At 43.9% G+C, this 72,089-nt stretch overlaps 1 long non-coding RNA gene across 1 annotated transcript; it reads right to left on the bottom strand.

The window, feature by feature from the left end:
* Nucleotides 1-20,294: 20,294 nt before the first annotated feature.
* LOC118586780 lies at nucleotides 20,295-44,254 on the bottom strand. The gene is made up of 3 exons (XR_004945405.1): nucleotides 44,027-44,254; nucleotides 21,140-21,312; nucleotides 20,295-20,357 (listed from the first exon to the last, which is right to left on the bottom strand). It is a non-coding gene; the product is annotated as an uncharacterized LOC118586780 (long non-coding RNA).
* Nucleotides 44,255-72,089: the final 27,835 nt, after the last annotated feature.

Here is a 72,089-nt window from a genome sequence, read left to right as displayed (position 1 = left end):
TTTTGATCAATGAAGAACAGAAACACTTGAGCTTTGCATACTAAACATTTAGTACATATTAGCTCCCATTATTTACCATGTGTCTGTATTGCTGTACTTATAACACAAGGGAGTCAGAGACAGAAACTTCAAGGTCTTTGGTTTAGAAATATTATGGATCTACTCTGTGTTTCAGCTTTCTTAGATATTGGGAGCTCTTAATGGTGTGAGGCTGAGAATAGCATAGTTATAGCAGGCAAACAGAATGGCGAGGTGGTGAGTTGCATTCACATTAGATATCTTTTACATTGGCCAAAGTGCCCCTGTACCTATGACATCATTCTGTGAGATTCAGTGTGACCCCATGGCCCTAAGGCTGTCCTCATGGACAGGGGAGGGTTAACTTGCTCTATCTTAATGAGTTGTTCAGTGAATAGCCCAAAGTTAGAAAATTGAAGGGAGTCTTAGATCTACACTTACTGCTTCCCAGAGAGTTCTCAGCTGTGCAAGACAAAGAGATTTCAGATTCTGTATTAAACTCCAAGAAGGGGGCATCCTAGAAGGCAGGCTTTTGTTAGGCTTTTTTTTTTCCTTCCAAAATAAAAGACTGGACACAGCAAGATGGCTTGTTCCACCACCTCATCATGCCCCTCTAAGCATCAAAATGTACTACTTTCCTTTTTTTTCTGATGAGAAAGCAGCCAGTCTTACCTCCTGTCAACCCCCCCCATGCTGGCACACATTGGTGTTATCTTAAAAGCAGAGAATTAGTTGGGAGAAAAGACATGAAATAGCCTGAGGCAGGAAGGGGTTGTGGAAAGCTCAAAGCCTGACCTATGGGATCCAGTTAAGCTGTTCCCAAAGGTGTTTCTTGTTGCCTGGGGAGTCACAGATACACCTTTACACATTCCTCTTGGCTTGTACATACTCAAAGTCAGAACAAAGGTCCTGTGAGGATGGGAAAGGCTGGAGATCTGTGAACTTAAAAAGAGATGTATCCAATGTCCCTGGAGCTTTTTCTAAGTAATAAGTAGAGAAATACGCTTATTAATGCTTGCACTCCCAACCCCCTGAAGCCTTTATTATATAGCCAGTGTACTTCTGTACTTCTGATTAAGACACAGGTTCCTGAGTAGAAATACCATCTCCCTCAGGAGATCATCAGCTCAGGGTTGATAGGAAGCCAGCCACATCCTTTCACGTTCTCTGTCACCTAACATCATACCGGGAGCATTCGAGGTGCTGAATGAATTCCTGGAAACCAAATGGAATTGACCAAGCTGGATGCTGCAGATATATAGTTTCTATAAAAACACTGTCAGTTCTTCTATGCTCTTGATGGGGAGTCTAATTTTGATGCAAATACCTTAAGGAAGGTGTTTGTCTATGAGACAACTTGGTTTATGGCTTTTCTGGACACAAAGCATGGTGTTGTTTGCTTTTCCAAATAAATTCTTTTTGGCTCATCCATTACTCAAAGGACTGATATTTATGGATTTCATACTCTATGCCAGGCAATGTAATGTCCATATGGGGAAATGATGATAGCTGAGTCTTTGTCCACCTAAGATTTTACCCATAAGGAATAAAAGTGGATATTCTGTGACTGCCACATGAACTGTCCAGTTTCTGTGATTCACTGGATTAAAGGGGGTTAGTAAATGTGTTAGCTACTTTTGTTTAGCTATGACCAAATACCCAACAGTAGCAACTTAAGGGAGCAAAGATTTATTTTAGTTCATAGTGTCGAACACTTCAGTCCAAAGTCTTTGGCTCTGTGGATTCTGGACTCACAGGAAACAGAAGCCGTGGCAGCAACAGTGTGGAGCAGAAGTTACCCATCTTATAAGGGAAGGAATCAGAGTGGAGCCATAACAGGAAGGAGTCAGTCAGAGTAAGATACAGCCCTAAAGGTAGACCCCCAGTGACCTGCTTCCTCCAACCAGGCACTGCCTGCCAGGTTCCACTGCCCTTCAATTGTCTCTTTAGTGATTAATTTGGATTAAATTGTTCCTTAGAATCAGCCTCTATTTAACCATCTCCCCGCCCAGTGTCCTCACAGACACATCTAGAAATGAGTTTTACTGATGCCATAGGCACCTCTCCAACCAATGAAGTGGACAGTCAAGATTAGTCATCATGTAACGACTGCAAAGTATATGAAAGAGGTGTGCATCCTTATGCCCTGGAGGCCAGCATGGTGATGAGGGGTAGGTCCTTAAGGATGTGTTATTTATGTCAAGACTTAGGCAGTGATGGTTGAGAATCCTTAGAAGCTTAGAGGTGGGTTCCAGGCTGAGACTATAAAATTAAGGTAACTGCATTTCTTCACTGTGAGCCTAGCTGGTATAGAGCAGGAGCTGGCACATTAATGCCATCTCAAAAGGCTCAATGTGTTCACACTGGCCTGCTTTCTCTGGGGATAAAGAGAAGAGAACTTTCAGAAGTTCTATCTACTTGCCCAAATTGAGGGAATTTATGCAGAGCAGCTGGTGCTTGTCTTTCGACCAGGCATCTTCCATGGAGTCTGCATGGGAGTAAGTTCTTCTCAGCAATGACTCAAAAACGGGGGAGAATCAGTATTTGCATATGGAGCATTTCTAGGGGAATATAGATACACTGCCCCGTGTTGCAATGGTTGGGGATTCCAAGTAGCTTCCTGAGACCAAGACATTTAAAGTAGCAGGAGGCACTCCAGTCCTGACCACCTCTCCTTCCTCATTTTCCTGGCCTTTATGCCATGTTATGAACAACAGGAAGCCATGCTGCTCCAGAGCTATAACTGATTTTCTTTCTGCCAGCATCAGGGGATTCCCTGAGTGAGTTGTTCTGTGGTTGTTTAATTATGTGATGCATGGAAGATGCCACCCTGCTGGGCTTAATTGTTTTCAGTGTCACTTCTTGGTATAAGCACCCACCTCTTAGAGGGGTGCTTGGGCATCCTTCCTGTCCCAAGAAACTAGTGCAAACATGTTAGGGAAGAATGAGGGCAATGGGGAGTGGCCAAGCATATGGAAGCTGGGTACATAAGAAGCTGAGTACTTAGTCACAGCTGCCCTGGTTTATGGATTTAGCTAGTCTAGCCTCTCTCTCTCTCTCTCTCTCTCTCTCTCTCTCTCTCTCTCTCTCTCTCTCTCTGTGTGTGTGTGTGTGTGTGTGTGTGTGTGTGTGTGTGTGTGTGTGTGTGTTTTGGAGAGTGACTAATGAAAGAGGCACATATAACCACCAAATGCAACATTGCAGGTGGTAGGTGTCCTAGGGAATGTACAGGAATGTACAGTCATTTTCCAAATAAAATCAGCCAGCATGACGTTCTCATACTGAGAAGAAAATCGGGGTGTGAATGACAGGGAGAAGAAGGGGTTTAATTATATATATTTGAAAAAGACATGGTATCTGAGTTAGTTGGATATAATAAGACACCCATTTAGCAGATGAAGAAATTGAGGTTTGGGAGACAATATAAAGGAGGGAAATAGCAGTTCAGACTCATGTCTGTCTGAGTCGAAGTCCTGTACTAACTTACCACATCCCAGGGGTGTTAGCAACCCTAGACCCCTTTTCAGTCTGCATCTGCACTTGATCTGTTAGTTACCCTGGAAACTACAGAGCATGGGATAGATTTCAGGTGCTGGGAGGAATCTGAGGAATAGTATTAACAATAATATCAATACTAATAACTAACATTTATATGGTGATTATTATTTTCTAAATTTTGTTCATAACATCTGACATGTATTGACTCATTTGATGAGATGCTCACATCTGAAGAACTGACCACTAAGCAGAAGGTGGCTCTGACTTTGAACAGGGAGCTCCTTACTCATTATGAATGGCTAGTGAGCAGCAAATCCAGGCTAAGGCCGAGGTAGGCAGGAGTACCTTGGGTTGTGGCATAGCATCTCCTTACCAAGGCAGAAATTCTCCATGCTCTGACCTGTACTACCCTAAGGGAGCTGGCCCTGAGCAAAATGTGCGGACCATGAAGAAAGAAAGCAGTAGGCTTGTGAGTCAGCAGTTGAGGATCTCCAGACACTCTTTCTCTCTTATTCTATGCTAGAGGCACGGGCTTCCTTGACAGCTTGGGAATGCCAACAACTAAGGTGTTCTTCAGTTTTGCAAGTGATAAGGCTGGGATGGGTGAAATTTCAGCCATCAAGCAAACTAGAGGCAGGCCGTTGCCTACAGTTTCTTAGCTGCAAGGATTTGAGACACTTAGAAGCACAACTGAGAAGGAAAAACAGGGCAGACATTAGCCAGCAGCTGCTGTCCTATAAAGGCCAGCTGGGTGGTGAAGTGAGGTGGGCTTCCCGTCCCTTCGCTCCATGGTGGTCCCAAAGCAAACACTGTAGCTACAAACCACCACAGACCGCTGGCAAGCATTCCCTGGCACTCACTCCTGAGGAAGAGATGCCCCTTGCCTTTTTAGGAGAAGATTCTGACTCCTCAGCCACCAATTCTCTCTTCCTCCCATGGTTTCTTTCATCTTCCTCCAGTGTCTTCAGTCTCTCTCTGCCTTTGGCAGTGTTTTCTCAATCTACATTTTGTTTTAATTTGTCAATTTTCTTTTAGACATGGAGAATTAAAATAGCCCGTAAACTTAGCTATCTGGTGATGGCCTGTCTCCATTCCAGTTTAATCCAAATTCACGAAGAGGAGCCCACACCTCCTCACTAACTTCACTTTCTTAACATATCTTCCATGTTCACCCCTCAACCCACTGCAATTGGGCCTATGGTCCCACTATACTACCAAAATCACTCCCTTTAAAATTTAGGATAATGGGTCTCTGCATGACAGAACTACAGAGTATGTTTAGGACTTCGGTGATATTGTTTTTTTATTTTATTTTTTATCATGTGCATAGAACACATCTCTGTGACAGGTGATAGGATTGGCCATGCCTCCCAGCTGAAATGCTTTTCCCTGGGTCTTTGCGGCACCTTCACTTCTTTCTCAGGTGATTTCTAATGTGGTTGATGTCGTTGGGTCCTTAGTTCTTGTCTATTAGGCTCTGCCCTTAGCACCTATCTCAGTATACTGAGTCGTAACCTCAGTGTGTGCTCCAGTCTGTTGAGGAAGTTTATTTATGTCCATGTTGGCACATGCCTCTTACATGCTATAAACTCCCAAATCTTCATCTCCAGCCCAAGAGCTCTACACCTATATAGCCCACTCTTCTGAGCCGTCACCTGGATGCCTCCCAGGTACCATATGCTTCAGGCTCCTTATTGGCAGCATGGATTTATCTTCTTTATCTCCTACCCTGCTTCCTTCTGACTTCTCCTTTTTTGTAGCTCTCCCATCTGCTAACTTGCCCAGCAAGGAACCTGGACTTCTCAATATTCATCTTTCTCCCGTGATACATTTAGAATCAGTCACCAGTTCTGGAATTTTATTTCAAATGTATCCATTTTGGTCATCCTGATACCATTCATTTAGTACAGCTTCTTGTTATACACTTTTTTTTTTGGACTGTTATATAACTCTGTCTGACCTCTATCTCACTCAAAAATCTCACTATGTCACTCAAACAACAATGTTTTCAAAATGCTGAATTGCCCTTGTGAGTACTGATATCCCACCTATGTCTAAACTTGCTCATATCCCAGAGACAGGCTGAATCCTAGGCCACATTTCGAGCCAGGACTGTGTAGTCCTTGGTCCTTGTGTGATAACCAAAGCATAATATTTGCAGCTGCCCAAACTACCTTCTGACCACAGTGTTTTATCTACTTGGAGCATTTTATACTTCGCTCTCCAATTGTTTTTTGGCAGTGTTACCTTTCAGTCTCTGTTCTCAAGTCACTGAGAGTATGTTAAAGGTAAAGCCAATAAATGGCATTGGCAAACCTGTCCCAGATTCATGAGTCAACCTATGAGGCTCTGCACCAAATATTTAAATGGTAGGGGTTAAGGAAGTTCATAGCCATTGAACATTCATTATTTACAGTTATTTATTTATTTATTTTTATCAATTTACCACATCCTTCTTGGACTTCTGTTTTAGAGAGTCCTCTACAAATTTTCCTTGGGAAAGATTAATCCTTCAAATCCTTATCAGTCCCCACAGAAGAGAAGGAGGTATGACAGTACCCAGGGCTGAAGTTCTTGGTGAAATGGAACAAAGGGTATAAAGTTTCAGAGAGGCTGGAAAGGAAAACTGACAAGACCCAAGAATACACCTGAGAGGACCAGACCGGACTTGAGCCAATCCTGCAGCTGACTCCAGGGAGTTAGGTGTTAAGTTCATGCCTAGGTCACCTAAAATAGGAAAGATGAAACACTCTATAAAGAATAAATACAAAGACTGTAATTGCCCCCATACAGCATTATGCACATTTTCTGAAGGGGAAAAAGATGTCAAAGATAATTTCTTTAATATGAACTTTTAAGACAGACCAAAGAATGTTTGAGCTTTAGAAATGAAAGATAAAGTTAATAAAGTCAGTACCCTACAGGTTGGTGGAGATGGAGTAAAGAAGTAGTAAAATAATCATCCAAAGACTGAACTGAAGTAAGAACCAGGAAGAGAAAGACCAACTCGGCAAATGTGATAAGCATTGGCTATTGACTTTCAGTTCTGCATGTTAAATCTGATGAGTTACTAAAGCAGACAGAGAGGGGATGGTAGTGATGGGTTTCAAAAGTTCCCATAGGACTCCAATAGATCCCTCACAGGAACCCTGCGGCAGTGTTCAGAGTTAAAGGGAGCTTTTTGTTTGTCTAGACCCTGTGGTGGGCCACCCAACTCTTTCTCACTCAGTGGAGGAGAATGAAGGTAGGCTGGTACTCAGGGCTGTGGCTGGTCCAGTCTCTATTCCTTATCAGTCTGTCTCTTGTTATTTACAGGCTACAGAGCAATGGAAGGAGACACACACTTATAACTTGTGATCAAAAGGGTTTATGTGTGTTCTGGGCTAGTTTGTAAGACAGCCGTCCCAATAAAGGATTTATCAAGACAATAAAAGAGAGAGAAAAGAGCCCAGGGACCCTCTAGTGAAAATAGCTTTTAGATTATGAGAGGCTAAGAGGGAGTGCTTTGAGCAAAACTTACCATGTTCCCCTATCCTTTTTCCAACCTAGCCCAACATGGAGCAGAACATACTTCATCTTCATCTTAGGGTATAAATACCACAGGCATTTGACACTGTCTTTCTTTTATGACCTTCCTGCACATCAGAAGAATTTTTTTTTCTTCATGTGATATGACTTTCCTGTTTGGAGTATTCTTGGACATGAGAATGGTGTTCTGGGGATTCTTGTTATGACTACCCTATACTCAGCAGATGTGGCTGCTCTCTTTGTGAACTACTTTTCATCCACCCACCCCTTCAACATTGGTGTCTGCAGTATCAGTATTACTATTTTTAATGGTCAGTCCTCATTGTCTATGTGATTGGATTTAGATTTTTCTACAAGACACACCTCCTGACATGACAGCAAAGGCTTTTCCAGGAAAGTTTCACCAAGATGGGCAATACCCACCTTAAGTAGGGGTGGCAATGCCCCTAAGGAGGAACCCAGAGTAAAAAGATAAAAAGGAGAGAGTGAGCTGAGCACCATCCTTTACTCTCTCTGCTTCATGACCGTGGACACAATGTAACAGCTACCTCGCAACCTTGCCTCTATACCTCCTCCACCATAATGGACTGTGGCCTCTCAAACTGTGAGCCAGATAATGCTTGCCTCCCCAAAGTTTCTGCTTGTCATGTATTAGGTTGCAGCAATGAGGAAAAAAATAGATAATGTATTCCGGATTTTATTTTTTGCCTTCTCCCTGACTTGGTAGAACCATTTGCTAATGAGTCCCAAATTGCTATTGCCAAGACAGATACTATTTCTGGGTATCTCTTCCTAGACATATCAGAAGGCCCCGCAATGCAAGTGATAAAAGCTGTGCTCACCATCTCAGCTCTCTGCTTCTTCCTGTTTCTCCCTCAATCAGAAGTCCAATTCTGTAATCCATAGGTAATTCTAGGTTTCTCTCTCATGTTCATCCACAACTTTTAGCTGGCCACCGAGTTCTGACAATTTTATGTAAGACCAGAGGAATCAGCTCTGTTTGTATGAGTATTGCCTTAGGTAGCAAACACAACTTTCTGGTTCCCACTACAGCAGAGCTGAATGTCTTGCCTCTGGTCTTGATTCCTCTCAGGTATTGGCAGACTGTCTTCAGAATAATTCTTTAAAAAACAAACCCTAATCAGATGAGATCAATCTCCTTTGAAAATCTGCAAAGGCTTCCCAAACTTTTTGGCACAAGTCCCTGCACACATGCAAGACTTTTAAAAGGTCCAGTAATTCTTCAACACTCAAGCTGCATTTTTTCTTTGCCCCGACTGTCTTACAGTTTCCTCCAGCTTGTTTTTATACTCAGAATGCTGCTCCTCTGCCTAAATTACTTTGTCTTTCCATCCTGGCTATTTTAATGCATCAGGATCTAGTTCCTCTGGCGAGTATTTCTGGACTTTATGTGAAAGAATTAGATAATATTCTGCTGTGATGTGAGAGTTCCCATACATGTTCTTAACATACTGATCATCCCATAGCAGAGCAAGCCCGCATCCATTGTCTTGATCTGTCTTCTTCACAAGACTATAAAGCTCTTTTCCCCCCATATCTGGCAAAGTGTCCTCAGCAGTGAGTGTTGAGCAGTACAACTGCCAGAGAGATGAACGTATGTTATCACTTTGTCTATTGTTATTAAAAATAATCTTTTCAGTCCACATTCTTCGTTACACAGCACTCAAGATTGAAAAAGAGTAGTGACTCTGGTGTCCCCACCAGAGATGGTTCCATGTTAAAGGTAGCCTCTTCTATGCAATGAAACATTTTTAAAAAATTAAAATGGATCATCAGAACCCCGTGAAAGACACAGGTACATGCATACATAACATAGAACTCAACAACCACCATTTCTATTTATTTGGGTTCTTTATATTGAGTCTACTCTATTCCACTCATGAGTTGGTGGGCACAGTAAAGGGCACATTTCAGAGTAGCCTGGGGCTGATAAAATCCCCCATGAACGTGGCTCACTGAGGGTAACACTGATTGTGAGTACACTGAATGCACCATTGCAAAACCAGGAGCTCACTAAAGTCCGGTTTATAAGCATTCTCTTCATGGTGACTCAATTATCTAATTATTCATAATTCATTTATAGAGCCACAAAACTTGCTTTGAACACCTGCTATATGCCTTCAATATAGAGATGAATTAGAGACAGTCTCTCTGTCCTTGTGAAGCATTTTGGAGCTCGGTGGAAGAGAAAAAGGTACCAACAGACAATTATAATGCAACAGGAAAGGATACACTAATAGACATCTACACAAAAGGGCAAGTTTTCTAGACAGAAAGAAGAGACTGGCAATCTAGGCAGAGTCGGCAGCAATCATTGAATTTGAGAAGAATAGGAGGCAGCAGGAGAGATTCGAAGTGTCAGAAAGCAGAGCAATGCATCATAAAATGAGTATCCGTGGGTTACTTGGGGAGTCTGCAAAAGGGAATATTGAGACCAGAGCCTTAGACTCAAACTAGGAGTTGCCTACGGCAAAGGAAGAAGAAAGGAGATGTGAGGGCTTGGATCTTTTGTTGTCCCCCATCAGCTTGGTCCCCAGACTCGTAGTGTTGGAAAGAGCTGCGAGACCTTTTAGAAGTTAGTCCTAGTATGAGATCCTTAGGTTCTAGGCACGCTGTCCTAGGAAGGGATTAAGGCATCCTTGTGGGATCCTTGTGCTCCCACCGGGGGCCACTTGTTTGGAGAACAAGCTGGGTCCCCAAAACATTAGCTAGCATCCTGTTGATGATACCTTTCTTCTGCCAGGTGCACGCCTGCTGTTCTGAAGCCACGGCCCTGTGGTTCTCACCGGAGGTGGTGGGGTCTTGGGGCTCCCCTTTTTGGACATCCGGTTTCCCATTCTGAGTGAAACACCACACTTGTGTCTATAAAGTTAACTGTCTGTCTCAGGTGTTTTGTTTCGTTAATTAACAAAAAGGTACTAAACATGAGGCAAAGGTTTGAACCCATTACCTTTAAATACTGAAGAACTACTCAGGCCTTCTAAGGAGGGAAAATGGGACCTGCAACATTTTGAGGGGTGAGTCTGTCAAGTACTGTATTGAGTAGGTAAGTAATTGCGGTCGTGCGAGATAGACATGGTGAAGAAACAAACTGGGCCGCTGGCAGCAGGGAAGGAGGAGATTCGGATACTGGAGGGGACAGGGGTGATGACAGAAGGGAAGGCTGTGGTCAGTGATTCTGTGGTGGAGGGGGCGGGGCCAGGGCACGGTCAGTCAAGTACCCACTCTGTGCCAAACTGACACAGGTGCCAAAGCTCGGCAATAACACCGAAAACCATTGAATTACATGCTGTTTTGAAAATCAAAATCAATACTAAAGTAATTAATAAAATATCACAATTTCACATAGGATCAGTATTACTGATTTTTGCTGTTGCCTCCAGCTCTAATCAGACCTGGTAGTCATCTCATCATAGCTTTATTTAAACAATGGATAGACTGTTTATAGTGGTGTTTATGCATTTTTTTTTTAATGTTAACAGTCATGGATGAGGGATGGGACTCATAGGGCTGTGCCCCTGTCCGGGAAGTACATGTTTCCGGGAGCTGTCAGTGCCCTAGTGGATGGCTTTATACCCAATACTCCTGTGGACACAAGCACAGAACAAACAGATCTAAAAGTGGGAAGGGAAATTAGGCAGAGGAAGAAGGTGGTGAGCAGGAGGTGAGAGGGGGATTAGAGAGGGTGGAGGGTGAGCGTGGTCAGGCTGCATTGTACACATGTGAAATTGCTAAAGAGAAAATCTAACCTAAATTATAAAAGATAGGAAAAATGAAGACATCAGCAAGTAAAAGCCAATTGGCTTTTCAGGAAATGATTCTAATTTTTAAAATGATGGAAGTGCTTTATTTTTTTTTTAACAACAGCAAAAATTGTTGACTCCAATTATTTTTATTTTGATTTCATTTTTCTGGCGGGGTCTTAAATTTTGTACCACACTGGTGGCCCTGGAACAGAGCAAGGGGTCAGAGAGGTAGATTGTACCATCAAGGTAATGAGAAGAGGGGTTAGCAGATCCCTCCATGCTGTTTTCATCCTTTGATACACACTGGGTACCTCTCCTCTGTCCTCCAAAGGTTGCCTTCCAGTCTGGTTCTTTCCAACAGTGAAGTCATCATGCAGACCCCACTCATATTCTCCCTTGGACCAATCACAGACTGGGTCTCCAATGATGAATCTTTGTGCACAACTTGCCTAAACATCACACATATTTTGGAAAAAATCATGGAAATTCGTCTCTAAGATCCAGCAGTTTCTAAAATGTGGGTGGTTTAAAATAAAGCAGTATGGTATAAGGAATTCCTATGGAGCAGATTGTGGGAAGGAACAGAGAGCCTTGGAAACAAAAAGTCTGGATGAAGAGTGCCAAAGAGCATTGTACCCTTCCTGGGTCAAGTAGCATGGGAGAGAAATGTGGCCTCCCTAGACAGGCAAGCAGCTCTATGCCCATGTCTTCAGTGGGGAAGAAACTTAGAAGGTTTTTTTCACTTTACAACCTGGCAGGATACAGATGTAGTATATGCATTAAGTCTTTCATCTCTGGAAAGCATGATAGATGGCCTCTGGAAATAGAGGAGGTAACTTAATAAGGGTTTTCCACATGAATGTCCCTATACAAATAAAATGCATTGGTCAATATTGGAGGAGAGAGAGGAGGTATTGGGGTGGGGGAGCGTTCTCATCAGAAAGCTGAAAGCTTGGATGGAGAAAATGCTAGAGTAGGTAGGAATGGACATTGCTGTAGAGAATTGAGAATGATAGAGAATGGATGGAAATGAGTAAAGAATGCCAAATAGCCTCTCTTTCCCTGGATAAGTTGGTGAATAGGTGTGTAGATTGTCTCCCAAGAACACAGGTTCAGCTGGGCACTTTGCATGGTACTAACAGTTACAAAAAAGTGCACAAAGAGTTGGCCACAGATAATTAATGAACTTGAAAGCATGCCTGTGCATCTTCTGAACCTGCATCCTGTGAGCTAGTCTCACTTCAGTTTCTATAGCCGTGAACAATGTTTCTCTCTGGCTTTGATCACCTGGGCAGGGCTTGCAGAAGGAGGGAGTCTGGAAGTCTGTAAAGCAAGCAAAGGGCTATGACAAATGGGGGACTTTGGCGGTGTTGGGGGCAATGGCTGGTGAGACTAGAGGTAAGAGATGAATGATATGGATGAATACAAGCTTCCCTGTGTTATGTAGCATCTTCATGAACTAGAAACAGCCAAGGGATCTTCATGATTACTTCATTCTGTTGCAGTAGAATCAGCCCCAGGCCAGCATAGGCAGCCACACAGCTAGCACTTTCTAATAAATGGAGCAAATGGAGACTTGGTATTTGTTTTTTGTTGTTACTGTTGTTAATCTTGGCATCCCCTTCAATCATCCTGAGCTCTGCATCATTAACAGCATTGCCTCTGCTTTTGAAATGCAGCCATGCAACTCCCTCTTAGGCAAAAGAATATGCTGTAACTGCCTCTTGAAAATGGGATTCAGAAATAGGGGTGGTAAATAAAATATATGTCTTTAGTAGTACAATAATTTCCCTGTGCTTTTAAGCGCCCCCCCCCACTATCACCTATATATAAGCTGAAGTTCTGGACTCAGTGATGAAGGCATCATTCCCAGGTTGATGATGATGACTGATACCCCTAACGTTTCTTATAACCATACTGAATACAGCTGTCAGGGCAAAAGAAGTCTGAGAAGGCGGTATGTAATTAAGTTACTTGGAATTGGGCCCAAGGAACCCAAGGTTAATGGCCCTGGGAACAGGAACATTAATGCCCACTAATGGTCAGGCCCCCTTTCATGTCTCACTCATTAGAGCTACCTTTTATATTCTATAAGATTGTGGCCTTTGGCCCTGGGTCCAAGGGTAATGGGGAGTTGCCACACCCCCAGACAATGTGTTATGCATTCTGACAGTTTCTGTCGGGAGCTTGATCCTCCCCATCATAATATTCAGGTAGAGCATTGAGCAGATCTCAACACATTCCAGCCATCTGCTGAGTATCGCTGCTGATAGCTGAGATGAGCATAATGCATATTCATGGGCAAAATCATTTCAGGTTTTCTTCCAGCAGACTGACAAAAACGTGGCACCCTCTTGCTTTCACCTGTTTGAGTTCCTCTGTGGCTCCCCCCTCCTGCCGTGAGCTAGAATAGGCTTTAGCCTGCAACACATCCTCAGTCATACACAGCAACAAAATCCTTAGCACATGAATTTTGACTGTCCTCTGCCCTTCTCTGATTGACTAAAAGGATGCTAGTTTTGTCTATCCCCTTCTGCTTCCCCTTATTCCCTTTTTATCCTTTTCAAGAAAAATCCTACCTTTGCCATACGCCAATCTTCTGGGATCAGCTTTTGTAATGCAAACTGAGGACAGTGGCTAGAGGAAGACAGAATTGGGAGAGAGAGAGAGAGAGAGAGAGAGAGAGAGAGAGAGAGAGAGAGAGAGAGAGATTCTGAGGAGAGAAGAATAAGGCAGAGAGATAGCAATAGAGGAAGAGGAGCCAGCCCTGTGTGATGGTGCAGGCCTGTAATTCCAACACTGGGGAGGTGGGGAGAGGAGGATCCAGAGTTCGAGGCATCATGAGCTACTTAGATAGACCCCACCCCACCCCACCCCAAAGAAAGAAGGAAGACAGGAAGAGAGATGAGGAAGGAAGAACCATATTCATTCTGGGCATGAGTTGGCGAGCATAGAAGCTTTTTAGGCAGTCTTCTGGTGTGGGAGAAGAAACACATAAGGTAAGCAAGGGGAAGCAAATTAGTCTTAGGATGAGAAAAGAATTTAATGATGCTCTATCTCCTCATGTGTCAAGGTGGGTAGGGGGATGGAGATCACTAAATTCATGGTACTTTGTGCTTCCTGTCCTGGGATGTGTTTATTACGGGAGCCTCAACTGTTGGCTTGTACAACAGTTACAATCACAGTCTTATTTAATACTCCCACAGACTCTCAGCAGTTGGAATCACATTCCACTTGTAAGTCTCACAGCCATAGAACCACTGACTTGTTCATGGTCACACAGCACAAGTGACTCAATGCGGAACAGACATTTGAGATGGTTTTGTTTGTTTTACCAAAGGGAAGGAAAACAAAGGGGTGGGGGTTGCTAGGAGCAGAAATAGAGTTTGTAAGTAGGAGTGAGAATTGGAGGAAAGCTGTGGGGGCTCTTCTTCAGGCTCCCCTGCAGGCAGACTCATTTCCAGGAGCCCTTTGTTGGAAGGATGGGCAAACCCACCCAGGGGCCAGCTCTCTTTTTGCTGACCTTCCTTTAGCAGAATGGCTTTGGTGGCTGTTAGAGTCCTTCATTTCTCTGACCTTCTCTGTGGACCCAAAAGAAGGGCAGCAGGTGAGGTGGGGAGAGGGGGCGAGGGGTGGGGAGAGGGGGTGAGGGGTGGGGAGAGGGGCCCATCTTCTACCTTTGGCAATTAAGGAACAACGGGGAGAATGGGAGCTCTCTCAGTGCCGCCAGCTTTGGCATTTCCTGCAAGAGCTTGAACGATAATTCATGCCATTAAAGCATCTAAAATCAGATGCAGTGGCAATCATTCTTCTGTGTGAACATCCCACTGGCTGAACAGAAGCATCTCAATAGCCCTGGTGTCCTAATTTTCCTAGTCAGAGACAACAAAACCCCAGGTAATGAGAGGAGGAGGGGCCGAGTCCCAGGGGCACACTCACTGGGGGAGTCTCTTGGGCTTAAATACATCTAAAGCAGGCCCACAAGAAAGCAGTGATTACAGGCTAATTTTCTGCCTGCATTATGTTAAGTGTCCCAGCGTCTATACAAATGACAATCGCTTTGTGCCAGAAATCTATTTACTGAATTGCTCTTATTGGTAAATTTTATATTGGAAGAAAAAGGAATCTAGAGGAAGGTTTCTTAATTTAAAGGTGAGGGTATCAGGGTACCAGTAAAAAAAGGTAAAACTGGCATATAGTCACAAGTTGGTTGTCCTTTTAAAGTGCTAATACTGAAGAAGGAAAATTATCTTGTCCTTTACCTGGCGAGGACCTGGAAGGTCCAAGCTTTTGACTGGAGAAGGATAAAGCTTTGCCTGGATCAAGGTTCAGTTTCAGACAAGGAAGCAGATGGGGTGAGGAGAGAAGCACAGGGAAGGACGTGGTGGTGATGGACTGGGTCATCCCAAGGCATCACAAGTGGCCATTCTAAAAGATGTACGAGGGACACTTGAGACTTCCTTCCACACACGGATACCACTCCCTCCCCAGGAGCATTGATAGCCACTTCAATGTCTCCGCTGACACTTGCCTTATATGTCTTCCAGTCTGCGCCTCAGGTCCTAAAGGCCTTTCTGTGATGCACATACATTCACTGGCATTCATTGTATAAACATTCATTAAACACTGTCTATGTTACAGACAGTAGGCTACACCCTAGGAAATGAAAAGTACCTGTATGAAAATCATGTAGAGTGTGATGGCTCAAAGGAAATGAAAGAGGCATAGATCTGAGGGGATAATACCCTGCAGGCCCTCCTTTCCCTAAACACATATGTTAAGATCTCACGCATGAAATGAGGCAGTGGATATTGGGAAGGATTAAATGATATTATCTAAATCAATGGACATAGAGCCTCTACCAAATCCTTGTTCAATACCTACATGTTTCTTCCATTCTTCTAATTCTTCAATGGGGCTTGAACACCCCTCCCTCCAAGAGATGAATCTACAGTCATCAGGGTATCTATCCCACAGGCTGTCCCAACAGAAAAATGCTTCTTACTTGGCTCCATTAAGATCTAAATCCAGTGCTGGAGAAATGGTTCAGTGGTTAAAAGCATATTTGCTCTTTCTGAAGACCTGTGTTCAATCCCAGCACCTATAAAGCAACTCACAACTACCTGTAACTCCAGTTTCTGGAGATCTGACTCCCTCTTCTGGACACTGAGAGCACCAGGCATGCACTTGGTGCACAGACCTACCTGTAGGCAAAAGAAAAAAAACAAAAACCAAAAAAACCCCAAAAAAACAAAAAACAAAAACAAAAAAAACCCCTCACATTAAAATTAACAAGATGCAAATCTACAAGGGCTAGGAATACATCTCAATGGTAGAGCACTAGCTTGGAGTAAGACTGGAGTTCCATACCTAGCATCATAAAACTTAAAACAATGAAACCAGCAACAACAAACTTCTGAGGTTGTCATGGTAGAACACTCCAGTAAGTCCAGCACTTAGGAGGCTAAGGCTGTGTCATGAGCTTGAAGACAGTCTGGGCTATGTAGTGTGGCCCAAGACTAGGTCCCCACAAACAAACCAACACCAGAATCAATGATGCTCTTGATCTAGAAAGCTTAGCCTAGAAAGGGTAGGGGGAAGGGAAGGAGAGTTAAGGGAATTCCAAGAGTAAGTAAGAAGAAATGGTAAGAGGCCCTTCTGCATTGGGCACCATGTTAGGTATTTTGTCAAGTGCATCTGAGGATGTGAATCTTCCACTCCCACCTTATCTCAAAATGTCCACAGTGGGGTCAATGGGACAAAGGAGCAATTACCATGTCTCAGTCCTCCAAGGAATGAGAAGTCTTCTGACCACTGCCATGGGGTGTGTTCATTTACAGAATGTGCTGCAGTGTGGCAGTGGTAGTGATTGCTAAAGCAACTGGAATTCGTGTTGCAGCTAAGAACAAGTTGCAAATTAGGTGTTAGGGCTTTCTTCACTATTCCTCCCAGACATGGCTTGATACCAGGGAGGATGGTTTACTCACCAGGCATCCCAAATGTGAGCGTGGGATTTACTTAGTGTGAGCTTGTCTTCATGTGTGTCCTGTGTTAATGCTGAAGTGGACTTTTTACTTCCTTTAAGTGTACTGATCCCTGTCTCTCTGAGCACACAGGATTGTGGAATTCCTGTAGGGCATGACTTGGAGGGGAAAATTCTCTCTCTCTCATTCATTCTCTCTCTCTCTCTCTCTCTCTCTCTCTCTCTCTCTCTCTCTCTCTCTCTCTCCTCTCATCCTCACCATGGGTTATAACCCACACTTTGTCTATGACGAGCTATGTGACCTGAGGCAAATTACTTTATTTTTCTGAGCATGTTATATCCTCAGTTAAATGGGGATTGTAACATCTGACAGTGTGGTTGTAAAGCTTAATTTAGATAAAACAATTTAAATACCAAGAAGATCAGCCCCCATTTAACTGGAGGCTCAGTTAATATTAGTTTCCTGACACAGAATACAAAATGAAGGACACTTGGCAAAGATATAGTGTTGTTGATGGAGATGATCATAATGATAATGGTAATGATAATGAGAGTATCAGTGTGAGCACGGCGGATGGAAGACACACACGGAATTCAGTTGCCTCCCGAGTGTGGCTCTGTGTGGAGGGTAAGCGTGCAGATGGGGTGGACAGAGCTTTGCTCACTCATACTACCATACAGGCTCAAGTCCCAGCTCCAGTCCGAGCCAACCAGGGTGGGCCGATCGCAGGGTTTTGCCGAGGGAAACAGATTTGCTGAGCGGTCTAGTCTCTCTTCTCAGTATTTGCCATCTCAGTGTCCCAAGGCCAAGAACGAAGTCATCTCCTTCTTCAAAGGTGACAGCACTTTCAAATGTGCCAATCTCTGTCCCTGAGTAACTGTCCTGAGAAACGGATTTCCCAGGTGGAGTTTCACTGGTCAACAACTGTTCCCTCTATCCTGAGCCCCTGGAATTTGGATGCAGTTTCCTAGGGTACTGGGTTCTCTCCAGATCAAGTAGAATGGCCTGATTACCCAGGACAGATCACCACTGGACTTCTTTTTTCTCTTATTCCTTTCTATCTATATGGTTTCCCAACATTTCTTTCTCCCTTGTCCTCCCATTTCCATCTCATTTAGACTTGTGCAAAACTGCTGTGTCAAAGATTCCTTTTCCTGCCTCCCTTCTCAGAAAGCAAACAGCAAAAGCTTGCATTGGATGGGCCATAAATAATGCATATCGCACAGAAGCGGCCAGAGTGGCCTTCTGATTACAAAGAGAAGATCTTTTGATAACACGGTTCCTGTTTGTTTCTTCTTAACACCACAAGCTCATCACTGGATGCAGGTGCTGCACACGTACTTGCTCGTAAGTCCCAACCCCCAGCCAAGGACTGATGTTTTCTTGCTGAATGGCCCCAGGAGGAGGTCTACTAGTCAGCACTTTCTGATGCCCATGCCATTCCTGGGGCCACTGGAAACTGCCATCATGGTAGCCAGGCTGATTTCAGTTTAAGACTCATGTTTCTTTACTTTAAACTCTCATTATAGCCTTCATATCTTATTCTGAAAAAGATGAAGGCTCCCAGCTCAGCTTTCTGGTGCATTCAATCATAGTGCCTTAAAGGTTCTATATTCAGGACTCAGGTCCTGGTGAATACTGGCTGTCCCAAATATAACCCTGTGTGAAATAGATCATTATTCATTCCAGTTTCAACTGAAGACATTATGATTCTAACGAGTTAATTGATTAGTTCAAGGTTACTGAACTACGAAATTATATACTAAAGATTGAAATCTAGTATCTATGACTTCCTATTCCATAGGCATTTTAACTCTGTGCTGAGTAGGATTCAGAATTTATGGACAAGCATAGAAGACTATACCAGCCAAACTAACTGTGAAAGATAGAATTCTGTTTGGTTCAGGTGAAGAGACGCAAAAGAGGAGACAATTACAGAAGTTGTAGGTAGGGAATCCCAAAGGGATGATGAAGGGTCCTCAATCAAGGAAGTTGCTGCTTTCCAATCAAAGGAAGCGTTTAACACTCTATTTCTAAAAGGGAAGACAGGAAGGGGAGGATGGAATGTACTGGAGCCAAGTTAAGAACTGCAGCTGGTGCGCGGATCTGCCTGTGGGGAACCCTGAAAGGCCTGGCCACTGCCAGCCCGTCCTGAAGCAAAGGACAATGGATGCAAATGCTATCCCCGGGGCCTTTGTCAAACACAAGGAGACAGATGCAAAGAAGAAAGTGATTCAGCTATAGAAGTCAGACAGGCAGAGGAGTAGAGACATGGTCTGTGACATGGGACAAAGGAGAGTAGCCCATGTAGGGAGCTGGTGTGTGGAAGAGTCAACTCCTGTCCTCACGTTCTATGTCCAGAAATAAGGTCACCGTGATGCTGAAAAAAAAAATTACATTTCAGGCTATTTTCTAGTACATCTTGCTGCTTCAGAGATGCAATCACAATCACAATCTTGGGGGCTTAAAATTCATTATGTCTTGCCTTTCCGTGCTTGACCATGTATTCCTTCTCATCTTCATGTTGTCAGCGGACAAGCATTCGGAGCCCATCTGAGGCTGAAACATACAAGACAACTCCACTCTTGTGCCCAGGGTCCTCACTTCCACTGTACACAGTACTGTTCTTCCCACAGGGTATCATCAAGCGGTGGTCTATCTTGAGCTTGCTGCTTGACTGTCTTTTTCCAGAAGGGTAAATGCTACCAGACTTGATAGGATCGATGTCAGTAAGAGACATCTGCCTCATTCTGTTTGTTACAGAGAATGGCAGGTTGTCCAGGTACAAGAGGAGGCAATGGCAAATTTGCATCTTGATGAAGGAGCAGTAGGCACAGGAGGTGTTCTAGGGGCATTGTTTTGGCTTACCCACCACAATACAACTTTTGGATACTGCAGTTAACCTTCCTTGTGCAGAAAATACTTGCTTTCTTCCTAATAAATTCAAAACTTTAATTGCAATTAATTGCATCAAACTCATTTCTAATACAAGGTGGATGTGATGTGACTTCTCTTGGGATTAAGGACCAGGAGCTGAAAATACAACTTAAATCTCCACAGGCAACTTACAGTTGTGTTCTAACATCAACCCCAGAATGACCCTCACTCAAAAAGGAGAGCACAGGAACATCACAGCCCCTGACTCACAATGGTCTTCAGATCCTGGAAGACATCCTGTAGCTAGAGTTTTCCTGCCTGGCCCAGTCAGGACAAATCTCTTACCCGCCAGTCCCACAGTCGCTCAGACCCAACCCAGAAAGCATACAAAAACTTATATTGCTTACAAACTGTATGGCCGTGGCAGGCTGCTTGTTATCTACCTTTTCTATCTTAAATTAACCCATTTCTGTTAGTCTATACTTTGCCACATGGCTTGTGGCTTACCAGTGTCTTTACATGTTGCTTTTCATGGCGGCGGTAGGCGGTGTCTCCCTCCAGCCTTCTACATCCCAGAATTCTCTTCTCTCTTGTCCCGCCTATACTTCCTGCCTGGCCACTGGCCAATCAGAACTTTATTTACACAGCGATATCCACAGCAACATCCTCTGCCAATGCAGCATTCCTGGGGGAAGGTAAATGAAGTTTTCTGATGAGGGTTAAGTTCTGCCTGTGTGAACAGTTCTATGATCTTGAGCTCTGGGTTCCAGTTTCCACCTTCTGGCTTCATTGCCCGATCCCTTCCCCACCCTTGAGATTCATGAAAAATGGCTGTGATTGAGACTAAAGGAATTTCTCAACCTGCTTTTTCTACATGGAGACTCGGGGCCCCACATGCACTTGTCACCTTGAACTTTTCCATCACTTTATTGAAACTGCTGACTCTCTCATTAGAACAATTCTCTGTAAATTATTATGGCTATCTGCCTCTCTCTCTCTCTCTCTCTCTCTCTCTCTCTCTCTCCTTTAATTTTTCAAGTTGACACAGTAATTTTATCATAGTTAACAATATATATGACATAAAATTATCTCTTGGAATCTTATAATCTATGAGAAAATACAATTCTGTATCTTTGACAGACGGGGTTGGATCCTACACTAATAATAAAGGGTCCCTTTGCCTTATTTAACTTGTTTTACAGTTTTCTATCTTAATATAGTAGTGATAGAGTGAGTGTTAGGCTTTTATCGATAAATTAAACTCATTTAAAATATGATCCACTCTAGATACTTATGTTTTAATGTAAGGGTCAGAAAATAATAAACTCTGCAGTTGAAATTTGGGGGCAGGGCTCAAGGTTTAGAGTGACATGTTTTTCTGCCTGAGTCTGGTCAGTTCCGTCCATTTCCACTATCAATCAACCCTACTAGAGTTGACTTCTTGCCCATGCCCAGCAGAGCACTTACAGTTGTTGTGAGGTATCCACCAGAGGTGACTGCTAGGATACAGGGTCAAGCCAACAACAGGTGACCACAATGGGTGTTCTGGACCTGAAAGCAGCCCCAAGCCTCTCCATGGTGAGGTTATAAGGATGAAAACCACATCCTGTGCTGATACACCTCAGTTAGCCAGAGCAGAACTGCAGAAGCCAAAAAGCAAGTTTAGTATATTTAGGAACTTTCCCAGAACTGTGGACTTCCATGGATTAGATCTTCATTCTTATTTTGGCAGGCATTGCTGCCTATGTACTGAGTTTCAAGACTCAAATGGTACCTCCATCATGGCCTCAGTTTTGCTAAGAACATGGACCCATTAAGTTCTGGGGACCTGGAACACAGATAACCATGGTGTGTGGGAAGCTGCTGTAGGTCAGTGGTTCATGCTGTTCCTAGGAGTGCTTTAGCCTGGTTCAGAGGTCCAAGAAATACTGTCTGAAGTCTTCCAGACACCGTAACCAGGAGTCCTCCAGTCACGGCCTTGATCTGATCTTTTCTCTACAGCTTCTACTCTGAGACTCTTCTGTCACTTGCCGAAGCTCTCATGGGTTCCGATATCTCCTCCAAATTCTATTAGAACATGATCATTTCTCCCTTGTCCCGCCCCCCTTTGCGATACAATAAGATGCACAACTAAAAAAAGCCACTTTTCTTGTCTTCTTCAACACTATAGGTGGACTTCACCTAGTGCATAATGTCCCTAGCTACTTACTCTCCAAGTCTCTGCTAGCCTCTCCTCTCTGACCTCTTAGCCTTCCACAAAATCCCAAAGCCAACACACCCATCTTAATTTTTTTTTTTTTTTTTATCACAGTAGTCTCACACTCTAGGTAAAATTTAGCTGCCTGTTGCTGTTTTCATTACCTATTGCTTGAAAGAGCTGGGATGTGGCTCAGTGTATAATGCTGACCTGTCACACACGGGGTCCTTAGCAGCTCCCCTTACAAAATCAGAAAGACAAAGGAAACAAAAAAACTACAACACAAAAGCCTCTGCCCATTGCTAGGTCAGAAACCTTCCTCAAACTTAGAGACTTACGAGAGCACAGCACATGTACCTGCTCAGGATTTTGCCATTTCCACAGGCAAAATGGCTAGGATCCTCCCATGGTACATTCAGCTTCTCTGAGGCTGAGGTGTCAGAGGAAGCCTTGACCCATTAGATTTTGGGACAATTTATTAAGCAGTAATAAGTAGCAGAAAAACAAACAAACAAACAAACAAACAAAAACCATGTTCCTTATTTATAGTGGTCAAATACAAGAGTTTGGAAGAGGCACTTAAGTACTAGTCACCTGGTCATATTTTATAGACTGTGTTCAAAGAAGATGTTTCAAATAAGTCAAGGTTTTTCTTTTAGTCTGATACAATATTTATCATACTTCATGTGACATTTGAGTGGCCACAAACACTTTAGGGACCCAACTAAGAGTACTGTAGTTGGGGATTCATTGAGTTTGGCTTTGTTCAGATGTATCTTTAAAATAAAAAAGATTTATTTATTATTACGTATACCGTGTCCTGCATGTATGTCCTGTAGGCCAGAAGAGGGCACCAGATCTCATTATGGATGGTTGTGAGCCACCATGTGGTTGCTGGGAGCTGAACTCAGGACCTCTGGAAGAGCAGCCAGAGCTCTTAACTGCTGAGCTCTCTCTCCAGCCCCCAGATGTACCTTCTTGACTTGATGTCACATCCATACTCATTAAACTTTTGCCAGGTGTTCTGCTGTAGAGATGACTTCTAGAAAGGTGTTGACTGTAATACAGACACCCGTGTCTCCAATAAGTCACAGGACAGTGAAAATGTCCCTTAGGCCCAGCACTGTGCATTTATGGAGAGTGGAGGAAAGATAAGGTTTTTAATATAAAGAGTTAGAAGCTAGTCTGAGAAAAAATTCTTCCAAACATCCTAGCATAGAAATAAAGAGTCTCAATGGCTGTTTTTCCCAAACAAAATCCTAACAATTTCCATGACATTACCAAGTCATGATTTGGGAAGCTGAAAGAAACTGTCTGGAGCTATCAATTTAAAAAAATCAATCAGCCGTGCTAGAGTAGATACTGAATCGTTTTTCTGCCCTTGCTGTAGGAAATGCTAATATAAAATTGTTGGCATGTAAAGAAAGAATAAGATGTACATAGCTAAGAACATAGGAAGATGCACAGGGGAGCCATTCATAACAAGATGCCATTATGCTGGAATTTCCGTTAGTTGTGGCTATTCTTCTTCTTTTAAAAATGTATCACTTCGATTTCTATTTTAAGTAAGTATCTACATCCATACTTAGTCTTATATTTGAGATTGCACACTGTGTGTGGTAGTGATGCGTATGTGCGTGTGGTATGTGTATGCTGCATGCATATGGCATGTACTCATGTGGATATAAACGAGTACATGTGGATACTTGTGTGTGTGTGTATGTGTGTGTGTGTGTGTGTGTGTGTGTGCATGCGTGTGTGTGTGTGTGTGTGTGTGTGTGTGTGTGTGTGCACATAGGAAGGCTAGAAGTTGACATTGGCTATCTTCCTCTATAGTTCTCTACCTTATGTTTCAGATTAATTCTCTCCCTAAACCTGGAACTCATGGATTTGTCTATGCTAGCTAGCCAGTGAGTCCCCCCTCCCTAACCCTCCTGGCCCACCCAACCCAGTGCTGGTGTCACAGAAGCTTGCTGGTGTACCCGGCTTCTCTGTAGGTGATGGGATCTGAACCCAGATCCTCATGCTCTGTGGTATTCACTTTACTGACAGTCATCTTTGTAGCTCCTGGACATTCTTAAAGATAACCCTGAAACTGCTGAAGAATCAAGCCCTAATGTATCTCAAATGTGTTGGGTTTTTTTCCCCACATAAGAAACTTTACTCCCAAAGGCAATGTGAAAATCTTACTAATAGAGTCTTGGAGTTGGTGCTATCTCTAGCATGAAGGAATCATGCTCATTATAAAATGACCTGTTTTAGTTGTATTTCTAGAGAAAAAAAAGAACCAGAGGATGCTGGGATGAGATAAGATGAAGGATAAGGAAAGTAATAATAATAATAATAATAATAATAATAATAATAATAATAATAATAATAAATTGCTAGCCTATCCAGTGTTATAAAGGCAGTGATAGGGACAGTATCTTTTAAACCATTGAAACATAGTAAAATCTGGTCCAGCTCTGGGAAGAAAGGGGATATCTATACTGCTTAGCCTAACTCCAACACCAATAGCCTAACGCACTTGCTCAATTTTCATGGCAGATACTATTTTGAACATTTTATCTGCCTTGGTTTATCTGGCTGGTCTAACAACCCCATGGTACTGTTTCCCTGGTCATATCTACTTAGTAAACAGAGGAAATAGGTACCAAAAGGTGCAGGAAATTGTCCTAGGTCACTCAGCCTGCTATTAGCTCATCTGCAATCCTAAAGCTGTGCACTTCACTCAAGATACCTTTGTATTCCTTTACTGCTGCACAGTTTGTCAAGCAGTTTTACATACAGCATCATCTCATTGCCCATCCTTATAGCCCTGAGAAATTGGCAGGACAGCTGCTGTGCCTCTCATATGATGCGTGATTAATTAAAATCTAAAATTGCAAAGTGACTTGTTCATGATCACCCAGCTAGTAAGTGGCAGTATAAGAATCAAAAGCCAACTTCTGTATGCTTTTCATTACACCACACTGTGGATTAACAAATTTCAAGTCTGGGGGTTTCTAAAATGTGTTTATATATAATATTAACACTGTTCTTTCTACAGCTTTCTAAACAGTAGTTATTATTATCCCAATGTGACCACAGGGAAATATGTGGCTCTTGGAGACAAGTGTGCAGGATGTACTTGAGCTCTGGAGTTCCTAACTCTAGATTCTCAAATAACATTAATCTTCACACAAGCTAATATATCCTCAGCCTACTTGTCCAGTCCTGAACAGAACATGCCCCTTGAGAGGCAAGAGAGATAGAAGCTGGGCCAACATCTTAGCACTTGAAAGTGCATGGTGGTGAGCTGCTCACGGAACATTCAACATATCCATACGGCTAAAGCCTGCAATGGCTGAACATCAAACTAAAGAATAAAGGGGCCAGATGGTGGGGTTCCAAAGACCACAGTGTAAATCTTATTTTGGAAGGAGCTAGCATCCAATAAATATTTTCTTTCTTACAACTTTAGAATATCTAATATTTATTCTTTGACAACTTCTTACATGTATATAGTGTATCTTAATCATATTCATCCACAACTTTGCCTGGATACTGGCTGAAAAAAATAAAGGTGTAATCTTTAGACACAGATGTTTGGCATTTGGTCTAGAAGGAAGTAATGTGCACAAGGGAAACAAGAAAAAAATATTCTATGTTTTAGAATCACAAAATCAGTAAGAAGGATGGGGTAATCATCACAATATTTTAAATGGACCAGGGCTCATGAGGAAGAGAGCCCTGTTTTCTGTAAATTCCCTGCTTAAAAAAAAATGACCTAAATGGCTCAGGTTTAGCTTCTTTAGCAGCCATATGTAAGCTGGAGAATTAGTTTTCCCTGAAGTTCATTAAGTTAATTTTCCTTAAGCTGCTGAGTGGAGCCACAAGGACACAGGGAAGGGGCAGGGGAAGGGTGAGCAGGTGATTGATGACACATTCAAGTGTGGAAAGAAAGGCGTTCCAGAGTGTTGCTGCTTGGTTTACAATACAATAGGTTTCCCAGCCAAGGTTCCAGCTGATGTCAATAAGTATGCTGTCATCCCAGAACTGCATTGTCAGGTTCAGGCAGCTAACCTTTTAGGGTGACTTGGTTGTACACTAACCAAACCTTTCCACTTATTGGGACTTTCAGAGGTAAAACTAGGACACCAGGCTAGGGTTATATTGCCTGCCTAGGGTGGTTGAGACCATAGGTTGGATCTGAAGCAACGAAGACAATAACAACAACAACAAATGGAATACTATTAAGTCAAGTGGATGGATGACCTACCACGCTACTGTTTTCTCAAAGGCTGGAGGAGTGAGTCTGGGGAGGGGATTTTTTTTTTTTTTTTTTTGATGAATGAGTAGATGGATGGATGGATGATGCATTTAAATGTGAAAAGGATGACATCCTACCAACTAATCTCCTTTTACGTATTTGCAAAGCAGACTTGCCCTGAATCCAAGCAGCCTCACTGCAGAGCTCTGTCCATGAGAACGCTCACTTGAGGTGTGTGTGCACAGCAGGGTCTGAACAATGAAGAAGATGAAGCCGTCACCAGAAGCTGGGTCAAGACAGCTCTGGAAATGGCTCTCTTCCTCCCCTGTCTCCTTCCCAAGCCTGTGTGCCTCATTAAAATATGTATGACAACATTTCTTCTCATATTATTGTATTACACCATCCTTAATTGCATAATTCAACATTTTCAAGGGTATTTGGAGGAAATTTGGACGGTTCATTGACTGGTATTTGAAGGAAGCTGAGAATTAAATTAAAAAACATGAGGGGAAATTAGTATTAAAAGAGACTGATTGAAGGGCTGATGTTGGCCTCGCTGGGCTCCCAGGCTCTGTCCTTGTCTTCCCTCACTTCCTGGGGTTCTTGGGTCTTTGGTCACATAGCCCCTGTGCCAGCCTGGTGTCAGATACAATTCGCTTGTCTGAAAGCAGCATGGGTTACTTCTCTTATGTTCCCACTCTGCCCCTCCCCTGTTGTTGTTGTTGTTGATTTTGACATGCACTTTGCAGATTGCATGTTTTTGCCTGCTCTATTGAATGCAGGAGGCTCTGAGCTGATTGCAATCACACTGATTGGGAGCCGTCACCAGGGCTCTGGGTTTAGCGCTCAGGTGATTCAGAGCTCCGGGTTTGGCACTTCCTTTTCCCATAGTGTTTCCTTGAACTGTCTCCCACGTGCCCCCTCTGGGCCTCAGTGGTGTGCATTTGGGAATGCATTCTCCTCCTTTTCTTGGCTCAAGCTTTGGGATCATGCGCTGCAGCCTGGGAGCACAGCCAGAAAAAGCTGGCATGGAAAGGAGGCTGGCAAGGGGTGGGGGTGCTCAGGGACCAGCCCCCTAGAGCCCAGGGCAACCATTCAAGCCCTGAAGTGCTGTTTCAGCCTCAGGAGCAGGCTCTTCTCCAGGCTTCGTGAAGGCCCTAGGTTAGAGTGAGCCGTAAGTCTTTTCCAGCCGCTCCTTGCCCATCAACAAAGTGCTTTAGCGACTGCATACAAAGATGCCTTTGACTTCACTCCCAGGACAGTATTCTAGCAAAACAAAATGCTGGAGAGCAAGAGAGGTGTTTCATCAGAAGAGATGCTAAGAATTTGAGAAAGTATTGCAGAATATCTTCTTTTCCTTCCAATCTTAGTTAAGAAGCAAACACGAGAGGTTTGGCTGCTCTCGTGGGACACAAAGTGGACTGTGGTAGAAGGGAATGAGGGGTGACTTGGTCATCTCTCTGTCCATCCCATCCGCCACCTATGACAGGGCTGAGTAGGGCTTGGGGCGGGGAAGGATTTGATAGGCTTTTCCTGTTCAAAGATTTAAGGTTGCTTGAGAATGGATTAATGACCCCCTTACCTGGAAGATGGTGCTTATGGGCAGCAGACCTGACTCTGAGAAGGGAGAACCCCTGGTGACACCATGATGTCTTACATTCTGCAAATTCCACCTTGCCTTCCTGCATTTCATGCCATTTTGTCCAGGAAAAAAAAAAGAGACTCCCCATGATAGTACTCAGGAGTCCTCACAGCAGACAACAGAAGAGAGCAAAGCCCTGTCAGGCCAGAGTCCTTCAGAAGGCTAAAGGGCCACCATATCCCCATCTCACATCCCTGTCTACCCCCACCTTACTCCTGAGAGGATTCCTGCGAGCCTGCCACCCAGTATGTAAAGAGGAGTAAAACCCTCTTCAGGAAGGCACCGACATCTTCATCAGCTTATTTGAGAGCATTTAGTTTGTTTCAGTTCAATAATGCATTCAATAAAACCATTAGTGCCTGACATGAAACCCAAATGGGTATGTGGCTGCAGGGCAGGTGCGGGCATGGTGGCTGTCCTATCTAATGGGACAGAACTCCCCACCCCCGCGCTGCAAATGAAAACCAGGTGATAATGGTATGATTAGCCTGGATACTGGACTAATGATGGCAACCTGAGGATAAGCACAGGAGGGTCTCTGAGGCTTCAGCCAGCAGGCAGACAGCCTGAATACCTCCAGGGAGCTCAGGTCTGCTGCTGTATCAGACCTCCTCCTGCTGGCTCCCTTGGGGTTGGGATGGGCTTCATAGCCTCCAGGTTCTCTTCAGCAGGGATGCAGGGCTAGAGTACTGGATGGGGAGGTGCTTTGGAGGCTGTTAAGATGTGGAGAGAGAAGCTCTGCTCCAGGGATGCTCTAATAAGCAGGGCTTCCATTGCCAACCCACCTATGCATTAACACTGTAGATCACTGTTGGCACGGGGCTCTTGCTAGGAGCCTGTGTGGTGCCTGCATGGATGACAGGGCTGTATTCAGAAGTGGCTGTACACAAAGGCAGCTCTGAGCAGAGGTCAGGCATGTGGGGCTCTGATGGCAGACAGACCCACCTCTCAACTCTGGCTTCTCTGTCATGGTGAGGTGACTTCTAGCTTGCTTCCTCCCTCCGTGAAATGGAGTTAATGATACCTAGCCTCTTGAGGAATGGTTAGGGTTTCTGAAATAATAGTTTGTATCATGACTTTAATAATTCTGTTGTTCTTGATTTTATTAAGATGGTTGTAAGTTTCTTCTCGGTCCTGCAGATGCCTCTGACCTCCACCCAGGCCCATGACCTTTCCCTCCTTTTTCTACAAAAACTCCAAAGCAAATTATTGCCCATTACATCTGCTCTTTCTCTGTGGTCTTGTTTCATTAAAAATGCTAATTCCCCCAGCCTGTTTCCCCATCCTAGCATTTGAATATACATGAGCACTCATTCCTATTCTGGAGTTGTGGCCTCTCAGCTGAGCCGAGCCTGAAAGGAAACTCTGTTGGAAAGGCCTGGGGGTTGGGGGAGGACCAAGGCCTGGGGTACAAGGTGGGGGCTGGCCACCAGCCTCTCACTTCATCTCCTTGGTACTCTCTCGCCCTGGTGGAAGCACCTGCTGCTTAGTTGGAGGATTCAAGCTCATGATACTGAGACTTCTGCTTCTCCTTGCCATTGTCAGCTCCAGGCAGGAGATGTGACCTGGGCACAGGAAAGGTGGCAGGAGGCTCACATTACTACTAATATTAGGGGAGCCAGCATCATTTGCTCAAGAATCCCCTGAACAGTCCACTCAATTTGCACTTGGAGGCATATTGTTTAGTCCAGGTGTGCTCTACAATGAGACACAATGTTTCTTTTTTTCTTTTGTTTTTTGTGTTTTGTTTGTTTTGTTTTTGTTTTGTTTTTGTTTTTGTTTTGTTTTTTTGAGACAGGGTTTCACTGTGTAGCTTTGCGCCTGTCCTGGATCTCGCTCTGTAGACCTCCAACTCACAGAGATCAGCCTGGCTCTGTCTCCTGAGTGCTGGGATTAAAGGCGTGTGCCACCACTGCCCGGCGACACAATGTTTCTTTCAGTTCATGTGGGGTGGAACACTGTGACAGTAAGCAGGTGTCCAGGGTGCCCGAGAACAATAGGGGACATAGACTTGGTGAGTCAACACATTATTCCTGGAGGGAGTCATGTTGGAGATAAATGTTCTTGATGTCCAGGGATATGGACCCGGGCACTCTTGGCCACATAACATCCAGGTAGCTGGGCACTCATCTACCCAGAGGATCAATGTCCTCATCTTCATCATGGATTTAGGAACAATCATTTCACACAGTCAAGGGGTTAAGGAGGTCTTGGAACAGGGAGGGTTTGCTCACACAGGCACCTGCTCTCCCACTCCAGTCATCTCCAAGCCACCCTAACTCAGTCACTGCGGCTGCTTTCTCCCGAGCAACTTCCATCCATCATTTCTGCTTCTTTTGAAACCGTTGTCCATGACCCGCTACATAGTAATGTCCTCTTTTCAGCCCCAAACTGAGCATATTATTTTCTGCTTTAGACTTGAAACTGGCCTGCCTTTCTTGTTCTTTGTGACAGAAATTTTAAAATCCTATCTTTCTTCTACGTTCCCTCCAGTCACATATCACACAACACACACACACACACACACACACACACACACACACACACACACACACTATTGCTAGCAATCCATCAGCCACACAGGCCTTCCCAGCTATTTTAGTATGTTATATTTTTCTGTATCAAGTTTAAATAATTCCTCTGAGCCCCAAATCCAGACTCCCCCCCCTGTTTTCCTGCATTGCACCCACTCTGTCTACTAACTCCTAGCACTCTATCAACTGTGCATGTATTTCCATTACAGTATCCTTTATTATTCTGTGAATCATTGGGTCTCTTTGAGAAGCCGCAGCACTGCAAATGAAGCTCCTGGCTGATGTGTGCTCCAGCACAGTCAAGGGGCAGAAATGATGGGTGTGGCTGGCAGTGACAGGGCAGTGGATTTCACTGGGGAGGCTGGAAGGGTTAGAGTGACTCCTCCGCACTCCAGCCTTACCCATTTTGCAGAGATGTCATCCTGAGCCTCGGGCACAGGCCTAGTGTACTTTCTCATCATGGTACAGCATTAGTGGCCATGGGTGCCAGTTTCCCGCATTCCTAACACAGTTCTGTTCACCTCTGCAGCTCAGCTCCCTTCTTATTGCTGTGTAGTTTGGAGGGAACACAAACTTCCAGAAACTTCGGCTACCCAGGCTCCCACTCAAAGTTCTCCATACTTCTTCTTTCTTTGCGTAACTTGGATATTTTGGTGGCACCAAGGATCCCTGGGATCATTAGGTTCTAATATTTATTGAGGGAATACTGCATGTGAAGTATCCTGGTCCTGGTTTATTTTCATCATCTTTGAGTCTCACAATAACACGATTAGGTAGGAACTACTGCCATTATTATCATCACTGTCATGCTAGATATGAAGTAGTTGAGGCTCAGAAACTTAAGAAACAACTTGTCCAAGAGCCTCCAATTCATAAGTTGTGGAGACCCACATGGAATTCAAGCTGTCTGACTTTCATGGCCTGCTTGGTATAACCACGACTCACTCTGGGCCCGCAACAGGGAGTAGGGAGTGCTGTGAAGATGCTAAATGCTGGAAGTGGATTCAGGTGACTGGAGGCAGAGGTGGTAAATGTTGGTGGACTGATCCATGAAGGCCTTTCTGGGGAAATAACTTCTAGACAGATGGAAAAGAGATGCTTGGATAAATAGCTACATGAAGAAGGTCCCAGGCTAAGGAAAGGGTGGATCACACATTTGGAGGATGCTCTTGAGCTGGGGCATGGGAGGAAGAGAGACATTTGGGACTTGATTTCGTATTTCCATCCTTCAGAAGAGTAAGAAGCCAATACATGTCATTTGCACTACTCTGTTCATCAACAGGGTTTGTTCCAGCAGTCCAAGGAGATGAGAACAGGAGAAATTGGAAGGAAAGAGGGAAGGAAGGAAGGAAGGAAGGAAGGAAGGAAGGAAGGAAGGAAGGAAGGAAGGAAGCCCTACGCTCCTAGGAGGAAGGAAGGATAGTAGAAGCCAGCAAATGTCATAGAGGTGAGGAAGAGCATGCAGGGCAGCATGCTCCCTGAAAGCAAGACACAGAGAGTGACAATAAAGCCAGTAGCCAGATGGACCACAAACGCCTGCAAGTGTCCTGCCCAAGGCCTGGCTGTCCTTCACCCCCTCCCCTGCCCTGTTCCCTTCCACATCACTTGTCACCTGCCCTTATACTTCTAGTGTGTTCTGGTGGGGCTGTCTGTCTTCCCACTAGAACACAGCTTCACAGAGCAAGTCTTGTGTGTGTGTTTACACACACACACACACACACACACACACACACACACACACACACATATATATATATATATATATATATATATATATATATATATATATATATATATGCCTGGCATAGTAGAGATACTGAGCAAAATGTTTGCTAACTGCAGGGATTCCAGAGGGCTTCAAATTGACACCAGGCCTTAACAGGGTCAAAGTTTCCTGTTCCTGGTGAGAGATATCTATCCTACTCTGGCTCCCATTGTCTACTTCTGATGCTGGCATGGAGATTCTGTGGACTCAAGTGCCGAGAGGCCATCTTTCCCAACAAGATGCCCTTCATTTTGGTGATTCTTGCTTGCCTTCCATCTGCCACAAGCACACAGGACCTGAGGCTCACCCCCTTAACCATTCTAAACCCCTCCATGTTGGTAGCAATAGCTTTTCCAAATGACTTTCCTTAGTAGAAACCTGGGAGAGACTAAAAACCACTGGATGCCACTACACGACCCATTTCATGCAGCACCGGGTTCACTCGCTCACAAATGGTGTTGCCAGTTCATATGTGCTGTTCTCTGTCTGTCTCTGTGTCTGTCTGCTGTGACCCAGACTGATTGCTGCTTTTCCCAGCTCTCCCTCCCTGTGCTGCTCAGGCCTGACCATCTGCATGTCAGCACACCCCCACACGTCTGTCAGCCATCAAACTCGATGGATCTCTATTTATTGATCTGTAAATTTCCTGTCACTGTGCATCCATCAGCCATCCACCCTCTTAGCTGCCCCTGCTGCCATGTACCCTCTAGCACCCCCTCTCCTGCATAATGAGCCCTTCTCTCCTCCTTTGGCAGCAGGGAATCACCTGTCAGCTTTCACAGTCTAAGTCCACCTTGCTCTGCAATATCATCTCAGGAGAGGAGGTGAAGTGGGAAGACTTGGAGGCAGGGTGTAGCTCTAACCTCAGTGCAGTGAAAGGAACAGCTCTTGAGGTCGTTGTCCTGGGCTCCCATTTGTCTGTAGGGAAGTCACTAATTTCTCTGAGTCTTGTTCTCTTTCACAGATGAGAAACAGGAATCATTTCACCTGTGCTACAGGTGTGGCCTGAGGTTCAGATGGTAAGAAGTTCTGTACACCTGGCTTGGTTCCCAGCATGGGGTAGGTCATTAGGGATGTAGGATATAGGTTCCATCTCAGCACATGAGGTTGACCATTACTGTGTATTGAGTAATTGCCCTCACCGTGCTAAGAACTATGTATATTTCATTGTCTTTCAGTTTTACATGACTTAATAACCTTGATCAGCTCAGAGTGGTCCCCAGACATCAGCATCCGTGCCACATGGAGCTTGTTAAAGATGCTACCTCCCAGTCTCCATTTTCACCTCCTTGGCAGCAGAGCTGTTGTTAGCAAGATCCCCAAGATGCTACAAGTGACACACTGCTGTTGCTGACCCTCATTTACAGATTAAGAAACTGGTATTTAAACCCATTAAATAATTTTCATGTGTTTTATGGCAATGCCTGAGCTCTAAACTTGGAATTCTTCCTCTCTCTCCTCCCTGGGCAGAGATGAATGTCTGCTGGGTGAATTCAGAACCTATGATTTCAGAATGCTCCTAGTCTAGAAAGTCAGAAGCAAGCTGGAACTCTTTCCCTTCCCCAGAAAGGACTGTAGTTGGAAATACACTAGACAAGGAAGGGGGGATTTCATTTTAATTACTGGGTGATCTTATGCACCTAAGATAAAGATCTTAGGACTACTTATCTGACTTCCAGGTCCTAATCACAGCCCATCACTGAGGGAGGTCAGGAAGGAACTGAAGACAGGAACCCAGAGGCAGAAACTGAAGCACGGGCTGTGGAGGAACACTGTTTACTGGCCTTTGCTCCACAGCTTGTTCAACTACCTTTCTTACACAATCAGAACCACCTGCCCAGGGGTGGACCATCTATAATGGGCTGAACTCTTCCACACCAGTCATTAAGAAAACATCCCTGTAGACTTGCTCACTGTCCAATCTAATGGAATCATTTCCCCAAATTGAGGTTCCCTCTTCCCATGTGACCCTAGTTTGTGTCAAGTTGAAAACACCCCAACCAGAGCAGTATTCTGAGTGCCTTTGGTCCTTAGCTGATCCCGTTTGGATAGTCGCAGGACGCTGTGTTTGTGGTTTTACTGTCTGATGTCAGTTAGAACTTGGATAATGATGTTAGAATGGGAGAAGGGGAAGGAGGGGAAAGAGGTTGTGAGATACTTTGGGATGAAACCTGATTTTTCCTAAAGTGATTCATTCCTTGAGAGAGGAAAACGAGGAAAGTGTATCAATGATTCCTGGTGATTACTGGAGAGCTGTTTGTGGCACTAGAGACCCTCCCATGCATCATTCCCAGTCCTCTCTCTCAAGGGGTTTATGGGCCAAGGACATCTGGTGCCTACAGCTTTATGTCTGCTAGTGTGATGCGCCAAACTGGGGAGAGGCCTATAACACTCCAAATGCCGGTGCCCACATAGCTTTAATTCCTTCGGAAGGGTCGGGGTTATTTCTCCATTGGGAGTGCTAATGGGATTCTAATACCCTGGCAAATGGGATTTTTTACAACTGCCATTCTGCAGTTACTGAGATGGCGTGTCGCTGAGACAGCCCTATAAATCCTGCCAACTCATTCTGAGGAGGAGGAGGAGAAGAAGACCACAGGGAGAGACTCACTCCAGCATTGGCCACTGGTGTATCACCAAGGGGGCTGCTGGGATCTTGTTCTCAGGATGACTTACTGACTCTGCCTGAGAGCCAAACTACTCCATGGAAACATGGGAGAGTCCATGGACCTTGGACTAGAAGAAGCCAAGTGGAGTATGGTGGAAATGAAATGGTGGGACGTAAGAAACTCTGCTCTTTCCCTTTGCAGTTGGATATTCTGAGGTTTGTTTCTGGAGGCTTATGAGCAAGGACCTATTTGCCAGAAACTAGTACCAAACCCAGTGGAACAGGGCCCAGAGGACTTAGGGTTCAGCTCCTGGTGACTAAGAAGATACATGCTATAGAGACAGTCTTGATAGTGGGTTTAAGAATGGATACCGCAGAATGGAATCACCGGCTAAAATGATAGACTTGGCGGGGGGGGGGTGGTTAATGTTCAGATTCACTATTCCTAAACTTGAGTTCCTCATGGAATTAGGTGTCTTCTGTCAGTGCACTGTACATGGACAACCTTTAGTTTGATCAGCAGGATGACTGGGAAAGAGCATCACAGCTGGTGGATGAAAAACAGTGTCGGAAGCTTCAGGACACATAACTTTCAAGTTGATGAATTGACACTCCGAACTCATTCTGTGACTTTGAATACAGCCTGTTCATTCCCCATCGCCTATGTGCATCTTCTAGGAGGACGTCAGGGGAAACACTTCCTCATCAAGGTCAGGCTGTCTCAGAAGGAAAGCTTTAGTAAAGGGGACTTTAATGTAGGGCATGCTTAGGATTAGAAGGTTGTCCAGGGACCATAGTACAGATGGCTCATCTTTGGCTCACTCTAAATACTCCATTTTGCCTCTCCTCATTCTGTCCTTGAATGTCTGTACATACTCTGGTTTTCTTCCCTGACTTTGGTTCCCTCCTGTGCCAGGCACAGAACTTGAATAGACAGTCATTGAAAGCATCACATTCTAGTGCGGGTATGCTTTTCTTTTTACCAAGATATACAAGATATGTGGTCAGGGACAGTTCTCATATGCATGTACAAGTAAAGAATGTTCACAGAACTGAACCCAGAAGTCAAAGGAAGATCTGGACTTAGTTTTCAGGAAACTGACAAACTTCCCGGGGAGGCCGGATAGATCCACCAGAAAAAGTCTAAGCAATGTCAGCATTTCTGGGTTCTTTGTAGACCATGTCCTGTCCTTCTTCCCAACACTAGGGAGAGGAGGGTCAGGTTGCAGGTGTTTTGCTTCCCTTGTTGCTTTTGTTTTGTCTAGGAGCACCAGAGATCAAATTCAGGGCCTGTTATGTGCTAGTGAAGCAGTCTAATTCCTTCCATAGAGATAAGGAAAGAGAGGCTCAATGGTGCTAAAAAAGAGACTCAGCCAAATTTGTGAATGGAGAAAGGTGCTGGCCTGGGGTAACATTTCTGCCTTTTGCTTCAAGTAGCATGGAGCCTGATAGTAATCAGCAAGACATACATTCAAATATAACATAGGACATCACAGCAGGAATACAACCATACAACCAAGAGCAAAGGTTTCCAAAGGAGATGACGTGTGCAGACAGGGCGGGTTACCACAGCATCATATTCCACAAGTTACAAGAATAATTTCATATGTTTCCATTCTAGGAAACAAGGCATACTTTCAGCTGCACAGTGGGATGGGACCTCATCCTCTGCCAATCTCCTCCAGCTAATCCCAAACCTCTAATCCCAAACCACACACTTGCTCCATGCTCTTGTCTCCACGGCAACCGGGCTTTTGCCAGCTTCCTGCTGTGCGTGTGCCTTACTGTCCTATCCTTCTTTCTAATGGAGGACAAAGTGAAACCTGCCCTTGGCCCAGCAAAGAGTCCTGCCTGTGTCATTCCCGGGGTGTGGATGGTAAAACGCAGCCATTTACCAATATTGCCTTCCTGTGCCCAGCCATCAAAGAACAGCCTGGGAATCAGACAGAGCCTACCTAAAATCCAGTTCCAACTCAGAGTGATTTGCAACACAGCAGTGCTTACTAACTTCCAAGTCTGCAGTTACTTTAGCCTCATTTTCTCTCCAATCTATACAACCTACTCTGTCACTGTCATTTTCACTTGATGATCAGTGCTCCTTTTGTTGTCCCTAGACCTTGATAAAAGTCCTTGGGTCAATGTATAAAGACTAAGTTACCAAGGAATGCTTGACCCTAAATAGGACATGCATATTACTTTCTCCCAGGTTCATGACGCAGTAGAAAGGCCATAAAGAATGTACAAGGCAGATGTTAGGGAAGAGGAGGGCTTCAAAACAGTATCTGCTGGACACAGCATGACCTTTGTACTTGTGAGCTCACTGTAGCTATGATTACCTGTCTGAAATGCGTGCAAGATTGGGCCCACCACCATTTCATGGTGTATGGGAGAGGGACTTATGTGTTGCATCCCTCACTGGGGGATTATGAGTAGTAAATGGGCACTATGGAGGTGAGGGTCATTTTCTTCAGCAGTATAAGCATTGATACATTTCCCATGTTGCTTATCCCCCTGAGTAATTATTCCCCTCTTGTGCTTATACAATAATGATGATGATGATGATGATGATGATGATGATATTAATAAAAGACATCAAACAGGATAGGAGTTTGTTGGGAGAAAGAAAGTTCCAATGGGAGAGACATGGAGAATGGTAGAGGGTAATGGGGTATGAAATGATGAAAATTAAGTAATTCAATATCTATACATATCTGTGTGAGTGTGCATACAATGGCCAAGAAGAAATTCAATCATTTAAGTAATCTGTTTAAAGTTCTAAGAGTCCCTGCAATTTCAGGAACTAATATTCACTTGACTGGCACCCTTCTTTCATGCTGACCCACATGTCCGGCCTTGCAGTAAAGTTTGTATCACAGTTGGAATCCACTGATCTAAAGGGATGGTTGGTGCAAGAGGTGACGATGGAGTGTCTACAGTCTACTAATCCTTGAGAACTCTCTCCAGGAGTCTGTTTTCTGATTTTCTGAAAGGAGCTAGGAGCCATTGGCACAAAAGCGAGGTGTCATGTTCTGACCTACCTCTATATCTGTACCCAATATACTAATATAGTATTGGAAGTCATCTAATATCCCAGGTATACCAGTTCTTCATGGTGAAAATGAATTGGTGGGAGTCTGAGACCTCCACGGGGCTGTTTGCAGGATCAGGGAGAGGATGCCCAGGAAAATAAGGTACCAAATGTGCCATTCTGAGCTTTAAGCCACAGGATCTTGCACAGTATCTTCAGGGCTTTGGAAGACATTCCTCAGAGACATACTATACACAACCATGTGCTAGAGCCGGGAAGCAGGTGGTTAGAGAACACAAGTTCCCAGACCAGAAGCTGAGGAGGAGCCAAGCCATCACAGAGGGCCTGAGCCAGGCATTGAGCCCAGCAGGTAAGGCCAGAATGACAGCCAGTGGAGACAGCACAGCAGTGTGTCGCCCTAATTGAATCAGGGGGAGATGAGTCTGTCCAGTTGCCAGTGACCCTCAGTCCTGGTCTGTTGTGAGTCAAGGTTCCATGAATAATTGTCTGTTACCCAGTAAGCTCCAGTACACCTTCAATTTCCTTCCTATTTCAAGATTATCTGAATACAGCCCTGTGCATCCCCCCCCAGACTTTGTGTGAAGCCCAAGGCCTCTGGTGAGCTTAACTTCAAAACAGATCTCAATGAAACAGCAGAAACTCTGAGGTTTATGCAGTTATGCATATTGCATGACTGAGTCCAGTCTCTTTTTAGGATTGATTCTTCTACATTCCCAATTGCAGGAAGCCTGAGAGATGGAATTATTGTTTTAGGCAATCACACTTTGGCACCTGACAGCTGTCTCCCATACCTCCTCCTCTACTTTCTAAAAAATTGGCAGTATTGAGTTCCATTTGGTCCCTGGGATCTTGCATCACAATGAAAGCACTTGCCATGCCCATTATAACTAGGAGCAATTTGCAAGGCCAGTCTGTGTATCAGAGTATGACCTGTCCAATCATGAGTACCTAAGACTCTAACCTCACCTGGGGTTGTAGGCACAGGGTACCTTGGTATCGTCCAGGACTTCCAGTCATAGTGACGTGAGAGTCACCTGCAGTCTAGAAAGTTCACCACTGATGCCAAAAGGAAAATAATAGGAAGTATGGCTATCCATTTGTGTATCTCAGTTCACCCTTGAATATCTCAAATCATAAGCTCCACATTGCCCAGCCCACTTGCTAATCCTAGGCCTGATAACCAAATCTCTCACTGGGAGTTGCTGCATGGACCAGGAGTCTAAAGAACACTCAACTCAAGGATCATCACACTCAACTTCTAGTTTGGCTGGAGTGCCAGTTCATTCACACATGAGCACACACTGACACAAGCACTGCCACTGATTATGAAAATAATTTGTTTTGTGTTTGTTCATTTGTCTTGTGTTTGCTCACTTTCTGGGTATATTTAAAGCCTCTGTTTGAGTCTTTGTTGCCAGCTCCTACTACAGAATCTTAGTAAGTCATGCCTGCTACACCAACTCTTCTCTAGATTACACTAGCTCCAGCCAACCTCAGCATCAGCTTTCCTTAAAACAGAGCCGGAGGAGACAACATAGCCATTGCATCTGGATGGAGAACACAATGGCCAGCTCTTATGGCCATACACATCCTTGGAGATCTCACATGTCTAGACTTTGGGTCTCAGGATATTAATGTGAAATTCCCAGAGTTTGCTTATATTCTCTCTGTTGCCCTCAAGATGAGTTAGCTATGTGCCTGGCTCCCTCCTGCAGCAGGCTTAGGTTAGGTTCTAGGTTTCCATGCTTGTGACAATGGACAAGATTGGAAATCATAGTATAAAACATTCAATCACTCTTCCAGTTCTAGTGTGTACTCAGTGAGCCACAGCCTCCAGAGTTTCTTCTGCCTCCTCTCTCTTCTCTTCCTTATCCAGTGGCCAAACCAGGATCCACAGTGGGCAGAGGGAAAGCCTTGAACACTTGTCCTAGGGACAGCTGTAAGAATAGTATTGAAATATCCACTGTCTCTTTGGGTTGCCCTCAGCAATACTTTCTCTTCTATTGTCTTTTTTTGTTTGTTTTTGTTTTTCAAGACAGAGTTTCTCTGTGTAGTTTTGGTGCCTGTCCTGGAGCTTGCTCAGTAGACCAGGCTGGCCTTGAACTCACAGAGATTTGTCTGGCTCTGCCTCCAGAGTGCTGGGATTAAAGGCATGCACCACTACTGCCCGGCTCTTCCATTGTCTTTTTGTTATGTTTTGGTTTGGTTTTTCGAGACAGGGTTTCTCTGTGTAGCTTTGGATCCTATCCTGGAGCTCACTCTATAGCCCAGACTGGCCTTGATGTCACAGAGATCCGCCTGCCTTTGCCTCCCGAGTGCTGGGATTAAAGGTGTGTGCCACCACCACCCGGTTCTTCCATTGTCTTAATCTGTTGCCCAAGAGAGCACTCCATCACTGAGTCTGTGCTTTGTACTCTGGAGACTCTAACCTTGCTCAAAGCTTATCTAAGCACTGGCACCTAAGCTTGGTCTTCTCAGCCTGCTCTCTATTACACTTTCTACTCCTTGTCCTATCTGATGACTATGCTGTTTCAGTCATGATATAGCACTCTCCTGTGTTCTCTGGAAAGGTGTCCTGTTTCCTCCTTCTCTGAACATCAAAGTCTATACTCTTTTAAATCCTTAAGTTGGGTCCCTTTTTCTGCTGAGAGTGTACTCAAATGTATGGTGAGGTCAAGGCTTTACACCTGCCCCCCATTTGTTTTTGAAAAATCAGCTTAGGTCATCATGGCATCACCCCACGTGCTGGAAGAAGACACAGTGGAGATGGCTTCTCTACAGAGGAGAACTAGTGTACCCTGCTTTTAGTCTCTGGTGTTTCCATTGGAGACAATGAAAAACTCATAGAACCCAGAGATAGCCATGCCAGCCCAAACAGCAATACTGAGAAAAGACCACAAAGGACCTTTGAGCAAAGTCAAGGCCATCTCCTCCTGAGCCTCTGTCTTGAGGGAAAGGAGCAGAAAATTCAAGAATGTGGGAGACGGGATTAAGGAATGAAAGCTGCTTCCCCCCAAAGCCCTCTCCCACCTTCAGATGTTATGAAGATAGAACGAAAGAACCAATAGGAAAGTACTTTGAACTTTTTTAGGCTCAAAGGAGCTTTAAGGATCTGAGGTATTATGGTTATCTTTTAACAGTGTGATAATATTGATTGTGTGGGGGCAGGGCAGGGCAGGGTGTCTCTAGCTGCTGCACCGTGTCCTTGGGAGCTGAGTGTATTTGTAAGGGTTGCTACACATGGGTCCCTAGCAGGTTGAGATTCAGAAAGAGATTTATAAAGGTTGTAGAGGGCCCAAGGTTAAATTTTATCTTAATTATGTGTTATGAAGTGGCTTTTCTCAGTCACTACCCTGGGGGATAGAAGCAAATGTGTGCGTCCCTGCAGGCCACCATCCTCTTGACTGGAACGATTACTGTGTGCATTTCCCCTGGCTCTTGCCTCTGGAATTTATGCTCCCCAAACCTGGCTTCTGGCTTCAGCAGAAGAATTTGTTAATGGTGATCATAATAATGATGGTCAGTCAGCTGACAGTACCACTAGCGCCCCAGGAGAGAAAACAAGAAAATTGCCCTTAACATAAACACTTTGATTTAATTTTCCAGCTTAGGATTCTGCTACATATGATAAAATGCTGATAAGGAGTTCAGATTCAGGGTTGTGGAAAAAAGGGCAAGAGTCTCTGCTCTGATAGTTCCCAGCTGCATCATTTGTGGCAAATCTCTGACTTTTCTAAGGCATGGCTTCTGCAGATACCTCGCATGTAATAAATCTGCAGTAATATTAGTTGTTCCTAATATTGGCAGTCCTTAAAAAGCCTTGGTGTCATCATTTGATGGTCTCAAAATGCAGATGTAATGGCCTACCCCACGATGAATCTCTAGCACACAGTAGACTTGCTCTCTCTGCTTCTACCATGTTTGACCCTGGGATGTCATCAGCAGACATGAACATCATGAGGAACAGGGCTCCCTGCCCAGGGCAGGTGGCATTTCCTGCTTCCGTTTGAGTGTTTAATCACCTGCTCAGGCAATTTGGGACTCTGTACCCTCCTCTGTTGTGAGCATGAGCCTTTAAATGTTGGGGATAATTAAAGGCAAAATGACAGGGCCACATAGAGTCACCTATCCAGGAAACAGGTAACAAATGAGGAAGGAGTCGTACATGAGTTCAAGGGGAGAGTGTAGAAATCATTTTCTGCTGGTGTCAGGGACATTATGTTAGGAATGTGTGATTCTTGCTTTGGAAACCAAGTCTGGTTCAAAACCATAATTCACACATAATGAACTTACAGAGTTATAGCCCTGCAGTCAGTGACTTCCTCCCGATCATTTGGCCAGTTTGGCTGTATCAGGTGTTTAAGCAGAGAAATGAGAAGATTATACACACAAAGCTTTCTGTGAATGCCCAGGCTAATTTACAGGTTTGACTTGAATTATCATATGTATTACCGTGGGAAAGCTGAAGAGAAGAACCCTTTTTCTACCCACTTTCTAGGTGAAGCAAAAGCCATAAAGGAAACCTGAATATGGATTATGTGGAGTTTTTGCTTAGAAAACACAGACAACTTGCTCCATACACACTGCTATTTTTCCAGAGCTAGATGAAACATGCTGGTCCTGTTGATAACCATGTGTATTTATGTATTTTTAAACAAACATATGAGACAGAAAGCATCCCTTGATTGAATAGGTCCCTGTTAATCAATGTTTTATTTCGGGAGTGTGTTTTTAATTTCTCCAAGTGCTTTTACATATATTATCTCTCTTCATTTTCACAATGATTCTATGTATCAGAAAAGCAAGTCTTATTTCATTCCATACAACAGATGCACAGGTAATTAATTCAGGAGATGTTCTGACATTGCTAAGGCTACACCTTCAGTTTTCTGAACCCATGTTCACGAAGCAAGGTGACGCCCTTCCTGAAAATGTACCCTAGCATTACCTGCATTATAATTTAACTTGACACCCGGGACTCAGGAACAGGAGAAGCGGCCTGAAAGAATTTCTTCTCTGATTGTCTCTGTCCCTTTTTCTCATACATATTCATTTAATGATAAAGAAGAACCTTTCCCCACCTCATTTCCAGTCTTTTCAAGTGATTCCCAAAGAAGCATATGCAGGAAGAGTTTAGGCTGCATGGCAGGACCGGCTGCCAGCGCAGGAACATCAAATCCTTAAGATGAGGTGTCTGTCTTAATAAGACAGGATAGTTTGGCCTCAGAAGAGATTGTTGGGAATGGCCACAGGTTTTTCTCAAACACAGGAAAGCAGCCGGATGAGAATGCCCAGTCCACTTTCACAACACCTTCGACTCTTTCGTGTGTGGTCAGGAGTCAACTTCTTGTTTGTGTGCCACAGGCAAGGTACACACTACGGAGTGTCAGTTCACAGACACTCCAGTGGCACCCTCTGAAGACACAGGTGAGATCTGAACACATGTACAGAAGCCAACCCCCTGGCACCTGAGTCACATGCCAAACAGACATGATGGCCACCGTACTGTGGACCAGACACCAAAACCTGCTCCCCCCTTTACGTTTCCCAGTTCATCCTTGATTGCACACCTGGCTATCATCAGTAAGTCCACCTTGATGTCTCAGTCACAAGAGGAGTTTCTGGGAGATGAAACAATATACAAGTTCACAAGTGAGGGCCAAGATCTGATTGAATTCAGCTTCATCCTGCCTCAGTGCTAAATCCTGTGTCTTAGCAACGCCCTTTATATGTTTTCCCTACCCAGTCACCCAAGTACCAGCCCCCCTCTCTCTTTGTATTTCTTCTTGTTTTATTTTTGTTTGTAAATCTACAAAATAGAGCCAGACCCTTGGGTGTAACTTCTCTGTGATCCGCCTTGGCTCAGCTGGAATGGCCCTCCTCCTGGCACATGAAAATCCTTAACCAATGCCCAGGTCTGAACTTTTTTTACCTGCAGGCTTTCCCTCTAACCAGCCCATTTTCCCGCCAGCCCCACTCTTTCTGACTTCCTTCCTTACTTTCTCATTAAGTACCCCTCTCCCCCATCTTCATCCCCTGCTGCTATCCTAGGTTGCATGGCCCATCTGTACTACTCAGAATTCTAGATATTGGCTCAGCCATTCGAATTAACACTAACACAAACATCCTCATTTACATGGAACGCACAGAAGGTGACATTCTGTCTGTAACAATAGGTTATAATTATCATGTCTCTCATTTGTATTCTATTTTACAGCTTCTTGAATTGTTTCCACATGCATTATCCCATTCGATTCCGCTCACAGTGCTGGGAGGTAGGCAATTATTCTTCCATTCCTTTACTCACCAAATATTTATGGAGGGCTGGAGGATCCGAGGTGATGAAGGGGGCATGGTTCCTGCCCTGGTGGTGCTTCCATTCCAGATTAAATAGATGAAGGAGCCATGTCTGCTCTACTTACTGCCACTAACCGAGGACCAAAGAAGTTTGCAGTTTCTAATCACCCATGCAGAAAGTGCCCCAGAGGAGCACTGATACCCTCAGAGGCTCAGGGGACTCTTTCTTAGCCCTCTGCTGTTTCTCTGGGGATACAGGGTGCTCTGTTGAGCATGTGGGCTGTGTTTCAGAAGTCAGTTTTCAAGTTGAATAGTTGGAATTCAGAACACAGTTTCCCATAGCAATTATGTTATAAATGGTTACTATGTTACAAGGCCATCCAACAAAAGCCCAGTTAACCCATTTAACCCCTAACGCAGCTGAGGTATGCTATTAATAGGACACTTCCCTGCACTGCTGCACCAAGGGGGGCATTTCATGGGGTTCATTCAGAATCAGTGGCAAGTGAGTGAAGTCTCCCTTTGGCTTTGGATTTCCTGTTACTCATTTCAGGCATGGGATCATGCTGTGTGGCAGGCCCTCTTTCCTCTATGTGTTTATTTCCCTTATCCTTTCTACTTTCTCTCTTTCCTGTATTCGATATGAGGAACTAATATGTGTAATCATCATGCTCAGTGTATGTGAATCATGTGCTATTAAGTGAGTAAGTGCTTGTCTGGCTTAAGGACAAGTATATGGCTGTTTCCATAGATACCTGATCAAAATAAATAATTAGACCAACATTTTTCCACAATTTTTTTTCGAGGGCATCTCAGATGCAATGTGTTCCAAATATCTTGCATTGTAGGTATATTTTTCTTATAATTTGTCTTCGGTAGCATCAGTAAATAACCTATGATGCCTTTACTAGAGACTAAATGGACAGAAATGAGGATTCGTGCCTTTGGGTGTCTTAAAGCAGTGTTGGATAAATATTATATCTCATTATTTTTTTTGGGGGGGGGCTGGTTTTATATATCTCAGGCTGGTGTAAAGCTCAACTTGATATGTACCTGAGAATGACTTTGAACTTCTAATTCTTGTGCCTTGATCTTCTGATTGCTGGGGTTATAAACCTGTGCCACTATGCCTGGTTTATATGGTATTCATGTCTGAGCCTGGGCCTTCCAACATGCTGAGTAAGCACTCTACCAACGGAGCCAAATCCTCAACCCTCGCCTGCTTTTCTAAATAATAATTAGACGAGCTTCTTCAGGGTTGATTTGTGAGTTTCGAACCAAGGCCCAAAGGATGAGTACTTCTTTACCTTTCCAGCCTTTCTTCTCCCATTGAAGGTGTCACTGGGAACTCACTCCTGGAATCCACAGAGGTGGAGGTGTGGGAAAGGGGAGCATGGAATTAGTGATATCCACCCCAACCCTTTATTTGATCTTCACTGGTTTTGTTTCTGCATTAATACAAAAGTGGTGGTGAACAGATGGCTCAGCTTCTGTCCCCATCCATAGTGCATCATAGAATCATCAGACAACAGAGCATTGGATCCTCAAAGATCTGGAACTGCATTAGCATTGGCAACTGTGTGTGTACTTGTGCTAGAACATCTAAGTACAGAGGTACTAGTTTTAACATTTGGATTTACTGAGCACCCTACAAGTGGAAGCACTCTTTTCTTCTATGCATCTTACCAAAGTTCTCTCAGTCCTGGTAGAAAATGTCACAATTGTGAGAAAACCAAGCTTTAAAAGTTTAGAGAAATTGCCTGAGACCACACAATCATCAATAGGTGTTAGGATTGTAACTCAACGGTAGAGCATGTACCAGGCCCTGGGTTCAATTCCTAGCAGAACACACACACACACACACACACACACACACACACACACACACACACTCATGCACTCATGCACTCATGCACACACGCACACACTAAGATAAATGGCATAGCTGGGCTATGAATAGGGAAGTCAATAGATCTATTCTATACTATGCCACAGAGTTCGAAGAACCCTGGAAAGCAACACATATCTTGCTCCTCAGCATCTGTACTCCATACTTCTAGGATGTCTAAAACAATGATGTAGGTTTGACTAACTAAAGTTCTCCGATGGTGAACTTCTCTTAGAGACTCAGACTGCAGGAAGCACTTTTAAAAGTCCTTCCAAATGCAGCTGATCTGTGATGGTTAGCTTTGAGTCTAGGCTTTGTGGGTTATGACAGCTGCCTGTCATGACTGCCATGCTTTGCATTCTTCCTCCATCTTGAGGACCTAAAAGCTTTATGTATGCGCTAATACCCTGAAGAGGAAAACACTCAGGAAATGGCCAGACTCTACCCTTCTTTCCAAATCCGTACTGACAGAAACCTGCTCCCACGTGAACAAAGCCTACCCTTTCAGTATGTTATTAAGATCCCCTTGCCCAGAATCTGCTGCCTCTGCTCCTCTGTTTGCAATCTTGGAAGACCTTTGTGCTGTGCTTCTCTCATTTCCAATATAATAATAGGTCAAATTTCTCTTGGAATTATAAGCAAATTAAAATTTAAATTGATGTGACTTAGAGGAAAGAACAGCCATGCATATGTATATAAAAGGACAACAACCAATGTGACTCCGATTAGAGAGATGAGCAGTTTTATGACTGTTAATCAAGCTGCTGTGTGTTTAATGACCGAGGCTGTGTCCAGGATCTCTCCCCTCCCCTGCTCCCACCAGGTTCAGCACCTGCAGGTTGACTTTTGAGCAACTCTTAGTTACTGTGGGATGACTGTTTAGTACAACTCCCAAAAGAAAATAAGATCTAGAAAGACCAAAACGGGGCCTTGCATGTCCTTGGGTGACCCTTCAGTCAAGTGACCAGATGTATTGCTAGCAATACTTTCAGAACAACAGAGAAAGGTCTCCTCATTGGGATGCGTGGTTTCCTTTTTAGCTAATGCAAGCCTGGAAACAGAACTCAGCAGTCTGCTGAGTCTTTCCCGATATATATTTCATAACAACCCCTGTGCAATTCACAGCTGAATTGATGAGCTATCAGGGTTATGTGCTTCTGTAAAACAGAGGCATCTAACTTGGAAAAGCTTTCTCCAGGGAAACAGACCTATTTGAGCTAAATCAAAACAAGATTAAAGAGTGATTAAAGTGCCGCAAATATGGATGTCATAGAAAGGCTGGAGGAACTGGGCTTGTTTAACCGGGGACTGAAAAGCTGCCCAATGCTTGCAGTAACATTCAAATGCCTCATTCCTCAGCCTCTGTTTTCCTCTGTCTCCACCAGATGGATAAGGTAAAATGATCGTAAGCTGCATTATTAGGGATTTAGGTCAGTCAATGGCTCTCAAGCCCCAACTGCACATTAAAATCACTTAGTGGCCATTTAAAACATCCTAATTCCCGAGTCCTAGCCTACACTAATGCATTTCCAGAGGTGACACTCAATGATTAGTGTTTCTTAAAATCTCTGCTGGTGATTCAAAAATGAAGCCAGTGCTGAGACATGCTGGGCTGACTAAAGGGACAGAACATAGGACCCTAAACCATGAAAGCCTCTACAAGCCTTTAAAACAGAGATGTACCATAATTGAGTTAGATCAGTAATGACTATGTCAATTGTCTTTATTCATGTCTGAACTGGCCATTATTTCTGTTGTTAAGTGATATGGGAGTCTCAAGACAGAGACTATCTCAATGCTGGAATGAATGAATGAATGAATGAATGAGTAGCAAGGCTGCTCTAAAGAGGGCAGTTCATGTTTTATAATGTTGGTTGTCTGAGGAAACTTATGAGAATGGTTCCCTAAAGCAATGGACACTTAAAGAAAATTCCTCCAGCCTTTGTGGTTCCACTACCTGGACTTCAGGACTTCTATATCATAGAGCAATTGAGGTAAAAGCAAGAATTCAAAATTAAGAAGTAAAGGGGTAGTGCAGACATGGAGGTTGTATATGTTGACCACTCATTTGAGAATTAACAAGGAAAAGTTGGAAGGTCCATCTAGAGATGAAAAAAATTCTGTAGGCAAGCCTGAATACAAAGAGGAAAATACTAAGGAGGTAGTAAAGTTGAAATGATGGGCAGCCCAGTTAAAATAAAGAAGGAAGGCTCAAGAGATACGCATGGCACTTTTTAGTGTAATTCAGGTGTATGCTTCTGGTCTGCAATCAGCTATTTCTGCATAACAAATTATCCCGCAACCAGATTTGCGCATCACAAATTTGGAAGGCGTTAACTTGATAGTTACCTTGATCATTGTGACATCAATAAGGGCAACTGGTATAGACAACTGGTGACAGAGTCCATGTAGAAGTTCCACGACAGCATCACATGCATGACTTGATGTTATGGAAGGCCTTGTGTATGAGAGCTTTTTGTCTTTCCATGGAAACTTCCAATATTTCCATATGGTCTCTTGTGGGATCCTGAACTTTCATTTGTCAGTGAAGTCCTTGTGAGACACTGGAGGGACACATCAGTGTTTCCAGGCTGCCCTGGCATTGGTGCAGGATCACTTCTGCCCTGCTCTGTTGATTTAGCAAGACAGTAATGCCAACCCTGATTCAGAGAGGTGGAAAATGGAAGCTTTATCTCAATGGCAGGGCTATCAGATGACTTGTGGCCATCTTTAATCAACCACAGTCCCTCTAAAAAGGGTAAGTGAAGATATAAAGAACAACCATAAATTGTCAAATAATGACAGTTGAGTACAGTGCACAGAAAAGTCCTTCCATGTGAGTAAAACAAGGAAAGAAGCATGGGTGTGTGGGGCCCTGGTCTAGGACTATACTGTTTAACTGTTTTTTTTTTAAAAAAAAAAAACTTTCCATAAGCTAGAACCATCTGGGAAGAGGGAACAGCAATAGAGTAAATGCCTTTATCAGATAGGCCTGCAGGCTAATCTGTGGGGCATTTTCTTGACTAATGATTTATGTAGGAGGGCTCGGCTCACATTGGGCAGTGCTGCCCTTGGGCAGGTGGTCCTGGGCATTACAAGAAAGCAGGCTGAGCAAGCCACAGAAAGCAAACTCCCCCATGACATCAACTTCGTTTCTTGCCTGTTTCCCATAATGGTGGAGTGTGCCTATAAGTTAAACAAGTTCCCTCCTCCCCAAGTTGCTGTTTGTCATGGTATTTATCACAGCAATAAAATCCTACCTAGGACAAAGACTAACCTGATTTCTAACTTCAGGCATTTATTAACCAAGTGATCTTTGCTAAATATTGTTACTAACAGAGACTACCTGAGTTTGAATTTTTTTTCTTCAGAAAAGAGAGTTGGAGGCATAATTTAGCAAATCAGTTGTTGATTGGGGAGTGCTCTTGAAACCAAGGCACCATGTATGGGAAGATGGGCAAATAAGCTGGATTGGATAGAGGGACAACTCAAACTTTGTGAAGGTCAATGACCACCTTGTCAAACCCCACAGGGAGCTCCAGAGTGAGAATGGTCCTCCACGAAAATTCTGAGATTTGAGTAAGCTAAGATTGTCAGGTCTATATTTAGCCATTGGTCATGGCCACTTAGAGAAGGGATGTAGCATAGAGTGAGATCCCTTCCCAACTGAGAGGATGCCTGCAGAGGCTGAGCACCAAGTTCATCTCTCTGCCATCCACGCCTGGCAGCGAAGACAACAGTCCTTCCCTTGAAGCACTGTCTGAGTAGTGAATCCCAGAGTCGTGTGTGTGTGTGTGTGTGTGTGTGTGTGTGTGTGTGTGTGTGTGTCTTTGTAACACACTCAGCAAGCTCAATTTGGTGTATCATGTTGTGCATTGTAAGTACTGTTTGAAAGTCAGCTTGTTTGCCAGGAATGGTTTAATAAAGAATTTCTAGATGAGAGAAGTCTGCTTGTTGAATGATGATGTGGACAAGTGCTGGAGGATGTCTATTGAGGCTGTGCAAGGTCGGCTACTGCATTTAACAATGTCCGGGTGGGTAAAGTCAAAGGTAGCCAGAGTCTGGCTAATGGACTCGGTAAATTTGGAAAATTGCTAATACGTTCACAGAGCGGTGTCAATGAGGTAGCTCTCTTGCCACTGCAAGAATGAAGGAGAGGTCATTGGACGACACCACTTCTCTTCCACATGATTATTCAGCATCACTGGGGCAAGAAGTAATGGGAAGATAATGGGCTCTGGGTTCAGATCCCAGCTCTGCCATTTCCCATATGTGTGATCTTCAGCAACTTAATTAATCTCTCTGAACCCAAGGCTTCTATTTTAGAATACAGATCATAATAACAAGCTTGTAGTGTTTAACAGCGATGTGTGTGTGTGTGTGTGTGTGTGTGTGTGTGTGTATGTTGAATGTAATAAATGCCTGGGATCAGGATGTCTTGTGAACAGCCTCCTCTCTCCATTCATACAGTGCCCAGTCTGAGCTACACTTCAGTGTTCTGAATGAACTGAACACACGAGTACCCCTTGCACTAAATTCCTTATTTGCAATTGCACGAGTGTGCTCTCATTACAGTGCTGCTAGGCAAACGCTATTGCTCCATTTTTCAGACAAGGCAATTAGGGCTCAGAGTAGCTGGTGACCTAAGGACACATGTACTGTCACAGCAGAATCTGAACTCACGTCTTCTCTCACTGCTCTTACTACATCAAAATTGCATTGTCCTCACTACAGGCACAGATTTATTTTCTCTGAATGGCAGGATTTAGCAGGGGTTATAGATAGTCTAGTGGGCAGGTATGGGTTTATAGTGATGCTCCCAGCTAAGCAGGTCAGGTATATATTTCTGTAGGGCACCTCATCTTAGGCAGGAATGTACATCTCTACCATCAGCTTAGATTGTCAGCTTTGCTCAGAATAATTAAAAGAAAGTAAAGGAGGAGAGATGGGACTGAAGAAATCATCTTTGTACATGTTAATCTGAGCCATTTTTGAGCAGTGCGATAAGGCTGGTTGTAGAAATGTCAGCGTCTCCTTATCTCTAATTGACTTAAGTAGAGGCAGCTCTAATCCTTGTGTGCACAGGAGCCTGGAAGGGAGAGATGAGGCCAATTGATTCCTACTTTTTAATTAACAGATGAACTGCTTTAAAACAATAGTATATTGGGGGCGGACTGGGTGCAAGAGGGGCTGGGAGGGAGGGTCAGTGCCACAGCAGTGACATTTAGAACAATATTAACAAGTGTCAGAGGCTGGAACATGGCTAAGCAGTACAGCTCGTGATTGGGTGTGGTCACAGAAACTGCATTCCAGGTGACAAAGGACTTCATATTTCTCTCCACGTCTGAATGGGAAGACCTTTTTGCTAATCGTTGTAAGGGTCCTCACAGTGTGTGTGTGTGTGGGGGGGGGTGTTTATGTGCATACAGTTTCCCATGTGTGGGCTTAGCCAGGGATGCTGAGGGACGTTGGTGGTGTGGGTGGGATCCAGTGGCAATGCAGTGTGGCTGTGTGGTTGTGTTTGAAGTCTATACACCCTTGTGGGTAGAAAAGGAGTAACTGTGTCTGTGCTGAGAGCTGATGAGCCTATTTGTGAGTTCCCAGACATCCAGAGTTGAGCATCTACTGTTGTCTTTGCTTTGTCTGAGTAGATGAGAAGCTTTTGTCTTCATCCTGAGGAAGTCTTTTTCTGAATCTCAGCCTATTTGGCCAATGTCCTCATTTTCTCTAAAAATGCCCTCTATACCTCACACCTTGGAACTGGGTTTACCATTCTGCACCCTTCATCCTCTTGCCTTATTACAACTGCAATATCAACTTGGTTGTGATCACAGTTTATCTTCCACACCCAGTGAGCACCACTATTGCCAGCACATTCCTGTCTCCACATTCCTGTCTCACTCCTGACATGCTTTCTGTCACTAGAGTAGGTTAATCACCATCAGGATAGAGTCCCTGTCATCTTTCTAGGTGAAGACTAAGGATTTTTTTATTTCCTGGATATTAACATGGGAGTTCTACTCTACCCCAGTTGATATCAGGGAAGAAGAACAACTTGCTGCTCAACTAGCTTCCTCACACCATCATTGCTAAGAGTCATTTTATGTAATTTCTCTCTTCCTTGGCTATTTCTAAGATTTAGGAGCATAGGACTATAGATTCTATTGCTTCCCACATTGTCAGAATGTCCACTAGGGGATAGTGGATTTTTAATTCATACTCTTAATATATTAATAGACCCAAAACAGGGACCTGACCTGGATTGGCTTTTCCTGGATTGGCTGAATGTTTTCCTTTCTAAGATTTAAGGGTCTAACTTTTCTGTAGATTTGGAAAGTGATAAAAATAATGCTGTTGATAACATTCTACTCATTCCATCACACATAATTTTCACCTCTGTGTTTAAACTTACTCTAATTAGGTATATTTTTATTTTGCCTTACAGTGACTTCCGCAAAGCTCTGCTTGGGTGGGGGATATGCCTTTCATCACCCTTTGAACTAAGAATGTTTAAGGAAGGCATCTCAGTCCTTTACCTTTTGATATACTGAAATAGAGAGTACCTAACTCAGGAGAAATAGAAGTTGGTTTCACTTGGGTCCTTGAAGCTGGGAAAGAGAGGGACCAGCATCTGGTAGGGGTCTTTGTGTGGAGTCTTGCCACTGGTGAAGGGCAGAAAGAAAAACCAGTCCACACCAGAGAAGGAAGAAGAGGTACTTTCTAGCAAACCATTTCCAGAGTGGTCAGCCCAGTCCTATCACAAAACCTATCCATGCATGAGGACCCCACCCTTATGACCTAGTTGCTTGTTTGAGAGCTCTGTGCTTATACCACCATAATGGGAATTAAATTTCAACAGGAGCTTTGAAGAGCACATTTAGACCACAGCAGACGATATTTCATCAATTGAGGTTGCATCATCATCATCATCATCATCATCATCATCAAATAGTAGTGACATATGATAATAAACAGAATTGGTACCTAAAAAGTATGTATATGTTCCATTATATACTCATTTTAATTTTCATATCGTCTCTATGAGGGAGGTGTTTCTATTATCTACATTTTATAATTAAGGAAATAATAACTGAAAAACATTGGAACACTTGGGTGGTCTCAGGCAGCACCTAAAATGGCAGAGATGTTTAATCAATATACAATACATTCTTAACCAATAAACAATGTCTGTCCCTGTGCCCAGCACTTAATAACCTCACACTTTTTATTTGTTGAATGAGTGTTGAGTTCAGAAATGGATTCTACTTCCAGGCTTGATACTTGCTTGAACCATTTCTTCTAAATAATTGAACTGTAGTCTCCCAATATACCACCTTTCACAGATCCCTATACTGGTTACCTGTTCAGTCAATATTTAAGGGACACGTGTGGATGGATGGTTATTTCTAGTCTTCCCCCCAGGCTTACCAATCTATAGTTAGCTTTGGTTATTCTCTCTCATCTTCTACCTGTCATGTGTAGACATTGGCTCTTACTCCATCTTTCACTGATTCCAAGGGTCCTGTCCTCCATTCCCTAATGAGTCGCATTATAGCTCCCTTATATTCTTCATGGTGCTCTGATGTCAGGAGTGCTCAGTAAGAGCAGTCTGCATCCCATCTACATATTGTCTCACACACTTTAAGCCCAAACAATCACTGAAACAGCAGTAGCTCCATGCTGCTGTCTAAGTCTTTAGAGAAAACCCCCACGTGCTTTCTGCTAAGCAGATGTTCTGCCACATCACAGAGTACCATCCAGGCTGATACCTTAAGGAACACTTTGACATATTGTCACTGTATACTTACTGTTGGCCTGTGGGTGCTGGTCTCTAGATACGAAGGGTAACTGTGTTTTTCTCAGTAAATGCAAAGGGTAATGATCTAAGATATAGAGCCCAAGGTACCTGTTTAAATTCCTTGAAATTGGGCCTGGAGAGACAGTGCAGTGGTTAAGATGCTTGCCGTTCTTGCAGAGCACAGGCATTTGATTCTCAGCATTCATGTTGCCTAGGATCCACCACCCTCTTTTAGTCTCTGTGGACACCCACACACAATGCATGTACATACAGAGAGGCATACATACATATACACACAAATAAAATAAATCTTAGATTTTCTTGAACTGAATAGACAAGGTCCTTAGACAGTTGTGAACAGCCATATAAGGCCATATACCATGGAGACATACACATTTTCACATACTTCAGTTCTTTCTGATCCTAAGCTACTTGGGGACAAAAAAATTGACCCTCAATCTTGTTTTTTACCCAAATGTGAAGCAACAGAAACAAATATCAAAGGAAAAAATGGATGGGCTATGTGGACCCACCCAAGGAGACCAAGAAGTGCTATGGCCTTGACAAGCCTTTCCCAGGACCTTTCAGCTTCCTACAGAACCCTTGAATGTAGGACTTCATATCAACTCAAATCAAGGCAGATGGGTGCATATGTTGGCATTGTGGTGAAGATACTTATTCAAAGCTCACAGACCCACTAGGAAGTCATTAAGAAAAGCCCAAGAGAAAGACGAGAAGTCTGTCTGGAAGAGTTGTCCATTAACTGCAACTCTCCTCCTTGCATCTGGTCATCTTGATGTTCCTGAAAAACTCATGATCATTCCAAGTCCATGAATTTCATTTTTTCCTATTTGGCCTTCTTCCACCCACCCAATAGACCCTGGGTTCTACCTCTCTACTCACATAGTAGAGATAGCTAAAAGAGTATTCTAGTGCCTTCTAGAAAGCAGATCACATTTGGCCTTTGTCTGTCCTGTGCCATCCACCCTACCCCACTGGACCCAGCTTAAAAGGGCAGGTTATTCAGTGTTATCACTCATTGTTGTTCAGTTTTCTGCCATTACAATGAACACCAAAGATGATCCAAATATACAGAGAAAAGCTCTGTTTGGCTCACAGTTTTGGGAGGTTCTGATCCATGATCACTTGGTCCTGTGGCTGTGAACTTGTCATGTTATGGTAGGAGCATGTTATAGTAGGAAGCATGTCATGGTAGGAGCACATGGTGGAAGATAGCAGCTAGGGGACTGGAGAGATGGCTCAGAGGTTAAGAGCACTGACTGCTCTTCCAGAGGTCCTGAGTTCAATTCTCAGCAACCAGATGGTGGCTCACAACCATCTGCAATGAGATCTGACGCCCTCTTTATGCTGGGTGGTGGTGGCACATGCCTTTAATCCCAGCACGTGGGAGGCAGAGGCAGGTGGATCTCTGTGAGTTTGAGGCCAGCCCGTTCTACAAAGCGAGTTCTAGGAAAGGTGCAAAACTACAAAGAGAAACCCTCTTGAAAAACCAAAAAAAAAAAAAAATGGGTTGGGGATTTAGCTCAATGGTAGAGCGCTTGCCTAACAAGCGTAAGGCCCTGGGTTCAGTCCTCAGCTCTGGTTAAAAAAAATAGCAGCTAGCTCCATGATGTGTCAAGGATCATAAAAGGTCAGCAGTGTCTCAAAATACCCATTGAAGCCATACCCTCAAGTATGGACTCATCAAGTGACTCCACCTTCTTCTAAACCCCGGTCCTTAAAGAAGTGTTTCTCAACCTATGGGTAGTAATGCCAACAGGGGTTGCATATCAGAAGGCAACAACAATGATTCATAGATTTTGGGGCCACTCAATATGTGAAATATAGCACCCTCTAACTTGACATCCATCCATCAGAGGTCAAGCTATCTTGCAATGTTATGCTTCCTGAACACTCCTTTGGGGTAGGTGTCATGTGTCACTGATCTAGGACACTGATGCCTAGCATAGTGTCTCTGTGTTGCAAACTTTCTATTTTATTTTAACCTATTTTCCCCTATAAAAGAATTAAATGCATGAGAAACCAAGAGCAAACGGAAAGGAAAAAGAAATACGTTTGCTGTGGAGGTTGTCCGGTGAAGTTTAGTGCCTTTCACAAAGAAAACTTACCAGCTACTTAATTGGAAGACTTGAAAGCTTCCAAAGGAGAAAGGAGGGTGGGAAAATGGGAGGAGAGGAAAAGCACTTTCCCCACTATAGAGAGGGCTGGGATGGGGAACAAAAGCCCTATATTCACCCAAGAATAGAAGCTTAAAGGACTCCAACTGCATGCCAAGGCACTGGAGGTCCTGCCAACTTCAGCTCACGTGGGGCATTTGCCCTTTGATGCAGCCAAGGAAAGGGATTATGGCAGCAAAGGGTGACCTTAGAGCAGCTGTGCTGCAGGACCAGTGTGGAGACCCTTAACTTCACCCTGACCCCAACTCCATTCCCCTTGATGGGAAAGGAAGGAAGGAGTTAGTTATTAAACCAAAGAACCCAAGTTTGTGTTGCTGTTGGAAAACATGCAGGGAAAAGGAATAAAAAAGGCAACTTAGAAAGATATCTGAGCTCCTGCTTACTGGAGAGTGAAGGAAAAAGAACTGGGAGTACAGAGCAGAGTTCTGATCACAGGGCTTTATAGGTAGGACTGCCTGTGCGGAGCACCTGCCAGGAGCAAAGGCTCCCACATGTTGTTCACTGAATACTCTCTCCATCGCCATTTAACATGCACCTGTTATTCCCACATCACAGAGAAGGATGCCAAGGTTTCAGCAAAGGTAAAGAGCAAGACCAGGTCTCCACTGCTGGAGTCAGTACTGAAAGCCGCACCTGTCAGATGCTGCCACGGCGTGAATGGAGATTGAACATACAGCAGAAGGGAACACTTTCTTTCCTGTCCCTTGATCTCTCTCTTCAACTATTGCAATTCCAATGCCTTTCTCTGAGCTGTTAAGACGGTCTGCTTCCTCTGCCCAGAGCTAAACAAACCTAAATGGAACAAAACCAACACTACGATTTATTGAACTCCCACTATGAGTTAGGAAAGTGATAGTGGAGGCCTGGAGAGATGACTCAGTGGTTGGAGCCATTTTCAGCCCCCATCCCATGGGTTACTGCTCCCAAGTGTGAGTCCCAGCACCACAGAGCAGTCCACAATTGCCTACCCAGGGATCTAGTCCCAGGGGATCTATGCACCTTTCTGGCCTCTGTGGAGACTGCACACATATGGTGGCCACACATACTTGCAGGCAAAATAAACAACCATAATAACCATTCCTACACACACACACACACACACACACACACACACACACACACACACTCACACACACACAGCCAGGCAAATGTGATCACTGGTGAAGCAACTTCAAGCAAAGTAGGATAAGATACATGTCTGAAAATGCCATTATGAAACTCTTTATTTTGTATACTGACTAAAAATTAATTCAATTAAATAAAGCATTGTCATGGGTAGAGGAAATTCCCAGCCTACTTGAAGAAATCATTGCTGAACAGGGCAGAGCATTATAATAAAGCAAGACTAGAATTTTAAGAAAATTTCTACATTTGTTGAGAGAGAGAGAGAGAGAGAGAGAGAGAGAGAGAGAGACAGACAGACAGAAACAGAGAGAGACAGAAACAGAGAGAGAGAGAGAGACAGAGAGACAGAGAGAGACAGAGACAGAGAGACATAGAGCGCACCAGGGTGCGTACAGCGAGTTCAGAGGACAACTTGTGGGAATTGGTTCTCTACTTCCATCCTGTGAGTTTTGCAGATTGAACTCAGGAACTTAGGCTTGGTGGCAAGCACCCTTAGCTGCTGAGCCTTTCCATTGACCCATGAAATGCTTTAAGTCTTCAGAAAAAAGGAGAGTTAGCCAAAGCTTCTGTGATTGGCTGGCATTTTGAAGCACAGACAGCATAGGGAAAACCATATGGAATAGCGGAGACATCATGCACAAAAGCACACAGAAAGCACAGAAAGCCCATCAGAGACCCATGCTGGAGTTGTGAGTGGCCATCCAGGTGTTGACTGGTACAAGACAGAGGTCGTAAGTCAACCTTGAAGGTGGGCTTATGTCTGGCTAGGGAACAGAAATCACGAGTGTTTTCACTGAGGTAAAATTCACATAACAAAAGTTACCATTTTAACAATTCTAAATGTTTAAAAGTATGAATAGCTTTACGGTGTATGTGCCCATCTTCAAAACATGTTCACCATTCCAGATATTCTATCTCCAATGAATAAAATTAATTTCCTCTTCCTTCTAGCTTTGGTATTTTTCTGCTTTAATGAATTTACCAATCATGGGTATTTCACAGTAGTAGGATCATTTAATATCTCCCTTTCTGATTGGTTTGTTCAATGTCTTTAAGAGTCATGCCTGTGGGAACAAATATCAGAATTCCATTCTCTAGTCTGACTGAATAATATGTCAATGCATGTGTATACCACATGGTATTTATCCATTTTTCTTATGGTGGACACTGAGTCATTTCTACAATTTTGGTTATTGTGAATAATGAGGCTATGAATGCAATATTCAAGCACCTGCTCATGCCCAGCCTCTAGTGAAAATGCTAGTTCCTATGTTAACTTCATGTGTGATCTTTTGAGGAAATACCACGTGATTCTCTGCAGCAACATTGCCATCTTTATATTCTCTGTGCACTTACATGCACGCGAGTTCTCATTTCTCTGCACCTACACACTTGCTGTTTTTGCTTCTTAAATAATAGTCATCGTAATGTGTGTGCAGTAGTTTCAAATTTGCATTTCTCTAATGATTAGTATGTTTTCATGTGCTTATTGGAAAATTACCTATCCTTCTAGAGAAACGTCTACTCAGGTCCTTAGGCTAGTTTCTAAATTGTGTGTTTTGTTGTTGAATATATAAGTTTTGATTATCAGGGGCTATGGAATTGGAACTAAATGTCACTACTCAGTGGCAGGCTTATTTGTTTTCAAGTTTTAATAAAACAGTTGGACCTTGCTGAGGTGAGTCTAGGAAGGTATTTACATAGTGGTATTCTTGTCATCATTGGTGCTGTCGTGCCTTTTATGGTATTTCTGAGGTAAGTGACACTTCCATAGTCCCCTGTGGCCAGAGGTAATAAAACTCATAGCAGATGCAGAATACCAAGCTAACTAAAAACCCAGAGAAAGCGCCATGAAACGATCCATGGATGTAAATCATATATCACGAAAGCCATTGGATTAGAAACACATTATCCTTGTCTGATTCGCTAACACCCACACGTTCCAAATAAGCTTGGCGTTTGATTTACACCCTGACATTTAAGGAAACGGAACGGGTGATCTAGCTCTGTCTTGATAAATGCCTTCCCTGTGTCTGCAACACCAGCCTAGGAGAACAATAGTGTAGGCGTCCTAATCATATAAACAGGGACCTAGGCCAGAGAGGGTGGTTCCTTAAGTGACCAGCTTTCTGCCTAGCACTGACTAGGTCCTGCATCATCAGGTAAAGTCAAGTAGCTGTGTGCTGATGGGTACAGGCCAGGATTGGAGTCAGGAGCCTTCTGGAGAGTGGAGACAGAACCTTTAGGTACACGGTATTCCAGGATCTGTGTGAAGCAACCCATGTTCTGCATGAACAGTACAGCTGACAGAAAATGCAGTGTGAGGGATGCTACAGAAGGCAGAAACGCCAGGAAGAGGGGGAGCAGCAAAGGCAGCAAGACACACCTCTGCATAGAAAGGCAAATGGGCCTCTTTGTCCAGCACCAGAGCACTTGGTTAATTGCCAGGGGATTATTTATTGTGTTTCCCATGGATTTGAGGGCCTTGCTCTGAAGAGATAGACCCCCAAGGCAGGGTCCCCAGAGGCAGGTTATTTTCTCCCACCCAGATTCTCCTTCCCTTCCCTGGGCCTTTGCTTGCCAAACAGTCCTGTGCCATAAACACTAATCCCCGCAGCTCATCTCGGAGGGAGGTTTAGCTGCATTTGTGAATTCAGAATGAAATCCCTCTTTCCCCCAATCCAAGTGAACAGCTGGCAGGAGATACTGATAGCAAGGAAAGAAGTCGTCACTTTGTTGGATGTTACCCTGAATAATAAGTGAACCGCTGACGACATTTTTGAGAGCTCCAGAAACTGCCATCATCCAGCCTCTGCCACCACCTGGCCATTCGGCAGAGTGAACAGTCTCTGCACAGCTTGAAACATGGATGAGAGAGAATAGATGCTAAAGGGTAAATCGTATAAATGTTGGGACATTGAATCCCTGGCACATAGACACCACTACACCCACACAAGCATGTGTGTGCGTGCATACACACACACACATACACACACACACACACACACACACACACACACACACACACACACACACACACGGACGGACGGACAGACGGACGGACAGACAGATGGACCGATGCACAGAGGTAATTATTACCTTGCAAACACTAAATAAATTATCAAAAATCTCTAATTCTTGGCCCCCTCTTCTGTAAAATGGGAGTAATAGTTTACCAAAGAGCTCCTGTTAGGACTGATGATACCAGTGTGTCTATGTTATATCACAGGCAGTCAAAAATTGATGGCTCTTTACCTCTTCACTGACATAAAAGAAAACATGTGCTTACTTCTTTGCCTAAGTAACAAGCCTGACTGTGCTATTTGGGGGGGAAAGACCAGAGGAAGGAGGGGAAAGGAAACTTTCTCAGCTCTGTATTTTTGGATACAGAGCCATTATTGCAGTCACTTGCCGAAACAGTTGCACTGTGGCCTCTACTGAGCCAGGTGCCCCGCCTGAGTGAGTGCCTGGAGCACAAAGCCCTTCAGAGCATGCTGAGCCCCTGATGACTGTGGACACGCAGCCCGCCCCCAGCTGCACAATCATGCGGCACAAATCCCTGTATTTTCAGTGGAAGGAGCCGCTCCAGTGGCTCTGAAGAGAGGAGGAACCACCACTGAACATGTCTTTAAAATTCACATCGGCTCTGTCTCTCAGGGGGTCTTGATGCTGCTTGTGGAGGGAAGGTACACGAGGCTCATTTATATGTGTGTCCTTCTGGCCCAGGGTGGCCCAGGTGACAGCTGTTAGCTCTCTGGGACCACAGGAGCATGATGAGCCTCAGGCAGAAGAAGGACTTAATTAATCAGTGCATTGACTAAATACCTACTATGAGTGAGCCTCTATATTAGGCACAGTGTGGGAGGGGGGCAGAAAATGAAAACAGCTGACTTCTGGTATCTCAAGTTCTAGCTGAGACTGGACTTGCAACACATGCAGAGTTACATGGCCATGTAAGAAATGAGCAATAATCTGATCCGATAATATTGAGAAGTCACACAATACTCTGTTCCATGATTAATTGCAAATACACTAAGCACTGTGTGAAAAACAAAACAAAACAAAACAAAACAAAAAAACAGCTAGTGTATATTTATTAACTGCCAGCAGCATCTGACCATACAATGAGCAAATGTTCCAAGGGGTTTCTCACCTTTGCTTCCTTATCTCCTATTATTTTTGAAGCCAGACTGTCTATTCAATGTGGTGATATTGTGTTCCCCCAAATATTATGCACCCTAATAAACTTATCTGGGGTCACAGAACAGAACAGCCACTAGATACAGAGACCAGAAAATGGTGGTACACATGCCTTTAATCCTAGAATTCCGGCAGAGATCCATCTGGATCTCTGAGTTCAAAGTCACACTGGAAGCCACCAGGCATGGTGACTCATACCTTTAATCCCAGGAAGTGATGGCAGAAAGCAGAAAGTATATAAGGCATGAAAACCAGGAACTAGAGCTAGCTAAGCTTTTAGGCTTTTGAGCAGCAGTTCAGCTGACATCCATTCGGATGAGGACTCAAAGACTTCCAGTCTGAGGAAACAGGATCAGTTGAGGAACTGGCAAGGTGAGGTGGCTGTGGTTTGTTCTGCTTCTCTGATCTTCCAGCGTTCACCCCAATACCTGGCTCCAGGTTTGTTTTTATTAATAAGAACTTTTAAGATTCTTGCCACAATTCACGGCTACATGAATGACGTAAGTATTCTTATTAGCTGTCCCCATCCCTACCATCCAGACATGCAAATCTGGTACTCGAATTGCCAGAGGAAAAGAGGCAAGAAGAACAGTCCAAAAGGAGTTCAACATGTCCAGTTGTCTGTACTCATGCCCCTTGGCACAGCTTTCAGGTAACTTGACAGAGTCTACACCTCTGTATTCCTCCTGAAACCACCAGGTATCTGAAGACAAGGCAGGAAATGCTTAGGTGTAGACCTTCCCCTTTGCCTAAGATAACTGAACAGCACCCAGCTGTCTCTTCCACACATGGTTGAATGAATGTTCATACAATTCTATTGACTTAATGGATCCTAACTGCCAAATCCATATACTACATGCAGGGGAACTGTGAAATGTGGATGGCGCTTTACCAGAAAAAAAAGGGGGAGATGCTTCTTTGTCAAAAAGATCATATTACAACAATTGAGGTTTAGAACCCACCATATTTCCTTTTTAACTGAGGAAGAATTTGGTGGGTCAGGGAACTATACTTAGTCATGTCACACTGAATATGTCACCTTCACCCCCACAGTGGCAGGATGCTGGTTTTCACTCAGGTTGGAGGGAAAGAGATGGGTGGCAGTTCAAAGTAGAAAGGCATAGTAGAGTCTGATGTCACTATGATTTTCCATACCTACAAGGTAGACATGGTCCAACACAGTAATAAATCAGAAAGGCAGATGCAGTGAGAAAGGAAATCAGTGACACATGAATGACCAGAACCCACAATCAGAAAATATTTGCTGAGCACTCACTGTATTTTCTCAGCACTAACAAAGTCACTGTAGGGACCGTGTGCACAGAGGCTGAGCCCAGACATATCAAGCATGTTGTAATGCTTAATCTTCGTCATTAATTTGACTGGCTTTGGAATTACCTAGGAGATACACCTCTGGGCATGTCTTTGAGGTATTTCTAGAGTTTAGTTGAGGAGGGAAGATCCACCTCCAATGTGGATCTGAATGTGGGAGGATCATCACAAGGGCACTCCATGGGACCAAACTGGAAAAGTAAATAAATCAACAAATGTACTGGCTGGTTTTGTGTGCCAACTTGACACAAGCTAGAGTCATCAGAGAGGTAGGAACCTCAGTTGAGGAAATGCCTCCATGAGATTCAGCTGTAAGGCATTTTCTCAATTAGTGATCAATGGGGGAAGGCCCAGCCCAGGGTGGGTGTTGCCATCCCTGGGCTGGTGGTCCTGGGTTCTATAAGAAAGCAGGCTGAGCAAGTCATGAGGAGCAAGCCTCTGCATCAGCTCCTGCCTCCAGGATCCTGCCCTGTTTGAGTTCCTGTCCTGACTTCTTTCTGTGATGAACAGCAAAGCTGAAGTGTAAGCCAAATAAACCTTTTCCTCCCCAACTTGCTTTTTGGTCATGGTGTTTCATGGCAACAGTGGAAATCCTGAGATAATCAGTAAGTAAGTTAGTCAGTAAACAAACAAACAAATAAAAGAGACACTGAGCTGAGTACTTGCATTCATCTCTGCTTCCTGGCTAAAGATACAACAGAACCAGCTACTTCACACCCCTGCCATCACAGCTAAAGTTGTTCCTCTCTTACACTTTGCACACCATGACTGACCACACTCGCAAGGTGTAAGCCAAAATAAGCTCTCCCCTTCCTTAAGTTTTATCACAGCAGTGACAACAATGACGAGGGCAAAAGAATAAAAATGGCGCTGAAGACTAGGTCGACCATGGTGAGAAGCCTGATCATGTCTTCCATACGCCAGCAGGGTTGATTTGCAGGAAGAATATGGGAGAGTTTGGAGCTATTGGTGCAGGAGTAGACCTTGATGGGCCATTGTGGTGAGTTTGGAAGACCCCAATGCTGCTAGAGATGCTAACAGTAAAAGCTATTTGCAAAATTCAGAGAGAAACAAGGACCTATCATGAAATGGGCAAAAGCCCATTTGTGTTATGCTTTTGCAGACTATATTTTGTCTGTATCTTAAGAACTTGAGTAAGGCCAAATTCAAGAGCAATAGACCAATTTGTCTAGTGGTGGGAACTTCAAGACAGTTAATATTCAAACTGTGTCATGGTTCTGGTTCACTTTTCCTACCTAGGTTTATAGTGAGAGAAAACAGCAAGTGCAGCATGAAGATGTGAAAATTTGCAGCTTGGTGAGGACACGTATGATTTTGAAGTTGCATACCAGAAAGAGTATGGAGAAAGTAGCTGCATTTGTTAAAGAGAAAACTCACACTTTGTATTGGGACAGTAGGAAAAGTGGCTTTAGGACAAGACTTTACCCATAAAGGAAAGAGGGACAGAATACAGCCAAAGAGCTTCACTGATTGAAAACAACCAACTAGACAAATGTTTTCACAGATTCAGCTGCCACTGTGCAGAGCGGCCCCTATAGTGTGGCCAATGGGGGACTCACTACATTGAGCTGGCAACAGAACTTGGAAGCATCATCAGCATGGTACTGGTTGTTCAGGCACACATAATACAAGAGTGAGAGGGTCATGAAGCTTGTTTCAGAAAGCCACTGAGGCCAGAGGCAAATATATAAAGCTATGACGACTATTGAAGTTACAATACACAGCCTATGATGATGGAAATGCCAGGGCCATGGGAATCCATAGAGACATGGAGTAGAGCAGGCCAAAGCCATTGTTAACATGTCTTGTCAGCTGCAGAACTGCAAGAGTAGAGTTTCAGAGCTCAGATAATGTCACCAAGAGTCCCAAATTCTGGATATGAGTTTCTGTCTTGCTTGGACTAATTTTTCCTTGGTATATCCCCACTCCCTTCTTTTGGGATGGGAATGCTTATTCTATGCCATTATATTTAAAAGCATGAAATTTTTATAAATTATTTTTATGCTTACATGTATGAATGCCTTGCCTGCTTATATGTGTGTGAATCTCATATGTGCCTGATGCCTGCAGAAGCCAGAGAAGGCTATTAGATGTCCTAGAACTGGAGTTACTGGGGCTTATAAACTACTATGTGGGTTTTGGGAATTGAACTCATATCTTCTGAAGGACAGCAAGTGCTCTTAACTACTGAACCATCTCACTCCATCCCCCAGAGTTATATAATTTTTAAATGTTTTATATAGCCTCACAGGAGTCTGTCTTGAGTACCACAAGAGACTTTGGGCTTTTAAATAGTATTGGCATTGTGAGTGTTTTTGATTTTGAACCAAGTGCATTTGCATTATGAGATGGCTATGAAGCTTTGAGGACCAATGGTAGAATGTTACAACATACATTTGGGTGTCAAGCTGACAAGGGTGGGCTTGTGATGGTTAATGCTCATTATCAACTTGACCAGATTTAGAATTATGAAGAGACATACCTCTGGGCATGTCTGGGAGGGTCAGTGTGACCAGCTGCCTCAAGATTCTCCTGCCATAGGTAGGGGCGCTCCCCATCACACCTTACTTACCACTCACTATGAGCTGTACTTTCAATTAGGAGCTAAACTGAATCCTTCTTGAGTTTCTTTTGCCAAGAATTTTGTTATAGTAGTAAGGAAAGTAATGCACACATCATTAGAGTTTGTTACATAAACCAATGAATGAAAAGAATGGAAATATCCAACAAAAGTTTAGAAACCTTAGAAATTTGTTGCATTTTTTATGGGATTTATCAAACATACAGAGAAGGTAAAGAAATTTTATAATCAATAAGCTGCCACTAAAGAATACAATTAAATCAAACAAGTATAGGATAATAAAATTGGAGAAGTGTTTAGGAAGGCAGTCAGTCATTTTCCATTCTTTTCCCCCAACCCTCTGACTGAACCCAGGACCTCGGCTATGCCTGGCAAACACCCTACTACTGAACTTTCCCAGCCCAGAAGGCAGTAATTTTTCAGCCCCTTTGTCACAGTACCTGTCAGAGATCTGAGGACTTGTGTGTCTGCCTTATAAATAGGGAAAGGAGCACAGACCAGCCAGAATGTGACCCTTGGCCGTAGGAAGGCTGCTGCCTTGGCATCAGGCAGGATGGAGGCAGTTGATGGAGCACTAACTGACAGCTAAATGCCAGCGCTTCAGTTCTGGGTGCCATCTTGGGAAGAAGCTTCTGAGAATCAGCTTTAAAAGGCTCTATTACTTCAGATCCTTCCTGGGACATTTGCTGGTAATGGGAGTCAGACATGATCCTGGCTGGTGCTTAAAAGGCAGACAAGAGAAGGTACAGAGCAATTACTGAATGTGTCTGCACAATTTTGAAAACCAGTTACCTGTCCCTTGGCAAGAGAGGATTTGGCTGCTTGTAGCTGGAACATTCCGTCTTGCTTTTATTTTTCTCTGTCTCTGTCTTAGTCTCTGTCTCTGTCTGTCTCTCTGTCTCTGTCTGTCTCTCCCTCTCTGTCTCTCTCTCTCTCTGTCTGTCTCTCTGTCTCTGTCTCTGTCTCTGTCTCTGTCTCTCTCTGTCTCTCTCTGTCTCTCTCTCTCTCTCTCTCTCTCTGTGTGTGTGTGTCTCTCTCTCTCTGTCTCTCTCTCCTTCCCTCTCTCAAGATTGTCCTCCCGATCCTGATCCACCTGATTGTTTTCCTCTCCTCAGAGTCATTTGTCAAGGCCTAGATCCCCATCTGTTTGAGGCTGCCTGGTGAAGGGCACACACATTTACTCCACAGCAGTCTCACAGTGCTGCTCAGGCTGGCACAGGGGCAGGGGACCCAGTGTTCACAGAACAAAGGACACCTGTCCTGGAATGGTCCATCTATGCTCAGCTGGGAGAAATTCATGCAAGCGAAGCGGAGGGATAAGCCCATTCATTGTGTGGTACTGCTTCTGCACTTTGTCAGCAAGATGGAGAACACTCACTATTTTCTCTGGCTTTTAGGATTTCCATATTTATTGCTTGTTTGCTACCACTCGGGAGAAGGGAAGGGGGAGAAAACTACAACTCCTTCCATTTGGAATCTTAAATCTGAATATGTGAGATTTACCCTCCCTCACCTGTCCCCCTGAAGTTACAGCAAGGCACAGGACCGTGGAATGTTCAACCTAGAAGCACTTGAGAAATTTAAACAATATTGCTTCATTTTAGACACAGCAAAAATCACAGGCAGGGATAAAGGGAATTGGTGAACGCCCCATACCTAGTCAGTGACAGATTGAAACTAGCATTGACGTCTGTGGAATCTTATGCTAATTTTCTGATCACTGTACCATATGGGTTGTATTTCTATTCAAGTCAAAAATGCTGCCATGTATGTGGGGGGGCATGGCTCAGGGAGTACCATGTTTGCTTCTCAACCATGAGGACCTGAGTTCAGATCCCCAACACTCCAGGAAAAGCCTAGCCTGAAGAAATACATTTATAACCTAGTTCTGAGAAGGGGGTAAAGCAGAAAGGAGGATTACCAGAGCTGACTGTACAGTCAGTGTAGATAAATTGATGGTGGAAATATTAAGGCAACTCCACGTAGTTAAAATGGAGGTTTATTTTGTGGGGTAACTTACAAGTAAAAAGACAGGTTACAGGGTCTGGGAAAGGTGAAGTGCAGTCCAGCGGTATTCTCTGGAGAACTGTGCTCGGTCTACCTCCAGTGTCCAGGATCCAGGAACCAAGAGAGCTGGCACTTCTGGATCTCAGGTCTTAAGCGCTCCTGTCTTAGCCCTACCACGTAGGGTATATGTAACAGTTACCGGAAGCCTCAATGGGGGTAATACTTCCAGGACAAAGCTGGAACAGCTACCTACTACACTAAATAAGTAAGCTCCAATTTCAGTGTGAGATCCTGTCTCAAAAAATTAAGGCAATGGGCAAGAGAGAAAGATGGCCAATGTTGACCTCTGGTTTACACACAGGTGAACACATGAACATGTGCACATGCATACCTCACAGAAATAATATTCCAAAGAATCTTATTACATGTCAGCAACCTAAGTAAGTATAAATGGCTATACAAGAAGGTGTCTGTCACTTGATGGAAACTTCAGAATCCCCCAGCAAAGCAGGATTTACAGTACAGTGTGCGGTTGTCACACTACGTGGCCATGGCTGATGAAGCAGAGCTGGAGAGAGGCAGTCACTGACCTCTATAACTGCACTGTTTGGTACAGGAAAGGGCACAAAAAATGTGATGCCACACACTTTGTTCCAATTGCGTGTAACAGCTGCCAGATGTGTGTTAAAGAGCAGGATGGGACTGTTGTCAATCAGAAGGTTCCATGTAGAAAAAAGAAATGATTTTGAGATCTATTGTGGGATGCAACTGTAGTTAAAACATGCATGTTTAAACATTTCTAACACATTAAGTTTCAAATGTTTTCACCAAAAGAAATGGTAAGCAACATAAAAGGCAATAGATACAGTAATTACCTTGATTTAATTATTTCATGATGTATGCATCTATCAAAACATGTTGCACTCCATAAATATGCACAATTATTTTTTTGAATTATTATTTAACAATTAAAAATCTTAAGGGTGGTGTAGTCAAGTAGTCAGAGAAGGAAACTTTTGGAAGTTTCCTTCTAGAAGAATTTCAACTGAGAGTCATCATGAGAATTGTTTTCAGCATAAGTAAGAGCACAAACAGGAAACATCACGACTGTAGGTGCCTGAACAGTATACGGTGGGGCTGGAGAAGGGGATAGCTGTTCATATGAGTGATAGTTATTAGGATGTTGGAAGCCAATGTTACTGAGCGGGTGATGTGAGTAGCATGTCTCCATTCCAGCCTGTGCACAGATTATACTACGGGCCTAGAGTCTGGGAACACAATTCAATGTGAAGGCCTTTAAGTTAAGACCAAGAGACAAAGAGAAGTTATGTCTGGGGAAACTTGAGGCCAGAGAGCCCTTCAGCCAAAGGAAAGGCAAATGACTGGTCCTAAGTGTAAGACAAGTGTAAGGCTTTAAAGAATGTTTGCAGAGCCCAACCGTAGAGGAGGAGCCAGGACAGCAGATCCCGGGCCAGGCTGGGAAGAGCCTGGAAATTCATTGTAAGGAAGCTGAATTTTATTCCAAGAGCTATAGAAAAGTTCAGTCTTCTCTCCATCCTCTGACTTCTGTGTGCCCAAACCATGTTTCCATGGGAACAACTCATCTATTGACTTGGGACTTTTCTATTCCTGGGCTAAATGTTCAGAATCCCAATAATCCTTCTGCTGGACACATGCAGGATTGCCATCTCATTGCTCACCTTGTTCTTGATGACTAAGACCCTATTACAGTTATTTAGTGCCCTGTTGTGGGTTCTTAAACAAAAAAGGAAAACCTGGCTGGCGCTTTAGCACTTAAATAACCGTTATCATATCTAAGAACAAGGCTGCTATAATTAAAGTGATTTCAACAAATTTTAATAGATACAGAGAATATCTGAGGCCAATCAATTTACATAAAAATGTCTTCCTGCTGGAACTTGGTGAGTCATTTGGATGTGGAGAAGGCCATGAGCCAACAAAACTGGGTGAATAAGAAAAAGGTCAAATCTCCATCCAGAAGTGGATGTCCACACACTCTCGGGCAGCATCGATTGAGCTACCCATATTAATTCCTCTTGTTCTTCAAAACTCCGGAGTGTAGACTCAGGATGCCTTAGCAGGCAGAACTGAAAGGAGCCAACTTTGTATGACAGTGCAATCAGTCTCTACAGGCATGTGGGATTATCTAAAGCCAATTGTAAGAGACATGCAGGATCCTCTGTGTCAACCATCTCTGACTGCATGTTGTAGCTTTCGCTTTAGGTAGGTGTGAACTCAGACTAGAATCTTGTCCCTTTAAGACCTTTTATCAAAATAATGAAATTCGTGATCTCACAATCACATAAATCATTGCCAGCCCCCTTAAGTCAATTCATATTTCTGTAGTTCGTTACTGGCTCGGGAGGAAATTGCATTTATTATAATTGCCTCTAATTGCACCAGATTAGTGATTACAATTATTGATGGAAGCTGATTATTCATTAGCATCAAATCAATCCCTCTGCTTCCTCATTACTCCAAACAGTACCTCTGATGAGGAGAGGTCTAAAGGAGTCCAGGTCCATCCCCTTCCCTGCATGTCAGGCTGCCTCCGTGCTGTTTCTAAACAAACACCCGAAAACAACTTAGGAGTTAAAGTGACAGAAGAGTCTCTCTTTTTCCTCATCCAATGACTAATCTCAAATCCACCAACAACTTAGGAAGACAGGAAATCTGTTAAACATCACCAAAGACTATATGGAGGCCCCAGAATGCTTCAGAAATGCTAGCTTTTCCTAGATACCCTTCTTGGTTACACAATGGAAATTCAACACACCTTGCCCAAATCATCTGGAATATCTAGCAACACAAATATGTAAAGAGAAGAGAGCATGCAGTTGTACAGATCAGACTTTAAATTCTAGCTGAATCCTGTGAGCTTTGTAAAAACACATAAGTTGTGCATCTGATCTGAGCTGCAGAACTCACTATAAGCTGTATGCACGTAAGCCATGAGATCCTCTCTGCTTCTTCTACACCAACAGACTCTACCGTCTAGTTCCAGTCAGAGAGAATGCTGTAGACCTCTTAGACCTGAATGGATGAGAATAACAGTACCTGCTTACAAGATTGTGGTTAGGGCTGGAATAGATGGGATATTTTCAGGACTTTGCTCATTAAAGTTGAAGTAGTTGCTCAGAAATGTCACTCCCTTCCCCCCACACTTCCTTCAGACTATGACATCTAAATTAACTTCGAAAGTCTTATGCTGATTTCTTTACACATTGGCTCAAATTAACTGAGCATATATATTCCATAGTTGCTTGCTGGTAAACACATTACAGTTTTGACAGAAAAGCAGTTTCCAGAGGACCATTGCCTCGTTCGCTGATACGTACAGCATGCTCTAGAGACAGACTCCAGAGGGCTAGAAATATAGACACTGACCTTGAACAGCTCACAACTGTGCATTCAATTCCCCTGCTCTGTTCTCAGTCAAGGAAGGGCAAGTTCTAACAGGACCATAGAGAACAGGGAACTCAGCTCAGCTTAGAGGGGCAAGGAGGCCTAGCAGAGGTAGCTATGAAATATACTAGAAGCTGTGTGCATTTCTTCAGATGTCCTATGTGTTAGTAGATAGCCAACAGAGGAAGAAAGTCAGAGACAGCCCCTCTTCATAGCTGCACCCATGACTTACAGGTGTTTGACATGGGATGGCAGGAACAGGGACAGACACTGTTTACCAGCTGTTCCATGGATCAAACCACTGTGACTCAGCAGCTGCCCCATGGATCCAACTGCCGTGACTTGGTGGCCTTTCTGCCTCTTGGGAGCTAAGATCTCCAAAAGGTGAAGTTGCCTTAGAGCTTTTGTGGGGGTGGACTCATCTAAGAAATTTAATGGTTTCAGTGGCTGAATTCTAGCCCATTCTTTTTTATTTTTATTTTTTTCTGGAGCTAAGCACTGAACCCAGGGCCTTGCACTTGTTAGGCAAGTGCTCTACCACTGAGCTAAATCCCCAACCCCTCTAGTCCATTCTTTCCCCTTCTCACCTGATTCTACTCCTGTTCCCATGTCTTCATGTGTCAGCATCCCCTACTTTTTGTCATGCTCCTCCCCTAACCCTCTAATCCAGAGAGTATAAATGTCTACTGGTCACAGAGGCAGTCAGAGAACCACGGGCCAACGCGGCATGCAGAGTCTGCCACAGGCAGCAAAGAAAGGAAGGCGGAAGGCAAAATGTATGTGTGTGTGTGTAGGGGGGGTCAGCTTTGCTTCTCACCTACAAAGTACAGGTCCAGAGCCTGGAGGACATGGCCCCGGTGTCTTCTACTTGGCATCCTTATCCAACAGTTGCCAATGGCTCAGCCACTGTCCGGGAAGTTGAAAATGAGTGTGTGACTTCTCTGAACAGAATGAATGTCTGCTACTTCAGGTCTCCTGTGTATAAATTCTACCTGTGTGCCTCTTGAAATGCTGCCATTTCTTCTAGAGTCTCCTGCTCACATCCCAGGCCACCTAACTGTGCAGAAGGCAATTAACCCTGTTCTCTACCTGCCATCTTCCTCTGCCTCCCCTGGCTTCTGTCTCTCCCACATATGACAGCCTTTGCATTGGAAGATGATCTGTTAGACCCGGGCATACAATTATAGCATCACTTTCAGTGAAACACAAAGATGTACGGGTTCTGCGATGGATCAGAACACCAGAAAATGCTTGGCCTTTCTTGGCGAATGTGCACAACTGGGCAATCCAATCTTGTCCAAGATTCATCAAAAGACATGCTCTTCTCTGAAGGGCAGCAGGACACGTGCCATTGGCTTGTGCAGGAAACTGTGCTCAGTGACTTTTATTCCTGCCTCTGCAGCCAAAGCCAGGGGAAAGCTCTATCTGGTGACCAAGGACCAGAGGATTTTGTTGGCGCTGCTCTTGGAGGTTCCCCAAAATCAGCAAGCAGCTCCC

This window comes from Onychomys torridus, chromosome 7, assembly GCF_903995425.1.
Source record: "Onychomys torridus chromosome 7, mOncTor1.1, whole genome shotgun sequence".
In the NCBI taxonomy this organism is placed as follows: Eukaryota; Metazoa; Chordata; class Mammalia; order Rodentia; family Cricetidae; genus Onychomys; species Onychomys torridus.
This window is presented reverse-complemented; position numbering and strand designations above follow the sequence as displayed.